Source organism: Atractosteus spatula, assembly GCF_055471065.1.
Source record: "Atractosteus spatula isolate fAtrSpa1 chromosome 16 unlocalized genomic scaffold, fAtrSpa1.hap1 SUPER_16_unloc_1, whole genome shotgun sequence".
Taxonomy (NCBI): Eukaryota; Metazoa; Chordata; class Actinopteri; order Semionotiformes; family Lepisosteidae; genus Atractosteus; species Atractosteus spatula.
In genome coordinates, this window is record NW_028296631.1 from 1,238,668 (window position 1) to 1,310,756 (window position 72,089).

Consider the following 72,089-nt stretch of genomic DNA (forward strand, 5'->3'; position numbering starts at 1 on the left):
CTTGTTCGTACATGTGAACTCTGTTAACTGAAAATTTATTTCTACAGATTACTTACAAAGACATAATCGTGTACTTTAATGTCAGTGAAGGATTTCAGAGGAACAAGTGATAAGGTTATTCCATGGTGAAAAGAGAAGTCTTTCAGAGAAGAGAAGGGTTCAGACAGCAATGATCCCTTTATTACTTTTGTACTTCTTGGTTCTAATACTTATTTATTGCTTTGAATTATCTTGTGGACAAGTATTGAAGCTGGGAAGTCCATGACTATGATTCCCCAATGAATTGTTTGGTCTCCAAATCCATTTAAGTAGTAGTAGAGCTCAGGATTGACTCTATCAGCAACTGCATTAGGGTATTCCCCACCACTCGACCCTGAAGCAAAGGTCAGAAAGATCTGTGAGTGATTGCCATACCTTGCCTTTTCTAGGTGGTCCTTCGCTCCTGACTACTTCTGTGGGGTGTGAAAAATTGTTGGCACATGGTAATCATCTGCAATATCTAATGACCAATAGTTAATGCCAACAGAAGCACAGGGATAGTTTTGTATAATAACTATCTTTCCATGTGCTTCACCAAGGGTTGGGATTTGGTTTTTCACCCAGAAATTCGATTGGCCATATGCCTCAATTTTGTTTTTCAGTATTTTGCCAAAAGAGTTAGTGCAGCCTGTTTCATTGCATTCTTTTTTTATACGCATGAGAATCACTTCTCCTGTGTTCTCTTTCAGGAACGCAATGGTTTCTTGAAACACATCCGCCAGAATTGCTTGCTGATAAACTACATCATGGTGGATGGTGAGATTGTTTTCTATATGTTGGCATCGAATGTCAACGAATCGTATGCCAGCCTTATATTGCTGAAAGAGAGTCCATCTCTGACATTCAACCAAGGCGCCTCCATATAAAACCATGTTGTTATGTGTCCCAGGAATTGAGAGCTCAGCCATAGACTTGCTGTCAGAGATGTCAGCCATCAAATTGGGCCACAGGGCATCAGGAGTACTATCCCAGTCACATACGGGTGTTCCCTGTTCATTTCCCATCTTACAAGCTCAATAGGTGCATGAACTGAAAATAGAAAGAAAACATGGACATAATTATACGCCTGAAGAAGGCTTCACAGCCAAAACGTTGTGTGTTCTCTCTTCTCTTTTCAGGATGGAATAAACCTATTACTCGTTCCTTTGAATAATTAGACAATGACCAAATTGTTGATGTTTTTTTGTTAGTAGGTAGGTCCCTTTCTCAGGCGATAAAGGCCAATGGGGAATGGGGGGTCAGGGCATTTTTCCCAACCTTCCAACACTGGAGGTGAAGGTGATGAGGTTAGCATCACACTCTGGCCGGCCTATTGCCCCCAGAAGGATTAACTCCCCTGTTACTCAATAGAAAAGCAGGGAGCCGTCTGGAAGAAATAAGAGTAAGCTACATCACTTACCCCTACCTGGGATTGAACCCGCCTGTGCCGTCTGAACTACCACAGCTCCAGACTAAGTATGTAAGCATATAAAAAAGAGGCTAGAAGTAACTTGAATGACTTTCAAAAAATGACTTACACTCGTGTAATGTGAGTTGCATTGGAGGTGACACAACTGAACTGACCTAAATTGTTCTGAGCTAATACGAAAGGGGGTTCTTTAAGAAAAACCTCCACTGTTCCTCGGTAAATTTCTGTAAGTTTTGCATTCAGTCATATCACTGAACTTCAGGCACATTTGCTTCTTTGGAAAATGAAATGTAGTGGTTTTCAATTTAGCTCCTCCCAACAAAGTGTTGCATTGATGGTTCCATAGTGGAATTCTCACCTGCCATGTAGGAGGTCTGAGTTCAATTCACAGCCAATGTGCAATATGTATTTTTAACAAATAGCCCCTTGGGGATAATAAAGACTCTTTTCTTAATAATAAAATACATTAATGTGTATACTGTATTGATATTTTATTCATTGTATATATCACAGTATATTAAATATAAAATTAATAATAATAATATACATAACAGTAATTACCTGCATAGAGTTACTGTAGAAAATCTGACACCATGGGACATTTTCACAAAGCGTGTTTTCCTCAGCCAGATACATAAAAATTGTTTATTTATAGTCTGTTGTGAATGTGATGTGTTTTCTTAAGGTTTACATAAACATTAAATCATTGATGTTTTGTTTTCATGCTTAAGTAACAATGTAACTTAAAAATATGTAAGACATATCATGCCATGAATATATAAAAAAGCGATTTATTACAAAACTGTGAACAGTGAATCTTAGCATATCCCTACCTCCCATCAATATGTTGCTAAGGTGTCTTTATCGTTTAAATCCACACAGAATCCTGTCATTCTAATTGCCCATTTCAGTGGCTGTCAGCAGTGGCACAGCCAGAATTTTGTATTTGGGGTAGCAGGGAAACCAGCATAGAACTGTAACCCCAGGACTGTTGCAGGCAAAAAAAAGAGAAATGAATGCTGGGAGTGTCTGTATTTGACAAAGCAACTTGTGCACAGAACTTTGCAGCTACCTGTCAAGAACATGGCATATCGGTCTTTGACACACGTGTGGCTTTTAAATGGATTTCTGATTTTCCCACTGCAACATGTATCACTGCTGAAAAACAGGTGTAGTGGTTTTATGATTTAACTGTGACAATTATTAATTGTAGCAGTAATCACAAGGTGGTTCGTTGTGGCTTTTTGAAAATCAATCGTCAGAACATCTAACAACGCACACAGACGGATTCAATACACAAGATACATTTATTAAACATAAATTGTGCACCAAACATATACCACTCTGCCTGGATACAGGCGGCAGACCTTACTGTGAGGGTTATTAATATACAAGGTATATAATCTCGAAGAGATGCAAGCACAAAGAGATACACAACAGAGAATATATTTCAATATATTGTTCGGCTATACCAAATCGCTCGTAAGTGTTATTACCCACTTATTACTCATGAATTAAATTGATAACAACTTGTGTTGAGGTAACAATTAAATTCTCGAGACGCAATTTAGAACATGGGGTTTGCTTATCCACTTTACGGATTTGGATTACCCGGCACTAACACCAAACCAGCTGACAGGCTCTGTTGCAACCTCTGTTACAGCAGTCATCCAACAGGTGTCCTTCTTGGCCATCCAATCGAGGTGCAGCTTGGAGTAGGATGGGCGGAGGAATCTAACTGTGGCACGCAGGGCAGTAGTTGCTCTGAGGGGTGTACCAGTAGTCCGGCTGACTAGTAGAAAGTCTCCATGCACAGAGTGTGACCGTGGGTCCTCGCAAGTCGCTCTTTTGCACGGAAAGAAACTGGTTCAGTCTAGCGCTGCTTCTGAATAAGCTATTCAGGTTGTCGGTGAGGGTCCAACTGTAGGCTGCCGTTGATCAAGCGGTTCACATTGGTCATTGCAGAATTCTTGAGTACGTACGGGATCCTCGGCCTCGCGCTTAGAACAAAGTCCAAGTCCCAGTGCAGACAACAGCAGTTGTCACGTGATTGTCTCTGAGGGTGCACGAAAATGGCCAAGGAGAGCCCCGACCTGAGCTTGTGCTACCTTTTTGACCAAAACACAGATGTGTGCTGATTGGTTGAGAGTTTGGCTGGCATGGGAGACCCACATGGTATTACCACGTCCTGCCAGTCCCTGATTGGTTGATCAAGTTGAGAGATGAGTCACTTACTCCTGACTCTTAGGAATGCAGTCCAGATGTCCATCTGGCACTCCCTAGACAGATAGGTGCCAATGGATGACCATTGATCATGATAGCTAGGCTTAGCTAAGTGCATCCCCGTTTGGGAGCTGTCCCTTATCAAAAGAAAACACCTTAAATCAGCCTGCATGAATAGCTTCTCTGTGGCTTCACCACAGAAATGAAGAGAGAGATGAGGCCTCATTTAGGAAAGCATAGCAATGCTTAATTCTGTCTTATTAACAAGCATTGCCACTACATAGGGCAATCAGTAACATCCTGTACAGTTAACACATGGTCTGTTGTTGAGATACACCACCTTTTATTCATTTGGAGTTAACTAAAGATGATCAAATGCAGTGGGTTGCACTATACTAAGCTAAGTGCATGACATATTTCATTGAAAAAGTCCTCAACTACAATTGTTAGGAACAATTCCATGCAAAATAGTTATGGAAAGTGACCTCTTGCCACAACAGCAAGGGTTTATGCTGCTTAATGGGCTGGACAAATATGTATTTGATGAAGACTGCTGTGTACAAGTGCAGTGCAGTGTAGGGGATGAAATGTCATATTTGGGAGAAATAAAGTGCTTCACATGTTCTATCCAGGCTGGGTGGCACCCTATGTTAATTTAGTCACCAGTTTTAGATTTAGTGATAGTCATAGTCAGGTTGCCTAAAACATCTATTAGTCACAGCTACTCTCTATTCACCTACTTTTAATTTAGTCTAGTTGACTAAATACGGAATATAATTAGTCTTACCTTTAGTAAGTAATTAGTAATTACTTTTTAGTAAAACATAATAATTAGTCTTTTGCTCTAATTTTGACTTTAAAATAATAGGAGTCTATTAAGTATACTATAAAGGCAGAGCAGCGGCTCTGGAACTGTTCCTGTGGCTGGAAGTTTGCTGGTTCAAATCCCATGTCTGGCAGGGGAATCCTACTCCCTTGAGCCCCTGAGCAAGGCCCTTAACCCCAACTGCTCCAGGGGTGCTGTACAATGGCTGACCCTGCGCTCTGATCCCAATCTTCTCTCGCTGTCTGTGTGTGTCATGGAGATCAAGCTGGGGTATGTGAAAAGAAATTCATAATGCAAAAAAGTCTATGTGGCCAATAAAGTGATCTTATCTAATAGTATAAACAGTAGTATAAAGTCTAACAATGTAACTTTAAATATGTAAGACAGAGTATGTCATGAATTATTAAAAATTATTGGATTATTACAAAATCCTGAACATTAATGATCTTATTATCTAATTTTATATTTTATATCATCACAACTTTGCAACACATTCTTAGATTTCTTTAGTTCTAAGATTGACAACATCCGGCATCACATTCTCTCCACTACGGATATAATTTCCATACCTCCTCCCTCCTCATCCAACTTCTCTGGTTCCCGTCTCTCCAGCTTCTCTCTTCTTGACTCAGCATCCCTAAACAAACTAGTTACGCGCATGAAACCCACCACATCTATTTTAGATCCCACTCCCACCACTTTATTCCAGTCCTGTTTCTCTTCTCTCTGTCCCATTGTCCTCAATATAATACATGAATCCTTGAGCACCGGCATTGTACCAACGGTCCTCAAAACTGCTGGTATTACCCCCGTGCCAAAGAAGCCTAACATGGCTCTCGACAATCTTAACAACTTTCGCCCCATCTCCAACTTACCCTTTCTCTCTAAAATTCTAGAACGTGCTGTCACACTTCAGTTACATAACCACCTCATGACAAACAACCTTTTCGAACCCCTCCAATCTGGCTTCCGTCAACTTCACAGCACAGAAACCGTCCTAGTCAAAGTCACCAACGATCTCCTAATAGCTTCTGATTCTGGTTCTCTTTCCATACTCATCCTTCTTGATCTCAGTGCTGCCTTTGGCACTGTTGACCATAACATCTTACTTTCTCGTCTCGAGACTGTGTTTGGAGTCTCTGACACTGCCCTCAAATGGTTTAAGTCTTACCTCACTGATCGCTGTCACTTTGTCTCTCTCAATGGGTACAGGTCTGAAATTGGTCTTGTCAAGTCTGGTGTCCCCCAGGGCTCAATACTGGGCCCCTTGCTCTTCAGCATTTACATGTTCCCACTTGGTCAGCTTTTAAGATCACATGGCCTCAGCTATCATTTCTACGCTGAAATAATGCTCTACTCGCTGGGGTATCTAAATCTACTTTGAACATACTGCAGTATGTACAAAATTCAGCAGCCAGAATCCTGACCAGGTCTAGTGCAAGTGTTCACATTACTCCTATCCTGGAGTCCTTGCACTGGCTTCCGGTCAAATTCTGCGTAGACTTTAAAATCCTCATGCTCACCTATAAGGCTTTCCATGGCTTGGCACCTCAATACCTGTCTGAACTTTTATTGCCCTACTCCCCACCTCGCAACCTCGGCTCTTCAAATTCTGCCCTCCTTACTGTCCCCCAAGCCCGTCTACATTGTATGGGCGACAGGGCCTTCTCCTGCTATGCCCCCAAGCTCTGGAACTCTTTGCCCAAGGATATTAGAGAGTCACCTTCTCTAAACTCCTTCAAATCCAGACTCAAAACCTTCTTCTTCAGAAAAGCCTTTACTTAACTGGTTCCATTCTTCACCTCTCTGCTCTTCTTAATACCACCTTCCACGGTCTCCTCTATTGTTATTGTTGTATTGTTGTAATTATAATTGTGTCCTATCTTGTGAAATCTTCTTATTTATTGTTGTAGTCTTCTTATTTATTGTTATTGTCATCCTGTAAAGCACTTTGAGAAGCCACCTTTAAAGGCGCTATATAAAATAAAGTTTATTATTATATTATTATTATTATATTTAGCCCCTCCCCCCAAACATTAACTGGTTTTCTTTATTCAGTATTGCAGTATTCACGTTTGTTAAAACAATTATAAAATATTAATTCAAAATTGATACATGTCAATATAATGTACATATTATTAATCAACATACCATTGATATATCACTCTTGCTTGGATTAGTTAATCTGGAAACCACCAGCATTGCTGTTTACATTATCTACAATCTTTTCAATTAAACAGCAAGTGTTTAATTTTCCATTGGACTCATAAAGATAGCAACTGTTCATGTTCGAACAAGCATGTCAAAACATGTTGCTAAATAACTACAGCAAGTGACCAAATTAAAGAATTAGATGCAGGAAATGTTTATGAAGGGGTGGAATACTATTGTGTACCTTATTTTTTTTTATTTTAAGCTACCAAAACCAACTATATATATATATATTAATACAATTAATATTTATGATGTTCAGAATCTTTATACTTTTGTTTTTTTCTTTTTCAGCTACCCACACTTTCCCTTAGTTATATTATTCTATATGAATATTCCATATTAAATACATTTAAAGAAGTAGTGCAACAGCTAAAACCATGCCTCTATTTTGGAAATCATTATAGTCATTTTAACAAAAGTGGAGCCGGTTTTAAGAACCATATAAGCTACAGTACTTGTGATTTTCCCTTCAAAATGTGTTGTAATGTAACTGGATGGTTCTGTTTTCTGGTTTATGTTCCCACTAACTAGTGAATTAAAAAAAAACTGGAATTGTTAGATATAACAGACCTCTCTTCAGCTGTAGACTGTTACGCTGCAGCTGCTGTCAGATAGAGTGGCAGTGTGATAATCAGCTGAGGTCCAAGCGCAGATCTCAGATCAGGGTGCTGCTTCAGGTTTTTCCAGTTTGGCAGAGAGTGGCTGTGAGGGTGTTAAAGCAGAGAGATGGTGCAGGCAGATAGTGAGACTAAGATTGCTCCAGTGACAGAAAGGCTGCCTGTATGCTGCAGCAAGAGTGCTGGAGCAAAAATAGCCTGAGTGGAAAGGGTGTGAGAGAGCTGTGGGATTGAAGGAAGTACATGAGCCGCAGCCTCAGATGAGAAAGCTGAACTGGCTGAGACTGTGAAAGAGAAAACTCTGCCGATACGTTAGGTGAGATAGACAGGAGGTATATTAGGTAACATAGACAGGAGAATAGTGAGTGAATTGTCTCCGTACACAGATGGCTTGTAGCTCAATGTTTGAACACTGACACAGCAGAGTGAGATGCCTTAAATGGACAGCTACAGATGCAGCCATTCAAAACAAGCGGGCGATACCGCATTATTTTATGGTGCGCTTCTTGCGGTGTAACGCAATTTACCGTATATTCTCGCATAGTACTGCATGGAACCGCACGTTACCGCAAGCAAAATAATAGTATCCGGAATTTCCGCAAGGTGGAGCTAATAAAGCTCAACCTCTCATGTTTGAGCTGTCGCCATCAAAGTCTTTACCGAAGATATTACCAATAGTATTTACAGTATAATGAATGACCTTGGACAAGCTGTAAACTCAAAGTATTGCCCTGGTCCACATTCTTTTTTTCATTGAATGTCTTTCTAAAAGTAACACCACAGCATTTCGCAATCACGCATTTATTTCCAATCATGCAAAGTGCAGTAATTTTTGAGAATCTCTGATTCACCATGCCTTTCACATGTTCATAAAAAATATTGATTTAGGAACATAAACATATTACTGTATGCAAACTGTACTGTATACAGTATATATATATGTATATTTAATGTCTTTACTAAGCCTGTTTAAGTATTGAATATTTATATGGAATTTTACCACTGAAGGGAAATCTTAGTAGCTGAGCATAAAAAGAATAGGAGCATAACATAAACATACAGTATTACAGTATGTAAACTGTATATGGCTGGTCTCGAAACTTTAAAGAAAAATACATACCAGTATTCCATTTCTCCCTAAACATTTTAAGCATCGAGGTCTTTAACTAACGTGAAATAACATGTATAAAAAGTGGTAGTTTTAAGCTTTTCTAGAATACGCTCGATACCGGAGCAAACAAGCATACTTTTAGAATTTGATTAATAGGGAATATAATATGGAATCGCGTATCTAAAGAAATTAATAACGATATAATTATATTCATGTACTACAACGCAATAGTACACGCTGTACAATGTCTCTTGACACAGTATGTGTAGGCCTGTTTCACCACTCCTCATGCGGCCTTCTGAGTAGTGCTGTGGTCTAAGTGTCGGCCTTGTAAGTGAGAGGTTGGCTGTTCAAATGCAGCCAGTGTTGTGACTTTTCTTTTAACAAACATTTCTTTGAAAAAATAAAATAGCAATATTATGGACAATTAATTGACTCTTTATATTTCTAAATATCACAACATGTTTGAATCAAAGTCATTTTTTAATAACAATGAATAGTCACCACGCATGCTTACACAGCTCCCTGGGTAAACTATCACAAAACATTAGAGAACTTAACATTTTTATTGTCAACAAATTGTAAATACGACGTTAATTTTTCACTTGAGTGTATGGAGGATTGTCAGCTGTCACTGAGAGCAGACCCCCCCTCTTAAGCTGCGCAAACGATTTTTTAAATTTTTATAATGAAATGGAGGCTGTATGCGTTACAATATAAACATTTACTGTCAAACTTTAAATCAACAATTGATTTAAAGACGATCTGTCAAAGTGCAATGGAATACAATATTGTTGTTGTTGTTGTTATTGTTGTTTTTATCCCGTAAAGCGCTTTGAGAAGCCACCTTTAAAGGTGCTATATAAAGGCACTGATTCCTATGGACTGTGTTTTCTTTCTTCTTTTTTCAGCATGGAATAAACCTATTACTTGATTCTTAAGGTTTGTGTGAGAAGCCAGGGTATCAGCTTGTTCCCCCCTCCCGCCCCTCTCTGTGTACAGTAGAGCCTCCTGTCCTGACTGGAGGAGTTCATTCAGCTGTGTCTGGAGAGAATCCAGGGTATCAGCTTCAACCACACAGCTGGGCAGCTTGTTCCCCCCTCCCGCCCCTCTCTGTATACAGTAGAGCCTCCTGTCCTCACTGGTGGAGCTCATACAGCTGTGTCTGGACAGAGCCCCCTGAGCCAGCTGGTCCTGAGGCTCACTAACCTGAGCCACACCGACACCAGCCAGCCTCAGGACAGCACTGCTAGAGCACCACAACTCAGACTCAACTACATGACAGCACAGATCAAACAGCAATATCTCACACACTGGGACACACACACACAAACACAACATAAACTGGAATGCTACAGATCCCTAAACAGACAATACATACTAACCGAATATTTCACCAAGATAAGAAACAACAAAAAGAAACAGACCCTGAGGAAGTACAGGCTCAGTGACCACAGCCTGGCCATAGAAACTGGGCGACACAGGCAGACCTGGCTGCCCAGAGAGGACAGGCTGTGCTCCCACTGCCAGCAGGGAGAAATAGAGACAGAGGTGAACTTCCTACTGCACTGTGACAGATACTCTGGGATTAAAGAAACATTCTTCCGTAAATTCAGAAATCTAGTCCCAGAGTTCCCACACCTGCCAGAATCACAACGGGTCCCAATCCTACTGGGAGAGGGAGGAGGGAACACAGTGGAACTGGCAGCCCAGTATGTGATCTTCTGTCACAGCCTGAGGAACAGTGAGCCTGTCTCCCAGTAATGCTCCTTCTATCTACAGTATATGTCAATATTTTATAATATGTCTTTGTTGTAAATGTCTGTAATATGTCTGTAGATTTGATATTACTTTTATTTTTTGTTTTGTTTCATGTGAATCTCATTATTTTATTTACTTTGGCAACACTGATTGTACTCATCGGTCATGCTAATAAAGCACCTTGAATTGAATTGAATTGAAATTGAGAGAGGGCGAGCGAGAGAGAGAGAGAGAGAGGGCGAGCAGTGAAAACATTTGTCTGTCTTTCCGTGGGGGGAAGGGACTCTGATCTGATCTGCAAGGCCCTTTGGCTACAAAACTTAAAATAAGATACACTCTACAGACATTCACAACATAGACATATCTTAAAATATTTACATATATTGTTAAATGATTACTTTAAATATATACTTTAAGTTACTGAAACAGCCAGTAAATTAAAATTTTTGCAATTTTGTTCTCGTTTGGAGGTGGGGATATTCTGACAACAATTGATTTAAAGACAATCAAGTGCAATCAAGTGCAATGAAATACAATATCACGCTGGGTAAACGTTCCGAGGTCAAATTCTTCCGCGACGGGGGTACCTTTAAAGGTCTAAGCTGGAACATATCATTATATCTCATTTTTGAGTCTCTCTTCCAAACGAGAACAAAATTGCGAAAATTTTATTAGCGGACTGTTTCAGTAACTCAAATTATTTATTTAAAGTAATAATTTAACAATAAATGTAAATGTTTTATGATATGTCGCTGTTGTGAATGTCTGTAGAGTGTATCTTATTTTTAGTTTTGTAGCTAAAGGGCCTTGCAGATCAGATCAGATTCCCTTCCCCCCACGGAAAGACAGACAAATGTTTTCACTGCTTATTAGTCACTATTCACCGTGCGGCAAGCAGCTCCAATTTCAGGCGTAAGCGATAAATACTGTATATTTAGCTAAAAAGCTGTACAACGCAAGAATTACGTTACTCTAGGAGGTTTCGTGAAAAAAGCTACAGGCGTGCCAATTGCAATCGTTTTTATTTTTAAATACATTTTAGCAAAGTCATGTACCATAAAAGTATGGTAATTAAAAACCATTAATACTTTCGCTGGAGTTTAAATAAAGTCGATGTTTTCTCTCTTGGCTAGACTTGACTATTTAGCCACGAGATATACAATATATTGTCATTAAACAACTTTATGTTTATTAATCTTCCTTGTTATGCACAGTGGGAATGATAATGTAATGAGAATTAATTTAATCACAGAGTGCTCATAAATTGTGCTAGGAAGAAAACAGACGTGTTCTGAATGGTCACATATAAACAGGTTTTCGATGGACAGAATGATAGTGTAACGATTTCGGGTTAGGATAGGACGGACACAAAAACTCAGACTTGCGGAGTTGAAAGCTGCCTTTATTTTCTTCTCCTCCACCACCTGCTAGCCAGCTCTCCCGCGCCCCGACCAGAGAGAGACACACGACCAGTCCGCGAGCCCTTGAGAGAGAGAGAGAGAGACCACTTACCACCACAAAGCCCTGCTGAGCCAAGAGCTGAGCCCAAAACAGAGCCCCCTGAGCCAGCTGGTCCTGAGGCTCACTGACCTGAGCCACACCGACACCAGCCAGCTTCAGGACAGCACTGCTAGAGCACCACAACTCAGACTCAACCACATCACAGCACAGATCAAACAGCAATATCTCACACACTGGGACACACACACACAAACATTTAGAAATAAAACAAGTCAATTAATTGTCCATAATATTTCTATTTTATTTTTTCAAAGAAATGTTTGTTAAAAGAAAAGTTACAGCACTGGCTGGGTTTGAACAGCCAACCTCTCACTTACAAGTCCAGCACTTAGACCACAGCACCACTTACAAGGGTGCGTGAGGTGTGGTGAAACAGCCCTACACATACTGTGTCAAGAGACATTGTACAGCATGTACTATTGTGTTGTAGTACATGAATATAATTATATCATTATTAATTTCTTTAGATATGCGATTCCATATTATATTCCCTATTAATCAAATTCTAAAAGTATGCTTGTTTGCTCCGGTTTTGAGCGTATTCGCAGAAAAGCTTAAAACTACCAATTTTTATACACGTTATTACACGTTAGTTAAAGACTGGTTAAATACTGGTGTGTATTTTTTCTTTAAAGTACAGAGACCAGCCATATACAGTTTACATACTGTAATAGTGTATGTTTATGTTCCAAAACTAATATCTTCTATGGGCTTCACAGGTGTTATGCTCCTATTCTTTTTATGCTCAGCTATTAAAATTTTCCTTCAGTGGTAAAATTCCATCTAAATATTCAATACTAAAACAGGCACAGTAAAGACATTTAAATCTTTCTACGACCGACCAATGCACCACTAGTGCCCCTGTCAGTCAACCAATCACGTAACGCAGTATGACACGTTAAGATGCGCGATGACGTAGCCAAATGCCCACAGTACGTGTTTGTGCCACACACTTTGAATGGCTGCATCTGTATATCAGCAGATTAGAGATAAGATCACTTTATTGGCCATATATAGTTTCTTGCATTAGGAATTCATCTTTTTGTATACCCTAGTGTGCTCTCCATGACACACAAAGACAGGGAGAGAGGCTTAAGGTCAGAGCACAGGGTCAGCCAATGTACAGCACCCCTGGAGCAGCTGGGGATAAGGGCCTTTCTCAGGGGACCAGCAGAGTAGGATTCCTCTGCCAGCTGTGGGATTTGAACAAGCAACCTGTCAACTACAGGCTTAGTGCCTTAGCCATAGATCCATTGCTCTACCCTAATACTGCGACAATTTTATAAGCGGACTGTTTCAGTAACTCAAATTATTTATTTAAAGTAATAATTTAACAATAAATGTAAATGTTTTATGATATGTCGCTGTTGTGAATGTCTGTAGAGTGTATCTTATTTTTAGTTTTTATTTTTATTTATATGGAATTTTACCACTAAAGGGAAATTTTAGTAGCTGAGCATAAAAAGAAGAGGAGCAAAACGCATCTGAAGGTCATAAACGATATTAATTTAGGAACATAAACATTACTGTATGTACGTAAACTGTACTGTGTATGGCTGGTCTTGGTAGTTTAAAGAAAAAATACACACCAGTCTTCCATTTCTCCCTAAACATTTTAAGCATGAAAGTTTTATGAAACGGTACCCAAATATGCAATTGCTGTATAGAATTAATTTTAATTTAAAAAAATTATTTAACACGAAAATTAAGCTGTTTACATCTTCCGCCTGAGAACAGTCACCCGTTGCTACCCAACGCAGAAACACAGCCACTAACTAGCAAAGAGAGGACATTAGCTAGCCAATATGATACAGAAATAAATTATTATTTTGTTTATTTCTTTTGCACATTTATTTGAACATTTCCATCGATTGTACAAGCACTTGGAAACTGTCCAATCCCTAGTTCATCAGGCATTTTCTTTTACGCTGCGGGCATTCTCCCGGTCTGGCGCTGGTCTGTGTCTTCTAGGATATAATGCCAGTGAACTCTTGTTTTTATGTCCACTATAACAGACAATCTCCTTTGCTTTTAACCGAGCGTTTAATAATTTCCTAAAATGAAAATGATTTACTTTATTTCCCTCACAGGATCAATAAAAGTATCTATCATCTGTCTAAACTATGGGACAGAATTCTGGGGTCTCCCCATACAAGAGATTATGGTAGGGCTTCAGAATGGTGATTGGCTGACACCATCTGACACCCCTCTGATTGGAGAAAAAAGACGTGCTGGTTTGCTATACGTACATACTGTACCAGGAAGAGGATTTCTTTCTATTCGAAATGTGTATTTTAAAAGTTTAAGAAGTAAAAACCTTACAGCGTCCACAGATTTCTAAACTGATCAGGATCGTTATCTTTGTCTTATGCATAATAATGTTCACCGCTCTGTCCAGCAAATTAATAATAAACTTTATTTTATATAGCGTTTTAAACGAATAAGTAATTAGATTGCTCATAAACCTAATCACTTATTCTACATAAACACAGCGTAATTGCTCTCTGAAAATGTTTTTTCTTTTTATTTAGGCTCAGATTTCAACTATAGATCGTATTATTATAAACTTTCTTGGAAAAATGTCTTTTATGTAAACCATGTTTGCTATTAATTCATTTAGGGCTAGAATATGTTCATTGTCTTCCAATCGAGTTGAGTTGACATTAGAAGCTTGCCACAATTAAAAGAAGCAATTAAACACACCGTAATTGCTCTCTGAAAATGCTTTTTCTTTTTATTTAGGCTCAGATTTCAACTATAGATCGTATTATTATAAACTTTCTTGGAAAAATGTCTTTTATGTAAACCATGTTTGCTATTAATTCATTTAGGGCTAGAATATGTTCATTGTCTTCCAATTGAGTCGAGTTGACATTAGAAGCTTGCCACGCCCGGACTGTTACACCAATGCATTAGCATGTTAAAGCGATTTCATTGAGGAGCCTAGCTTTCTTAACTAGTAAGTACTGTACTTCCTTGGTTTTGGAGGGGGGAGGTGTCTTTCGCTGGAAATCTCACCCCCTTCTACTTTGAAAATACCTGTGAAACCGGTTTAATTCGTCACAGCCAGCACTCCCGCAGAGAGGGGGGTTGTACTCGTTAATATCTAAGCCGGAACACATCATTATATCTCATTTTGTATTTCTATAAAAAAATCGTTTGCCCAGCCTAACACTATTGTTGTTATTGTTTTTATCCTGTAAAGCGCTTTGAGGAGCACAGCTTTCTCACCACTTAGATTACTTTTTGATACCATCCTTACACAAAGCAGAAACTTGTTGTATTTTCTGATGACATACAAGTGGAAAGATTACAGATTTTAATCGTCTTTTTTCTGAACCAGGGAAAATTTGATCATGTTTCTCTATAACAATAATAAAAAACTTTATTTTACATATCACCTTTAAAAGTGGCATCTCAAAGCAATACAGTAGATGTAAACCACAGATTACAAAGTAAATACCCAGACAAACGCAAACGCGTTTTTAATAAAATGCTTTTATTCATTCAGCAGAGAGAGAGCGTAAAACCTGGGTGTAACAGCTGTTCCTTTTTCTGATCACTCGCTCTCTGGATAAACGTCTCGCCTGTCCTGTTCTTTGTTTTCCTAATTTGCTGATTATGCCTTCTGCGATCCACTCCTGCCCTCACACCTAAAGAAGACTATTTTAAATTTCTTTGCGTGGTCCATTGTGCAATTAACCCTTGTATGTGCTGTCCTTAAGGTGATATCACATAAAGGTGATATGTAAAATAATGTTTTTTATTATTGTTATAGAGAAACATGATCAGTTTGGAAAAAAAGATCTAAAGTATACTAGTTTGTCACTAGTATACTTTTAATACAGTCTTTGCTGTGCTCTTGAGATCCTTGTGATATTTCGAGCTCTGGTTGAATGATAAGTCGCAGTTTAAATCTCTCTCTCTCTCTCAATTCTTTATTAGCATGACAGATGGGTACAATCAGTGTTGGGTATTTACTTTGCTTTGAGATGCCACTTTTAAAGGTGATATATAAAATCAACGCTTTAACTTGCTTTAACTACGCAAGTCTGAGTTCTTGTGTCTGTCCTATCCGAAACCGAAAGTATTACAATATGTATCTTTATAGCAGGTGGTGTACACCTTTTTAGCATAGATTACACTTTTCTAAAATGTATTTAAAAAATAAAAACGATTACAATCTAATCTTTCCACGTTTGATCCCAAGATCCCAAGAAAAATAAATCTTAATGGGGAGAAAGCTATGCTGAAAGTTTATTAAGATACTTAGAAGACAAAGATATCAATTTATGTTGCATTTGTCTGATTGTGAATCAAAAAACACATATATTTAAACACGCTTTTGCGATTTAAATCAAAACCCAATCAATATAAATCAATTTAAATCAATATAAATGTTTATATTGTAACACCTAGGTGACTATTCATTGTTATTAAAATGACTTAAATTCGATCATGTTGTGATATTTAGAAATATACATTTGTTTGGTGCGAGTGAAGTTTTATTTAATCTCTGAGCCATACTGATTCTTATGGAAGCTGGTTTCCGCCAGGGAGTAAAAAAAAACCACACTATGGTATTCTCTCCGATGCAGTGCAGTTAAAAACATATCTCTGATGCTGTTCCTAAATGAATATCGTTTATGACCATCAGACGCTTTATGCTCCTTTTCTTTTTTCCAGTGGATTGAACAGGGAGAGGCATTTCATGATGTACTTTTCACTGATGAAACAACAGTGGCTCTGGAACAGTTTTCAACCATGTCGTTTTATAAAAAGGGGAGATATGTATGCGTTACTGAAGCTAAAAGTTTAGCCTTTGTCACTAATGTAACCACTAAATAAAGACATATAGAAATCCCTACGTTACAGACTGTATATGGCTGGTATAGGTAGTTCAAAGAAAAAATACACACCAGTATTCCACTTTCTCCCTAAACATTTTAAGCATCAGAGTCTTACATGTGGTTATTTGGAAACGTTTGTACGTGCTCCTTCTGACAATGTTACTGTTTACTGTTACTGACCATATTAAGTTTAAGTGCCTGTGGGCACTTTTCCTGTCCGTGGGGGGTGGACCGTCTTTCATTAGAAGGTTAGTTTGTTCTACTCTGAGAATTTAGAGGGGGTGGAAAGTAATTCCGTGTCGCATTAACTAACCTCTTCAGTTTATTCCGCCAGACAGTACATGAATATAATTATATCGTTATTAATTTGTTTAGATACGCAATTCCATATTATATTCCCTGTTAATCAAATTCTAAAAGTATGCATTTGTTAGATAACAAGCGAATTCACAGAAAAGGTTAAAAGACTATCACTTTTCACAAAGTATATAATCCTAATATAAGTCTAAATCCTAATATAAGTCTAAACAGTATCAGCTTTATTTACGGGTTGCAATTTAAAAAAAGTCAAAAACTGCACTCAAAATGCAATTTAGAGCTTTCTGGCAAGAGGAGACACCCAAATTAATAATGTAATATGCCACTGTTTGTGCATGAACAAGGTTATACTTGTTCTCCGGCGGAACACATTCCATAAGAATCAGCGCTTTTATATATCGCCTTTAAAGGTGGCTTCTCAAAATGCTTTACAGGATAAAAATAACAATAACCGCAACAACAACAATATTGTATTTCATTGCACTTTGACAGATCATCCTTAAATCAATTATTGACTTTTCTCTCTTTACTACTGTACTTGTCTGGATTGACTGAGCTCCGCTCTGTACCACACAATGATCCCCCCAGAGTCTCTGCCCGGGTGATTTGGGTTTTTTTGACAGAGGGTAAAAAACTCTCTCTCTCGCTTGCCCTCCCCCCCCTGTGTATTGTCTGTTTTTTTTGCTGTCCTTTGCTGTGTCATTTGCTGTGCTGTCCTTTGACAAACAAGGCTCACCAGATAATGTGAATCGAAACCTGTTTTTCTAGCTTTTAAAGTTGTGCGATGTGTAAGCGAGAACACATCATTATATCTTACATATGAAAAATACATAATATAGCTCCTAAACAAACGCAAAAGTGTTTTTAATAAGATGCTTTTATTCACTCATAATCCGACACTTTCAGGAAGACTAAGGAAGGAGTAAGAGAATTGTCATCTGTTGTTGAAGCTCTGTGAGCTCGGTGACTTTGAGACCACTTGTTATCCCAGGTTGTTTGAATCGCCACAATTCAAATAGAGAAAAAAGAGCTGACTGACAAGATTTAAGATGTGGCTGTCAATGTTGGATTAAAAAAAACACATTGCCCGACGTTTGTTGCATTGCTTGAAAAATATCTTATTTCGAGAGACTGGATAAGTAATTCAAGTGTTTTTTTTAACTTCGTGAAAAACAACTAATAATTTAACTATATGTGCAAACGTTTTATGATATGTCGCTGTTGTAAATGTCTGTGGACATGTGCTGGCTGGACAGGAGGCTCTACTGTACACAGAGAGGGGCGGGAGGGGGGGACAAGCCGATACATACTCTTAGAGTTTGATTAATAGGGAATATAATATAAAAATAAGATACACTCTACAGACATTCACAACAGCGACTGTCAGAAGATAGGACACAGCGGCTCAGACACCCGCTGAATGGAAAGGGGCACTTTAATGTTCTGTATGGCTAATACTAAAGCCAATACTTTAATATTCTTTTCTGTATGTTTAACAATAGTGGGTACTGGCCTAATTCGGCCCTGCTCCCGTTGTTAGGTGTTAATGTGCTGTTGTTAAGTGTGAATTTGTACCTGTTTCCCTGAGGTCTGGCTTTTTTTCTGGAAAACCATAACTCTGGTCTTGTCCAGATTGACTGTCAGCGCCCAGGTCTGACAGTGCTGCTCCAGCAGTGCCAGGTTCTGCCGCAGCCTCTGTTCTGTGGGCGACAACTGGACCAAGTCGTCTGCAAAGAGCAGGAACTTGATTTCTGTAATTAATGCAGGTCAGTAAATCAAGGGACAAAACAATTATTGGGCCCGGCTCCTCAATGGGGTTTGACAGTCTTTGCTGTGCTCTAGAGGATCCTTGTGATATTTCGAGCTCTGGTTGAATGATAAGTGTCGCAGTTTAAATAATTTTCGTAGTTAGAAATTATGAAACGCTCTGTTAAAAGCAAGGGAGTTTTTATGTCCGTTGCAGTAAAAGAAAATGCCTGACAAAGTAGGGCTTGGACAGATTCCAAGTGCATTTTTACAATTTATGTTGCAACAGACAATGTACAGCGTATACTATTCTTGTGTTGCGGTACATGAATATAATTATATCGTTATTAATTTCTTTAGATACGCGATTCCATATTATATTCCCTTTTAATCAAATTCTAAAAGTATGCTTGTTGACTCTGGTATCACGTTAGTTAAAGACTTCGATGCTTAAAATGTTTAGGGAGAAATGGAATACTTGTGTGTATGTTTTCTTTAAAGTACCGAGACCAGCCATATACTGTATGTTTAAGTTCCAAAATTAATATCGTTTATGGCCTTCACACACGTTACAGTATGCTCCTATTCTTTTTATGCTCAGGTACTAAGATTTCCCTTTAGTGATAAAATTCCATATAAATATTCAATACTTAAACAGGCACAGTTAAGACATTAAATATACATATACAGTGGTGTGAAAAAGTGTTTGCCCCCTTCCTGATTTCTTATTTTTTTGCATGTTTGTCACACTGAAATGTTTCAGATCATCAAACAAATTGAAATATTAGACAAAGATAACACAAGTAAACACAAAATGCAGTTTTTAAATGAAGGTTTTTATTATTAAGGGAAAAAAAATCCAAGCCTACATGGCCCTGTGTGAAAAAGTGATTGCCCCCCCGTTAAAACATAAATCAACTATGGTTTATCACATCTTTGGAAAGCTGAGTTCAATTTCTCTAGCCACACCCAGGCCTGATTACTGCCACACCTGTTCTCAATCAAGAAATCACTTAAATAGGACCTGCCTGACAAAGTGAAGTAGACCAAAAATTCCTCAAAAGCTAGACATCATGCTGCGATCCAAACAAATTCAGGAACAAATGAGAAACAGAGTAATTGAGATTTATCAGTCTGGAAAAGGTTATAAAGCCATTTCTAAAGCTTTGGGACTCCAGCGAACCACAGTGAGAGCCATTATCCACAAATGGCGAAAACATGGAACAGTGGTGAACCTTCCCAGGAGTGGCTGGCCGACCAAAATTACCCCAAGAGCGCAGCGACGACTCATCCAAGAGGTCACAAAAAACCCCACAACAACATCCAAAGAACTGCAGGCTTCACTTGCCTCAGTTAAGGTCAGTGTTCGTGACTCCACCATAAGAAAGAGACTGGGCAAAAATGGCCTGCATGGCAGAGTTCCAAGACGAAAACCACTGCTGGGCAAAAAGAACATAAAGGCTCGTCTCAGTTTTGCCAGAAAACATCTTGATGATCCCCAAGACTTTTGGGAAAATACTCTGTGGACTGACGAGACAAAAGTTGAACTTTTTGGAAGGTGTGTGTCCCATTACATCTGGCGTAAAAGTAACACAGCATTTCAGAAAAGGGACATCATACCAACAGTAAAATATGGTGGTGGTAGTGTGATGGTCTGGGGCTGTTTTGCTGCTTCAGGACCTGGAAGACTTGCTGTGGTAAATGGAATCATGAATTCTGCTGTCTACCAAAAAATCCTGAAGGAGAATGTCCGGCCATCTGTTCGTGACCTCAAGCTGAAGCGCACTTGAGTTCTGCAGCAGGACAATTATCCAAAACACACCAGCAAGTCCACCTCTGAATGGCTTAAGAAAAAAAAAATGAAGACTTTGGAGTGGCCTAGTCAAAGTCCTGACCTGAATCCGATTGAGATGTTGTGGCATGACCTTAAAAAAGCGGTTAAGGCTCGAAAACCCTCTAATGTGGCTGAATTACAACACTTCTGCAAAGATGAGTGGGCCAAAATTCCTCCACAGCGCTGTAAAACACTCATTGGCAGTTATCGCAAACGCTTGATTGCAGTTGTTGCTGCTTAGGGTGGCCCAAACAGTTATTAGGTTTAGGGGGCAATCACTTTTTCACACAGGGCCATGTAGGCTTGGATTTTTTTTTCCCCTTAAAATAAAAACCAGTTAAAAACTGCATTTTGTGTTTACTTGTGTTATCTTTGTCTAATATCTCAATTTGTTTGATGATCTGAAAAATTTCAGGGTGACAAACACGCAAAAAAATAAGAAATCAGGAAGGGGGCAAACACTTTTTCACACCACTGTACATACTGTATACAGTACAGTTTGCATACGGTAATATGTTTATGTTCCTAAATCAATCTCTTTTATGAGCATGTGAAAGGCATGGTGAATCGATTCTCAAAAATTACTGTACTTTGCATGATTGGAAACAAATGCACGATTGCGAAATGCTGTGGTGTTACTTTTACAAAGACGGTCAATGAAAAAAAGAATGTGGACCAGGGCAATACTTTGAGTTTACAGCTTGTCCAATGTCATTCATTATTAATACTATTAGTAATATCTTCATTAAAGACTTTGATGGCGACAGCTCAAACATGAGAGGTTGAGCTTTATTAGCTCCACCTTGCGGAAATTCTGGATACTATTATTTTAATTGCGGTATTATAGGAGAACTTACGGTAACTTGCGGTAGACCGCGTAAAGCGCACCGCAAAATAATGCGGTATCGCCCGCGCATTTTGAATGGCTGCATCTGTATATTGCTACAGCTATTGTGTCAACGCAAGCAGTAGTCTGAGTTTCAAAGCAAGCAGAAACAATGGATAAAAATCTGTTTAACTTACTTAAATAACTTCTTAGTACATCATGTCATCAACAGTCCAGGAACACAGAATAAAAGACAAGTCGGCAGAAGCAGAAACACAGAGAATCAGAATACAAAAGAGGAAGAAACAGAGAGAAGGAAAACTAGACAAAGGAGAAGAAACATACCAGATAAGAGGACCTTCTTCAAATTCACCTTAAAGACCAGATTCTAGCTAAACATTTGAACCTTTTTAAGACAGACTGTCATTTTGTTATTTTAGGAAACTGATTTCCTTTATGAAGAACCCCCAGATTAAAACATTCTCTCACAGTTACTGTGAGAGGATCACACCCCAGTTCAATAGGGTTGCTGTAGAAATGGTTAGCACCTTCAAGTTCCTGCGTAACTTCATCACTAACGATTTAACGTGGTCCCAGTATGTAACTGGAGCTACAAAGAAAGTGCCTTTACTTCCTCAGGCAGTTGAAAATATTTGGTTCATCTTCAACTGTCCTTACCACATTTTACAGATGCACTATTGAGAGTGTGCTCTTGTGTGGTGTTACAGTGTGGTTTGGCAGCAGCTCGCCGTCTGACCAGAAGGCATTACAGGGTGTGATCAGGTCAGCCCAGTCCATCGTTGGAGTACAGCTTACCTCCATTGTGGACATTTTTACAACTCACTGTCTCAGGAAGACGGGGAGTATTGCTAAGGATCAGAATCACCTTGGGTTCTCACTTTTCTCTTCCCTGCGTTCTGGTAAACTTTATAGGAACACAAAGGTACACACTGCACCTCCAGATTCAGAGACGGTTTCTTCCCGCAAACTACTATCAGATTACTGAACTCTAACTCTACCAGTGACTGACACTGATGTTTTTTTTTTCAGACTGCTTGTGCTGACCTGTATTTCAGCTGTATGTTATTTTAACTTCATTGTTGTTGCTCCTGCTGTTCTGTGTTTATGGTTTTGGTGTTTCCTAATGTCTCTGTATTGGAGCATACATGGAAGCAAGCATATTGTTGGACTTGTGCATATGACAAATAAACTGAACTGGATACATTTTTAGTGTAGGGAGATAGATTCCCTTTCACATTCGGAGGACCTGCATTTGTAGGAAGAGAGATTTAGCTCTGGAGAGTGTTTTATTTGTACCAATATTTATTATACAGTATAGATATGATAGCTATGAAGTATTTGCTAAGTAGATGTGAAAGTAGAAAAAACTAGATCAACAAGGCATAACTATTAATGTTTCAAGTGTTTCACATTTTAAGACTTAAAATTCAGAATATGGCATAATGCTATTTTCCTGCATAAGCTAAACCTTACTTCATAGTGAAATGTTTTATAGGTACTGTATTTTAGATGGTGAAAATTGTTTTGATGTACAGAAAACAGGTGCGTTCATCTGATTTTCTCAGAATATGTATTCAACAAGTCTTTTGCTGTTTAATGTTTTAAAATAATGTTGTAAAAATAATGTTTTAAGTAGGTACAGAAAAACAAATGGAGCATTATCACTGTCTCCTGTCCACATGAGACATGTTTTACTATTTTTTTCAAACCAGTGGTTACAGGGTGGTTTCTCTGTGTCTTGCAGTATTCCTCTCTTCCTGTCTCTCTGGTTTTGAACTTGTGTGATCAGAAATATCAGGGTTTGGGTTTCTTCCGAAGCTATTTGTAATCTCGCCTCATAATTAAAATGAGACTGTGGTTGAAAATATGAAAAAGTGTGTTAAGGAAAATGATGCCCATATTGTTTTTCTAATTCTGCTTGAATTATCCAAAACCTGGGTTAATTTCTGCTATGCAAATGATTCTTTTGTTTCTGACTGCATGGAAAATACTGTAACGACCGCAGGGTTTGGTACGGAATGGAACAGGCATAGGACTCAGGAGAAGGGGTTGAACAACGCATTTATTAACTAGAACCGGGAAAGGTACACACACAGGGACAGGGGGGTTACAGCACTACATCTACACTAACACAGACACGGGAGGGAAGAGGCCGCCTCGCAGCCCCCACCACCTTATATACCGTCCAGTTCCCCCGAGTCCAAAATAATAAAAATTCAATTGTGGAAAAAGTTATGCCTGTCCCGGTATAGACACAAGAGAGGACAAGCTAAAAGCTAAAAGAAAAAGGGCCTCGCACTCAAGTACAATCCACTCCCACAGCTGCAGCTCGTCTTTGATTAGTGCGTGCAGCAGTGATTCCAAAGCCAAGGCGTCGCCCTTCCTCCTGGGCTCTGCCTCCACACCGAACATGCCCCTCACGTGTCATGCCACAATGACTATAATGCACTATAGTGCACTTTTTACACAGCGAATCATTAATCATACCTTGTGCTCAAAGGGTGTCTTGGACATTTTTTAGCATGATCTGGTAACTTTGGGGGCCTTAGACATTCTGGAGCAGGGGTCCCACTGAACTATACCCTACAGTTCTTCTGACTTCTTAAATGAGCAAATGATCAGAATGTACAGTAGTTATACATGAAACTACCGTAAATGGTTTTCCATCATATTCCTGTGATGTCTATATCTGTTACTGCTGTTGTTTGTTCAATAATTTTACCAAGTGAGTTTAGGTCCAAGTGAGATCTATCTTGTAAATCCATGTTGACAATACCCTTGAATCCTACTGCCATGCAGATGACCCTGTAGTTTATATCTAATTATTTGTATAACCTCACATGAATTTGAAGTAAGATTTATATCTCTAATCCCTCTGATTGGATTCAGTTTTGGTTTTGCCACCATCTTTAGGAATGGGGACTATTAGTATTAATAGTTACTTTAGTCCCTGCTAAACACTTCACAGAAATCTTTAACATCCACTTCCCTTTCATTACCTAAAAGTACAGTGCCTTACCAAAGTATTCACCCCCTTTGATGACATTCCATTTTGCTGAATTACAATAATGTAGATGCATTTGAAAAACAATGCAAATGTTTTGATTGCTCGCCCAATCAACACATTTTAGTTCTCAATTTCCTTTTGTGACATCTAACTTTTCTCCTGCAATAGATATTAGTCTGATCATTCACATTTTGATTAAAATATTCAATTAACTGAAATTACAAAAGTATCCTATCTTTGTTGCAGAAACAATGCATATTGTTTCAATGCATATTGTTTCTGGGGTAATGTCTTTTACCCCATTATTATAGGCTTTTCTAATATGCTTTTTAAAATATTTATAAAAGAGAATAATGATTTGCAAAAACATATAAAAGTGCATCCTTTCTTTGTGCATTTTGTGTAAGAAAATAATGATGGAAGCTATATAAAATGTGTCTAAATTTCCAAAATGTAAAATATTAAACAAATATTTAAAACACCACAAAACCATGTATTTCGTAGAGTAGTAACCTCTGAAGCAGCCCAGCATGACGCTGCAAAGGTCTGGGGATTGAATATTTTTAGATGTCCAATAGATAAAGTTGGGTAAGCTTTGCCAATGAGTCATTCCGTGAATTGCTTTATGAGCACAACCCAGATTCTATGCCTGCAAGAAGGGTCATTCTGGAAGTCTCAGAGTTATTTAGGGAGAAAATTAAAAATTTGTAGCTGCTTGGAAAGTTAATATTGTTAATTTGTTAGTATTGTTAATATTGTTTGAGATAAAGACACGCTACTTTTAGACTAAAGCTAAAGAATTCAATTACATCGATGTATAGATTCAGCAAATCAGACACCAATCAATATCAGGAATAAATGAAAGCAGTTTAAATACTTACAAGATGAAGAATCTCAGTATCTGCTTTTTTAGGATGGAGAAGTGTAAATGCTGGTCTTCTAAAAGCTTTCTGGTACTTCTGGAGTTAATATACTGTAGTTTGTGGAAGAGGAGGAGCTTAACCTGTGTGTTTTATTGGATACTTTACATCATATGATTGGAGTACAAAACACCAAAAATACAAATACAATTGCATTAGTATCGCTTCATGGAAATAAATATAATTAAATTAAAAAATACTGATTTGTTTTATAATATTAAAATAGACCCCAAAACACAAGGCTTCTTACATTATGCTCACTACACTTTAACTTTTATTTTATCTGTGCTGTTGTTAAATCATTAAATGTTTCAATATATTATGATGGTGTTAATAATTGTGACATGTTGGGGAAGATGTCCTGGGTATATTTATAAAACTAATTTTAGATCTGTTTCATATTCTTTTTCACATCATTGAAAGAAAATAAACTTCATATGTTTTAACATATGTTGATTACTTTTGAATGTAAACTGCATTTATTACCTCAAAAATGCTTTTACTCCAGCTATATATAAATATTTACACTAGTATGTTGCAAATGAAACATCTAGAATAAAAGACATTCTCCTCAAGTCAGGAAAAGATTTCTGCCAAAAAAATAACAACTGTTTCCAAAAGCAAAACAATAAAAGCAGGAGTAAATTGTTTATGAGATAATGGAGGTCCAAAACAGGACATGATCAATATGGCAAATGAATATGTCACACAGACTTCTATGGTTGAAGACATCAATGGAATGTCCCATATTATAAAACAAACTCCGTTAGTGTTGTAGAATTATAGCCAAACTGCTACTGAGGTTCTTTAAAGTTTATAATAACTGAAAAACAATAAGTCATCAGGGTTTGATAGTATTTTCTTAGTGGTACTTACAGAAATGAGGGATACTATTCATAAACCCTTAGCTAGGTTATTTTCATTCTCACTTAGAAATTGATGGAATTTGCACGTAAGAATTGCAGATTTGTAAACACTGATCAGTCTTGCGACAGTTAAAGGTTTGGAAAAAAACAGAGGTTAATAAAAAGATTTTTTAGAAGTAGCCAATTTGGATTTAGAAAAGGAGACTTCTGTTTAACTTTAATTTTATTCTTTGAACAAGCAACAAGAATAGAAGAAGAACAGGAAAATTAAATCATGTGATGTCATATACTTAGACATCCAGAAAGAATACTGTAACATGAATTATTTGAAAAACATGCACATTTGTGTCTCATATGAATGAAATAATGCATACAGCTTGTGTTTAGATGCTGTAGCTGTGTAGTGGATATAAAGCAGGTCTACTGCTGATAAAAGGCTCTTCCGTTCCAGGACTTCATTGGTTCCTCAAAAAATGGATTAAGAAACATCTAATTTGGGTTCTTTATTTAACAGAAGATGAGACCTTGATTCAGTAGGTCAACATATCCACACCCCTAGGAAATGCAGTTCAATGAGAGGGGGACCCCTATTTCAGTAACCAAAAATATGAGTATTTGGCACCCCCTTCTTTCTCTTGGCACATTAGTATTCCTAGACCCCCTATTAAAATATTAAACAACAAAATCTATCTTTGGTATTTATTAAAATCACAATACTAATATGAGAGCACTCCCTATTCTTAAGTACAAATCTTATTTATATTTATTAAATTAGAAATAATTTCAGAGGATTGAAATCACAGTTACAATGTGACTGTGTAACCATAATGATAAGAATTTCTTACACTTAAAAGCTAAAACAAAGACAGACACGGCTATAAGTAGACATGACATATTCAAGGTTCACAACAGCACTGCCAAACACACTGCCAGCCCAAAGGGTTTCTTCAGACATGTTGATGAAAAGCATGTGTAACTGAAACTAGGAGGCTCTAATTTATGCAAAGTATTTTTGGAGCTAAAAACAAGACAATTTTCCCTCACTTCTTTCCAGAAACAGCTGGATGATGTTTATACCAAGTATGAGTAAACTGAGTTTTAATAATGGTTAAAAAAAAACCCATTGGTAAAAAATATTAGAGAACATAAAGTCCTTTATAAAATGATTAAAAAACAACAGGATCCAATATATAATATACTGCACGCACAAATAAAAAGGATATTGAAAAAGGTCAAGAGAGACAGGAATATTATAGTGGAGGGTTAAATAAAAATAATTCAATAATAAAACAACTATTTCAGCAGTAAATGAACCATTAAGAATGAATTAAAATATATACAGAACAAAAATGGGAGACTTCTGGACAATGATTGGGAAATGGCTGATTTAGTATCCATTCTGATGAGGAACGAAGAAAGAAGGAGTCACGAAGGCTGGGGTAAATAGCATTCTAGCAGTGTAAAGGAAAAGATTCTCACTAAATAACATCAGCAGAAGTGTTCTGTGTTCTGTGTTCTAGAATAATCTGGTTTTCACTGGACATTATGAGAAATTCATCCCCAGCTTCAGCACATCTGACAGTAAATTGAGAACTACCATATCCAAAATCTTCAAAGGCATTGACAAAGTCAACACGGTGGCCTTCTTCAGAATAAACAGTGAAACAAAGGACACCAGTGGAGACTGAGTGGAAATGCATTTAAACCTGAGAACAAAAGGCACTTTTTCAGCTAAGCGACCCTGTCGCAATTGTCCCACCATTTTTCATTGTTCAAAAATATAAATCATAATTCTCAATAAGTATTTCAGAATTAAAAATAAAGCTCTGCATTATGAATGGCAGAAGTTTGATAATTAAAAAAAAAACAACTTCATGTTGCATAATCATAAATTGCACCCACAGCCTTATCTGTACCTCAGCTGGGCTTCACACGGTTTGCAGACTTTAACTTGAAGCAAATTGCTTTCTAACATTGACACAGAAACCAAGATAGGCTTACCTGAACTTATTGCAAGCAATGTTTGTTTCTTAACTGTGGTTTAAAAGATCCAAAGATAACTGCTGCTGTATACAGAGCCTTGCAAAAATATTCTCCCTTGTTCCCAAAATTTATTTCTCTTAGAGCTTGTAATCATGACAGTTTTCCATAGGACATAGGAAATACAGTAATCTATTTAAGATGGCTAACAGCTGCTGACAGTATGTAAAACTTAAGGAAGATTAGAGGCCTCTAAAGTGTATTGTTTTGGCACAAGCCAGAAAAAACACCAGCACGATTAAACCAGCCAAGAAAAGTGTTGGCTACATTATATTATCACGTTGCAGTCCATCAGTTAGGCCCAAATAACTTTATAGAGCTTTGTTAGGAAGAATGGACAAAATTATACATCCATTGTACAAAGTTAGAAGCTGTGCTCCCAAAAGTACAGATTCATGCAATCAGTAAATGTTAATTTATAATAATTGCTTACACTTATATAGCAATTTTCTGGACACTCCACTCAATGCGCTTTAAAGGTAATGGGGACTCTCCTCCACCACCACCAGTGTGCAGCCCCACATGGATGATGTGACGGCAGCATAGTGCGCTCCCCACAGACCAGCTCTCAGTGGGGAGGAGAACAGAGTAATGAAGCCAGTTCAGAGATGGGGATTATTAGGAGGCCATGATTGGTTAAGGCCAGGGAGAAATTTGGCCAGGATGCTTGGGTTACAACCTTTTTTCTTTGAATTAGTATATGGCTATATGTTTTCCTCCCTTGTCAGACAAATAAAAAATGAATGCATTTAAAAATATCTTGATACCTCTGATATTTAATCTTTTACTTTTATAATTGGTTGGAATTTTGTTCTACCATCTGCTTACCATCTAAATTAATTTGTATTTGTTAATTTTTTTATTTGATTCTAAACCTAGACTTTGCATTTTTACAGACTCTCAGTACTGAAGGAACACTTGTGTGTGAACAGAGTAGGGAATCCTGCAATAAGAACATTGCAAACAAGATATAGCAATAAGAATTGAAACTGCCTGAGATATGGGGTGCATATTATTGTTAACACCCTGCTCACTAGCAGTAACAACACTCAAGACTTACGTGTATTGAAATCGTTTATTGAGTGTTTCAGTCACGGTGAATTTGCTTAACCTGCTTGTGTAAAGCCCCTCTCCTGGCCATAGTGTGAGGAGACTGGGATCCCCATGCAGAATGGAGGAAGAATGTAAAAGACCTGTGCAAGACAGGGAAGGGGCTGTGTTTTTAGCCGTGTCGCAAGCACAGCCTTCACTTGAAGCAGTGTTTCCCTGTGTTCTCTGCGGACTGCCTTCACACCATCCGGCATCTGGGGCTCACCTCAGGCTGCCTAGGCCTCACTTCAAGTGCAGCAAACACCCTTTTTCTTTTTCTTTCCTAGGGCTGCCTTCCAGGTCCCAGCAGAGTCTGTTCCTTGGGCTCTGTCTGGGAGTTCTGTGCTGTTCTCTCCGGCTCTTGCGAGAGGAACGTCGATCTCAGTGCTTGACACTCCTGGCAGAGCCTCTACATCATGCGCTGGCCTGGTCTCAGGAGGATCCCCTCCTCAGAGCACACAGATCCCCTCTCAATGGCGTTAGCATGCCTCTCTTGGGTTCCACCTGAATTGCCCCCTGCTGAGCCCTTCTCGTTTCCTTCTAAGGCTACATCTGGGAGCTTCCAGTAGTTGAGACGAGACCAGAGGACGGGGCAGAAGCAGGACCCATTCTCATGAGATGTCTCCATCAGCCTGTCCAAATGGCACCCGGGCCACTGGTTCCAGGAGCTTTCTTGGAGTGATGTCTTCTGGGAAACTGCGGCCACAGCCCATGCCTGACCTGCCCCATGAGGTCGAATTGTGGAAGCATCTTGAGTCGGCCAGCTCCTGGAGCCCTCTGACGGGAGTTTTCCAGAGAAGCCTACTGGCCAGAGACCAGCTGGGGACTTTGGTGGCTCATCCCTGTCTTGCACCTGGTTTTTCCTGCAGATCCCTTTCCTGTGCTTCAGTCTGCTGGTGTGTTTGCCTGCACCATGGACGACATCAGCAGGCTGGCCGTAGGGATCTGCTCCACAGCCATGGGAGCTACACGGCAGTGGCCAAGGCTCCAGGTGGACAGCTTCACCGCTGCACTAGGCCAGCTCTCCTTTCCACACAAGGTGCAGTGAGCCGGCCTGTCCTTGGACTCTCATGCCTTAGCCTTTTTTTTTTCTTGCTGACCAGAGAAGGCTATCCAAGCTCCAACAGCCAGTATTTAATTACTTAATTATCGCCTTTTCCCCTTTCACGTTCAAGAGCTAGAACCCTGAACAGTCAGGTCTCTTTGGGCTTTTCCAGAACTCTCTGGTCTCTTGCGCTTGGATTCTAACCAATCAAACCCATGGCCGTGCATTTGTGCACTTCTACTTGTCTATATTGAACACATTGTTTAAATGTTCACTTTCTCTGTCTCTGAACCTCTAGATCACATGTGTCAAACTCACAGCCCGCAGTGCCGCATTCGGCCCGCCATCCATTTTAATCCGGCCCTTGCAAGACTTCTCCCGGTCTATTGTATGAGTCCCGCTACAGCAGGAACTCCAATTCCCACGAACCCTCGGCTCCAATTGCATCATGCCACAACTGAGTACTAACGTCCTCCCCTGCCCTCTGCAGTAAAACAAATTAGATTGGCTACGTTTACACAGATATCACCGTGAATCTAGCAGTAGAAAAAACGCTCTCGTTTTCCTAGTAACACATAACTTTGGTGAAGGCAAGTTTTATAGTAGTTGAAGAAATAGCTAAATCAGGGAGACCGTTCTGTCAGGGCGATTTTCTAAAGCGGTGCCTGTTAAAAGTCAGGGAAGTAGTGTGTCCAGAGACAGGGTCCGCTTTTGCAAACATCAGTCTCACTAGAAATACGATGGCTACTAGAATATGCGTGGACGAGATTGCTAACGATCGACAAGAGCAGCTTTCAGAGAAAGCGACCGAATTTATTGCATATTCACTTGCTGTTCAGGTTTTTATGCCCAGATAAGACTTTCTTGCATCAAAGAAAAGAGCTCAGGTTTCTGGCTTGACAAAGCAACAGTAGGCTAACAGTTTGTGATGTAGACCTGTCCTTATTTGTGTTTGTTTTTATTTCAATTCATGTATTTATTTCAGTTCATTTTGTGCACTATTGCCAAAATTTGTAAAAATTGCCAAAAACTACCTAAAATGTTTGATCTCTTTTTTATCTTTAATACATTTTCTTTTATGAAATACTCAACCGTATTCTTAAATAGAGGAATACTGAAGCAATTTTTTGTTTGTATAGGCTACATTCACTTGCATATGCGGAAAAATGTATAACAAAACTCGAATCAGTATTTATCTCTGCATTTGTGGCCCATCACATGGTTAAATGTTTTTAGTTTGGCCTAAAGAAGAAGAAGAGCCGTCGTTTGTCATAAGGCTGGAAAGACTCTTAGTTCAAATGAAAAGACCTTACCTAAATTAGGTGAAAGCATAGATGTTGGATAGGAGTGTTTGAAAAGCTGCTGAAATTTGTTGAATATTGAAAATATACAGACTTATACATATAAGATAGTTTTTTATATAATGTTCTTTATATAAAGGTAAATAATAGAAATGTCAGACAGATGCTATGACCATGACTGTTCTATTCCAATATGTTGTATCTGAAGCAATGACCACTCAAAATGGCATCTGTTTTTTCTTTCTGTTATCTTAATACTTTTTGAACACCCATCTTGTTTTCATAATACTTTAAACCTGGTAATATGTAGCAACACTGGTAGAATACAATGTTGTTGTAGAATATTGATAGTACCCCCATGTTATTTGTTTGCAAAGCAGGCCTCTGCAACTCTTCCAAGAGCTCCTACCATACCAAAGCTGAGTGGTAGCACATCTGGTTGTGTGTAAATAAAATGCTGTACACTCTTTTTTATTCAATAAACACAACCATTCTAGTTATTTCAGACACACACACATAAAGGGTTTGGGCCAATTCAGGGGGAATGCATTTTTTTAAGGCAATCAATCCAAGCAGAAGTTCAGTCCAAAATGCAGAGAAGTTTTGTTGGCTACATCCCTGGTCTCATGCAACATGGCAAGTACCTGACTGGGACTATTCACCAAATCAGGCCAAGTTCCCACTGCTGCGCCGCCAGGCTCTGCCTTCTCCCTGCCAGGATGCAGTCCTGGTCACCGCACATTCAGAACCATGTGGTGCCATTCCTCAGACGCACTGACCTTTTCTTCACTACCCGACCAGGTGCTCCCCAGGCTGGAATTCCCCTGGCACATCTTCAGTGAGGGCTAACACTTTGAAATTGCTTAGTGCACACAAAATGTATTATAAAGTAGATCAGATGGTTAGCTGCGTCAGCATGCGTAGGCTCCAAAGGAACAAGAAATAGGTTTATCCATGCTGAAAAGAGAAGAAAGAAATTGCAGCGACGGGGCAGGAAGCAAAGGTAATGTAGCATAGGAGCACAAAAGCTGGGAGAGAGGAGGGGTGGGAGGCCGGAGCAGGGGACAGAAAGAGAGGCCAATCAGGAGGTGTGAAGTCAGGATAGGTGAAGAGAGGTGTGAAATGAAACCTACAATGAATAGAGAGAATTTAGAAGAAAATGAGTCTGACGTTGAGAGAAGGGGAAAGGTGTGATCCTAGCTTCAGTTTCAATTTTAGTTTCTGTAGTCTTCATGATGTGGGAGTTAGAAAAACCAGCTTTGAGAACACAGACAGAGGGATTAGTGTGATCATGGCCGTCAGAGGTGAAATGAGAAATAATAGGCTGGGAGAAATCTTTAATCTTAACAGCCCTAACATGTTCTCTGAAGCGGTCTCCGAGTCTCCCTCCTGTTTCCCCACTGTAGATGGCTGGGCATTTAGATAAGACTTTATTGATCCCGAAGGGAAATTGAGGAAAATGTACTGGAAGAGATACAGTAAATAAGGTATGTATTATTTAATAATAATAAAATGTATTATTGTGTGAGCGTGTGGAAGTCTCGGATAACGCATGGTTATACCACATTAATTTGTAAATTGTACTGGGTTATAATTCTCTTCAAAATGTTGACACTCACCACATTTGATACCATCGTTCTATGTTTTTATTGCTGTATATACAGATGCCGGCACTCAGAATGCTCAAGGATGTTTTACGCAGGGTGTCATGTCCCATAACACTGAAAGGTCACTCTAACACCTTTTTATTATTTTTTTCATGCGGGACTGCACTACTCTGTAAATGAATCCTTAACTTTTCCTGTCTAGCAGACACTAAAATCTTATTTTAATAATAAAAATGTATACAAAGCATCCATTAGTGCTTTCCTATGCTAGTCATTCTGTACAGTAACAGAATTTCTGTTTTCATTATATACAGTATACACAATTATTTGCATACTGAATAAATATGTCATATATTAGTATTGTGTATAAATAGTAATTAGATAACATAATTTTATTTTTAGATTATGGTTGTAAAATATATATTATATTTAATATATTGTATTATATTAAAAGGTATTGCTTGTAGAGGCAGAGGAAGTGAGTCCCAGACCCAAAGTCTGTTTTATTTCTAAATTAAAAATGAACATACAGTTTATGAATAAAAAACACTGAATTAAACGTGCACAAAATTACTGAGAAATGAATAAAAATAGCACATTATAAGTAAAAAACATTTTGTTTCAATTATTGTGGTGTTGCTGTGGTGAAAGTGTGGTTTCTTTACATAAAACCCTATATGTAGTACAGACGTGTACAGTACAGTACGTGACAATTAGTCTTTCAAATCACAACTGGGCTCTGTTTTGGTTTAGATTTGCTTTTAAATACATCAGTAACTTGTGTTGCTTATACAGTATATATTTATGTATTACATATAATGTTTTTGCAGTGTAATGGGAAATTAAATGGGTGTAAATTAGCTTGTTCAAACAGGGCAATGCTTTAGCTCAATGAGTCCTTGCCTGTCACATCACCTTGTGCAGTTCCCAGCCAACATGCAAAATTGTGTTTTTAATAAAATTGGGACAATCAATATTCTTTCTCTAATAATAAAATACAATTATATATATACTATAGTGACATTTTTAATGATTTATGCATCACAGAATGTTAAATATTATAATAATATTGATAAAGAGTTCACAAACTGTCCATTCCCTTAACATTTTCCATTTGCACCTCTTGAGCAGTGAATTGATCACTATCATTTGTCACCCATGGTGGATAAAAAAAAACAATACGATAGTTGTACGTTTATGAAATTTCACTTGCATCCAATAAAGTTGTTGCCTTCCTCTAAATGATACTGATTATTAGGCCTTCAAAAGTAGAAAGTTCTTTGGAACACTACCTCTTCTCTTAAGATATTTTGAACTCTTTGCTTTTATTGACATCTGTTTCCGAAAATTTGAAAAGTTTGCTTACAGATTGAGGATTCCTGCAAATAGGTATTCATCATGATTTGAACTACTGTAGGAATAGGAAAGGGGGTGGGTATTGAAGTAAGATGTGAAGACAGGGTTAATTTTAAGTCCTTTCTGCATGAAGATTAGACTTCTAAACAACAAGCTGGAGTTTATGGCAGGAAAGGGGGTTAACTGATAAGGATTCCAGATGCAAGCTAGGAACCCCCTGGGGTGTAATCTTACACTGACCATTTGGCCAGGATCTCTTAACTGGCCAAATACTATGACCCCCCTCTTTACCATAAGACTGAGTGACGTCAGAAGCGGAAAAGAAAATACTATATAAACTAAAAGTTTGTACCGGCACATTGAACAATACTTCGGTTTTGTTGTTTCTTGAGGGAAACAAGACTCTGGCTTTATTGTCCCTTGCATGCAATAAACTCATCTGTTTAACTTCATCTCAGGATTCAGAACCTTATTCTTCCTGTTACAACAGTATTGACAGTTTTCCGTCAGTTAATTTTCATTAGAATTAAATCCAGTTTGCCAGTTGGGTTGGAGAGCCTTTGTAGAATTGTCCACTTCTGCTTGCAAGGAAAGGAGTGGAAGTCCAGCTTGATCCTATTTGCTGTAAAAATATGTGATAGATGGAAATCATGAGTGAATAATTGAAGACAGAACAATGAGTAATGAAAACATACTATAGAGGCAATAAAAAAAATTGTGAAATCCCTATGCTCGTTTGTACTCTTTTAAATATTATACCTAAATCACAATCATAAGAAATTGTAATGTAAATGTTACAACCATGGACAGATGTCCATTTTGGGTCTTGTAGTAGACCCTATGAGATGCGGTAAGAGCTGGAGAAAACAGGAGGCGTGGTATGGGAAAACACATAGGGGTTTAATAGTGCACAAAATAATAGTGACAGTTCATGAGACAATGAGCGGGGGAGACAAAGAATGACATCCAAATCCAAACAGGTCCAAAGGCAGGTCAGGGCACAGTCCGGGAGTCCATCAGCAAGTTATCCAGTTATGCCAGCAGCCATATCATACTGCAACTCACAACTGACAACCCACTGAAACTAATCAGGTGTGAGCTTGGTCAGTACCTGGATGGGAGACCTGCTGGGAAAAACCAAGGTTGCTGCTGGAAGAGGTGTTAGTGGGGCCAGCAGGGGGTGCTCACCCTGCGGTCCATGTGGGTCCTAATGCCCCAGTATAGTGACTGGGACACTATACTGTAAATAAAAAACAGGCGCCGTCCTTCGGATGAGACGTAAAACTGAAGTCCTGACTCTCTGTGGTCATTAAAAATCCCAGGACGTTTCTTGAAAAGAGTAGGGGTGTTCTGGCCAAACTTCCCATTGGCCTTTACCAATCATGGCTTCCTAATAATCCCCATCTATAAATTGGCTTCATTACTCTGCTCTCTTCCCCACTCATAGCTGATGTGGGGTGAGTGTTCTGGTGCACTATGGCTGCTGTCGCATCATCCAGGTGGATGCTGCACATTTGTGGTGGTGGAGGAGAGTCCCATTTACCTGTAAAGTGCTTTGAGTAGAGTGTCCTGCAAAGCGCTATATAAGTGTAAGCAATTATTATTATCCATCCTGGGACAAGACAAGGTTAAAATCCGCGGGAAGGGGGAAAACACGAACAGACAAAACATGGAGGTCCAAGAGTGATGGGACGAGATCCTCCAGACCCCGGGCTCAGGAAATGGGAGGTGTCAGGGATGAGGCCTATGCCCTCAGGAGACAGACGTAGGGTATCCTGGTGCTAGGTGGGCCTCGCGACATCCTTACCCTAATGTTGTGCCCCGAGGACTGGAGGAGCTAGTCTTTAAATAATACACATAATGGTACACCTGGGGAGTTAACAACAATTACAGGAATAATAACGGGAGTAGTGGAGCGCCCTCTAGGGAGGGATGTTGGGTGTGACATCCCATAGTTACAGTATATGGAGGTTCGGGGCAGCAAGGTGATGCAGTGGTTAGCAGTGCTTCCTCACAGCACTGGGGCCTTGGATTCAATTCCGGATCTGAGGTGCTGTCTACACAGAGCTCATATATTCTTCCCAGGTTTGCATGGGTGTCCTCCTAGGTTTGCTCCAGTTCTCTCCCACAGTCTAAAAAACATTCTGGTAGCTAGATCATCCCCCTCTGACATAGAGTTGCATAGGTTACAGTATGTCAAGGCTTAGGAATGATTGATATATGGAGAAGTAAACATCCAGGAATAAAGGAGTTCACATGATATAATAAGGATAGGTCTAAACAGTCAAGAATTGATTATTGCTGAATTTCAAACTCATTAGAAGGACAGAATAATAAGGTGTCTATTGAACCAACAGTACTTACTGGTCCTAAAGCAATTTATATCTCTGTTAATTTGAGTACTAAAATTTCTAAAACTTATTGAAATCATAATAACAGGATTTTGGGAAATAACAGTATTACAATGGAAATTAGGGAAAGTATACAAACATATTGGGGGTGAGCTCAATGAACACATTCATATAGCCAAAACTGGGAATTTATTAAATATAAGATAAGGTTAATCGCTAATAAATCAAAGGGAGAGGAAATGATTGAGGCAATTTGTGATGTTACTGATTACAGCAGTACTGATCAAAGAGCTGTATGTAAAGCTAGTCTGCAAGCTGAATTAGACAATCGAAACGTAGAAAAAGCAAAAGGAGCTTTTGCTAGATCCAGAAGACGATGGTTAGATGAATATTTTTAGAATTTCCACGCTGAAAAGAGAAGAAAGAAAACGCAATGTTTCGGCCGTGGAGCCTTCTTCAGGTGTGAAGAAGATGTTATAATAATAATAATAATAGCTTACACTTATATAGCGCTTTTCTGGACACTCCACTCAAAGCGCTTTACAGGTAATGGGGTCTCCCCTCCACCACCACCAATGTGCAGCATCCACCTGGATGATGCGACGGCAGCCATAGTGCACCAGAACGCTCACCACACATCAGCTATTAGTGGGGAGGAGAACAGAGTAATGAAGCCAGTCCAGAGATGGGGATTATCAGGAGGCCATGACTGGTTAGGGCCAATGGGAAATTTGGCCAGGACGCCGGGGTTACACCCCTACTCTTTTCGAGAAACACCCTGGGATTTTTAATGACCACAGAGAGTCAGGACCTTGGTTTTATATCTCATCCAAAGGACGGCGCCTGTTTACAGTATAGTGTCCCCATCACTATACTGGGGCATTAGGACCCACGTGGACCACAGGGTGAGCGCCCCCTGCTGGCCCCACTAACACCTCTTCCAGCAGCAACCTTAGTTTTTCCCAGGAGGTCTCCCATCCAGGTACTGACCAGGCTCACACCTGCTTAGCTTCAGTAGCTTCCCAGTTGTGAGTTGCAGGGTGATGGTGTTCACCTGAAGAAGGCTCCAAGGCCGAAATGTTGTTGTCACAGGTTAATCCGTAGCGACTAGTGATAGAAGAGATCGGACCCGATGCGGTGCTCAGGAATCCAAAAGGGCGAGAGAGAAATGCGAGGTCGGGGTAGTTAGCCAGGGTTGGGTTACAGGTGTCTGGTCGATAGGTATCCAAATCCGTAGTCCATAAGAGAGAGTGACAAAGGTTGCCGGGGACGAAGCAGGGTCAGTAATTAGTAGCCAAGCCAGTAGGTGTCCGTAGAAGAGAGAGACGTGAAGCCATTGCTGAAGAGTAATCAGGGTCGAGATCCAGATGTCAGTTAGAAGAAAACGCGCACAAGAGAAGGTTTAAGGCAATTACAACAGTGAGCAAGGAGTGAACGGAGTGAAGGGGTTTATATGTGAAAGCAGGGAGTGATGTGCTAATTGCTAATAGCGGCGCAGGTGTGTACACCGGGAGGTGCACGCGGGAGTATGATTCGTGACAGTTGTGTTTTCTTTCTTCTCTTTTCAGCATGGAATAAACCTATTACTTGTTCCTTTGTAGCTTAGGCATGCTGACTCAGCTACCCCCATGAAGAATTTTGTTTAAAAATATTCTTCAGTCGAAGCACACATTACTCATCCCCTCAGTTTTGTGATAAAAATCACAAACAAGACACTATAATTAGTACCGTGGCCAAGTTTGGGGGGGCAGGCAGTGAGGAAGGAAAACTGAGCCAGTCAGCGAACTGGACCAGACCTCTAGGTTAAACCCCGATGGAAAGCAGACAATAACTGAAAATTTCTTTATTCTTTTGTTTGCCCTTCTACAATCCCCCCACCTTTAGGGGTCATGTTTCTTCTTACCCAATTCAGACATTTTTGCTTCCTTGTTTTCTTCATACCTCCCTCTTTCCCTTCCTTTCTTTACTCTCTGACCATCACGAGAGGCTGTAGATCATTCCTGTCACTCCTGGAATCAAAGAGGACCTCTCGGGATTTACTTACATTGAGCTGGAGATCTTTCTGACTGCACCAGCTCACCAAAGCACTGAGCTCTGTCCTGTCCAGAGACTGGTTGTTTTTTGTCATTAGCCCTGTCTGAGTTTGATGATTTTCACAGACTGGGTAGTAGACACACAGTCAGTAGTGTACAAGGAGTACAGAAATGGGGACAGACAGTGTCCATAGTGGGCTCCTGTGTTTAAAACCAGTGGCTGTGAGAGATTCTGATGTACTTTGCCCCTGTGCCTCCAGCCTGATAAATAATCTAGACTCCAGAAACAAATTGAAGGATTTACACCCATGTCAATTATTTCAGGAAAGAGACTTTGGGGGTCAATTGCAATGAACTGAAAGTAGCATACTAACAGGAGTTCAACCCATGCTTATTACGCAGCTGCGGTTTAAACTTGTGTTCCACCTTAAGACCAATTGCAACAAATTTTGCTGCTGTGCTTAGTCCGCAGCACCGTACTGTCGAGGAAATTTAACTATCAAGGAAGCCACGAGACAGAGTTCTCACCTGAGTAAGGTCTTTATTTCAATATTGCAATATTGGGAGCCCTGCTGCCACTTTGCAAAGTGCAACCAGAGACTCAATTTGTTACAAGCAGTACAGGGTTTTTATAAGACGTTGCGCTGTAAAAAAGTTCAGCACTTGGTCCCTTCTAAAACTTCCCCTTTCTCTAAGAGATAACAAATTACATCATAGAGTGAGAGAAGAAAAACTAGATTTGTTATTCAAAGCTTATCAGTTACTTTCAGCTAATTCTAATGACCCAGACAGCATATATTGTTTTGGTACATTGTCTTCTAAACTAACCCAAACAGTGTACTTTGTTGACGCACTGTTTTCTAAAATTCTGCACGTACTGTAGCACAGCAGTTACATCCTTGAAATATATTATCTAAAAGCACCAATATATTTTTTTCAAAGCTCTCTACATTTTTAAGAATCAATTTACTTATTAGATTTCCACTTCAGTACTAAAGCTGTTCTCAATTGCAACGAACACAGAGTAACAGTTGCTGTCCTCTAGAGGTGACTAAAGTAGCAGACTAACTTAAAACACCTCTTCGTATGGTTTAAGCAACTTAGAACCGTATTTGGCGTAACACTAGATTGCATTAGACGGCTCCCGAATGTAGTGGAAATAATATCATCACTACTGTACGCACTGAATTTATGCATCCGTCGCTTGGAAAATTATTGCAATATTTAACTCAAATTGCTTAACACCCATACCAAATTTATTAATAATAAAGTTTATTAATACGTGTGTATTAACAAAAGTGTCATTTACTAATAATTACATTTATTGTCAATCATTATTAGTAGCTGTGAATTTTATGATATCCTAGGGAGTGAAGAGAACAGAACTTAAGCAAATAGTTAAATAAATGGAGCGTGAGCTTTAATGTGTTCTTTAAAATCTGGGTGTCAATTGAATAGATTTGTTGAATATTTTATTATGATGGGTCTCCATATTTGTGGTTATCAGAGGAAAGCGAGGATAATGAGGATATGGGTAGTACCCAAGCATACGTTAAAGAAAGAAACTCAGTATCTTAAAAGTGATTTATGATAGTTCTTCGGAACACTGTCCCTTCTCTGTCCTGCAGCTGTGGTCCAATAATGACCGTGTTGAAACAGCCAGAGTGTGCTGAATGCCTTGGAGATGAAAGAGGTGACTCATCCCAGTCAATCGCAAGGCTATGTAGGACTGCACATGACATGATGAGGGTGCTGGCTCTTGATGGACTGGTATGCAAACCAAATGAAAGACAAGCAGAGCATTGTTTTTCAATTCCAAAAGCTCGTTCAATGTGGCTTCTCGCATTTTTATGACTCCTGTTATAGTGCTGCTCTTATGTTATAGGATTGTGCACAGGTGTCAGAAGATATCGTCGTAAAGGATAACCACCAAAACAACATGCCGGAGAGCTCTTCCCCACTTTGAAAGAAAGATGTTGGAACTGACTAAAAAAAAAACCTTAATTTGAAATGTAAGCTCCTACTGACACAGGAGGAGAGAGAGAAAAAATTATTTCAAGTGAAAATTGAAGTTCTGAAAAGTAAGCAAAAGGCTCGCCGTGCTAAAGAAATGTAGTACCTTAAAAAAGATAGAAATGCTTAGAAGGTCAGAGGAACAATTAATGTTTTTTTATTTGTTCAAGTAATTTTATAAGTTTAATTTCCAGTTCTGTTAAAAATAAAACTTAACTTTACTGGCCATTAGTTGGTGTCTTTCGTAATGATTTAGCAATAGCAATGTGTCCACTTGTTCGTCTGGAGTGTCTCGTTACACGAAATTAAAGCAGCAATAATACTGTAACGTTCTGTTTCAAATGCGCAGCTGTGGTTCTCATTTGTTTCGTGACTAATTGCAATTGAGTATCTCATTAATAACTACGTACTCTCATCTGGTGAATTATAGCCTAAATGCAATTCTTAAATTAAAAACTAACATTAATTTGTCAGGAAATTTAGTTGAAATATAAACAAGAAACAGACAAAGTAATAATTGTATATTAACGTGGCCTACTGATTAACCTACTAATTAGATGATGCACAATGTTCTGATGCACAGTACCCTGCAGTTCAGGCTAATTAGTACAACAACAACAACGAGCTCTGGGAACCAGATTAAGCACAAGTTCATCGGAACTCCAACTTTTTTCTGCATGTTTTTTTGCTGCAATTGAACTCAGAGCTGGAGATGATCTCCAGAAAGTACCGTACTAACTAAACTACAACTTAGTATGCAGCTCAGTAAGTTCGTTGCAAGTGATCCTGGGGGTCTATTGCATTAAAGGCGGAGCTGTAGTAAATCACCAAGACCAACGTGTACGTACTGGGGTCCTCAAGGGGCTGGAGGTTAGACAATCTGTTGTATTGGTGTGAGTCCTGGTGGGTGATGAATACAGATGCAGCCATTCAAAGTGCGCGGCACAGACACGTACCAGAGGTAATTGGCTACGGACTCGCGCATCATGACGCGCGTTGACGCAAAATACCGCGGTATGTGATTGGTTGACCGACAGGGGCACTCGTGGTGCGTTGGTCGGTCGTAGAAAGATTTAAATGTCTTTACTGTGCCCGTTTTAGTATTGAATATTTATATGGAATTTTACCACTGAAGGGAAATCTTAGTAGCTGAGCATAAAAAGAATAGGAGCATACTGTAACTCGTGTGAAGGCCATAAACGATATTAATTTTGGAACATAAACATACAGTATATGGCTGGTCTCGGTACTTTAAAGAAAACATGCACATCAGTATTCCATTTCTCCCTAAACATTTTAAGCATCGAAGTCTTTAACTAACATGAGATTCAAGGTGCTTTATTAGCATGAAGGATGGGTACAATCAGTGTTGGGTATTTACTTTGTAATCTGTGGTCCTTTTAACTGTTTTTACATCTACTGTATTGCTTTAAGATGCCACTTTTAAAGGTGATATATAAAATCAAGGCTTTAACTTGCTTTAACTCCGCAAGTCTGAGCTCTTGTGTCCGTCCTATCCGAACCCGAAAGTATTACAATATGTATATTTATAGCAGGTGGTGAACAGCTTTTTAGTATAGATTACACTTTTCTAAAATGTATTTAAAAAATAAAAATGATTACAATCTAATCTTTTCACGTTTGATCCCAAGATCCCAAGAAAAATAAATCTAAACGGGGAGAAAGCTATGCTGAAAGTTTATTAAGATACTTAGAAGACAAAGATATCAATTTTTGTTGCATTTGTCTGATTGTGAATCAAAAAACACATATATTTAAACATGCATTTGCGATTTAAATCAAAACGCGATTTAAATCAATATAAATGTTTATTTTGTAACGCATAGGTGACTATTCATTGTTATTAAAATGACTTAAATTCGATCATGTTGTGATATTTAGAAATATAAATTTGTTTGGTGCGAGTGAAGTTTAATTTAATCTCTGACCCAGGGAAACGTTTTATTTTTTCAAAGAAATGTTTGTTAAAAAAAAGTCAAGGCTTCAGCTGGATCCAAACACCCAATGTGTGATGTGGGAATCAGGAACATAACCCACAGCACCACCAGCAAGGTCACATGAGGAGTGTTGAAAAAGCCCTACAAAACATCAATAGACATCGTACAGCGTGTACAATTCTTGTGTTGCGGTACATGAATATAATTATATCGTTATTAATTTCTTTAGATACGCGATTCCATATTATATTCCCTTTTATTCAAATTCTAAAAGTATGCTTGTTGACTCTGGTATCACGTTAGTTAAAGACTTTGATGCTTAAAATGTTTAGGGAGAAATGGAATACTGGTGTGTATGTTTTCTTTAAAGTACCGAGACCAGCCATGTACTGTATGTTTATGTTCCAAAATGAATATCGTTTATGGCCTTCACACACATTATGCTCCTATTCTTTTTATGCTCCGCTACTAAGATTTCCCTTCAGTGGTAAAATTCCATATAAATATTCAATACTTAAACGGGCGCAGTAAAGACATTAAATATACATATACATACTGTATACAGTACAGTTTGCATACAGTAATATGTTTATGTTCCTAAATCAATCTCTTTTATGAACATGTGAAAGGCATGGTGAATCGGAGATTCTCAAAAATTACTGTACTTTGCATGATTGGAAACAAATGCGTGATTGCAAAATGCTGTGGTGTTACTTTTACAAAGACGGTCAATGAAAAAAAGAATGTGGACCAGGGCAATACTTTGAGTTTACAGCTTGTCCAAGGTCATTCATTATTAATACTATTAGTAATATCTTCGTTAAAGACTTTGATGGCGACAGCTCAAACATGAGAGGTTGAGCTTTATTAGCTCCACCTTGCGGAAATTCCGGATAGTATTTTTTTACTTGCGGTACTATACGAGAATTTACGGTAACTCATGGTAGACTGCGTAAAGCACACCGGAAAATAATGCGGTATCGCCCGCTTGTTTTGAATGGCTGCATCTGTACATATTTACAAACTAGCCATTCAGACACTGTCATAACGGTTGATCCTACCATCCTAACATGAACACACATGCTATATTTAACTTCTTTTGCACTGGGATAATAACAGCAGACTAACTAATAAAATTGTCTATGCTCTAAAACCTATTTAAGAACAAGCAAATACATTCTGAGGATACCTTTATAATGCTACATGTACAATTTCAATGTTAAGCCATTGTTCTTGTTTGGGGTTTAAAGTTATATTATATAAATAAAACCTTGCGTCACAAGATTTGCTCTAGATTGGCAGATTTAACCCACCTTCTCAGTTGGGCAGATGTAGAAGTTGCCTTCTTAACCTACGAGATCATTTAGACCACATACAATCACATACAATCAGTGATGGGCAAACATGGGCAAGATGGCGGCGCGCATGGACGCAGCGGCTTCATTAGCTCTCAAACAATGGTGCTTTTTGTTCGTTATTCTTATATTTTTTGTCACGTTATTTACTCAAAACACTGAAGCTTACTTCTCCTACGACCGGAAAACATTACTGGACATCAGAAACAACTGCAGGGATTTCTCCTTTAGTTCGCTCGACCTGGATTACATCAGCTCGTCCATCCTCTACACCGCAGACCCGGAAGCCGCGGAGCCACCTGACCGTGACCGCCGGGAGAGGAGACGGCGCAAGCGGTGCGAGCGCAAACAGAAACGCGGTAAGAGAGCCGGGCTGCAAATAAGACTAAAAGAACAGCGGAACAGACCACCTATACCCAGCCTGTTCCTCGCTAACGTACGGTCCCTAGACAACAAACTGGACGAAATAAAACTCAGGCTCACTACTCGCCAGGAAATAAAAAACTGCTGCACTCTTGTGTTTACGGAAACGTGGCTTCACAACAACATACCGGACTCCGCCATTCAGCTTGATGATTTTTTAACTCTCCGGTCGGACAGAACAGCCGCCTCTGGTAAAAATAAAGGAGGAGGTCTGTGTATTTATGTCAACCAAGCATGGTGCAGAGATACTACAGAAATCGCTATCCACTGCTCACCCGACTTAGAATATTTAATGGTAAAATGCCGACCCTTCTACCTACCTAGGGAATTCACGTCGGTCATTATTACTGCTGTATACATACCTCCTAACGCCAATGCTAAGGAAGCAGTCAAAATGCTGTCCAAAGCTATTAGTAAACAAGAATCAGCACACCCTGATGGTGTATTTATTATTGCAGGTGATTTTAATCATGGAAATCTGAAATCAGTCCTGCCTAGCTACAACCAACACGTTGACTGCCCCACCAGGGGAAACAACACACTTGACCTAGTTTATACTAATGTACCCGGTGCTTACAAAGCAGTACCTCACCCCCCTCTTGGACAATCTGACCACATCTCCCTGTTCCTACTCCCAGCCTACAGACGACTTCTCAAACGCACCAAGGCTCCAGTTATAACTGTAAAAACATGGACCAAAGAGGCAGAATCAATGCTTCAGGACTGTTTTGAGTGCACAGACTGGAGTGTGTTCAAAGATGCAGCCTCCCATGGATCCCACACTGATATTGATATGTATCCATCAGCAGTCACTAGCTACATCAGCAAATGTGCTGATGATGTGGTGAGCGTTAAAAAGATACGCAAACTCCCGAATCAAAAACCTTGGATGAACACTGTGATCCGCTCCCTGCTTAAAGCCCGTGATGCAGCCTTCAAATCTGGTAATGAGGAAGAACTGAGAGGGGCTAGGAAAGAATTAAGAGCTGGCATAAAATCTGCCAAGAAACAGTACAAATCCCAGATAGAACACCACTACAACACCAACACTAACCCACGACGCATGTGGCAAGACATAAATACAATCACAAGCTACAGGAGCAAAACAAGCCCTGTAAGCGCTACTGACCCCTCTCTCCCAAACAAGCTTAACACCTTCTATGCACGCTTCGAAGCTCAAAACCCTGAACCAGCCACCTGGACCACTGACTCCCCTACCACCCCACCCCCCACACTATCGAAGCTAGATGTGTGGAAATCACTAAGTAGAGTGAACACACAGAAAGCTGCTGGACCTGATGGTATCCCTGGCCTGGTACTCAGAACATGTGCCTGGCAGATAGCTGATGTCTGTACCGACATCTTCAACCTGTCCTTGGCCCAGGCCACTGTACCTAGCTGCTTCAAGACAACCACCATCGTGCCAGTACCGAAAAAATCAGCCCCCACATGCCTGAATGACTACCGCCCTATTGCACTCACCCCCATCATAATGAAGTGCTTTGAAAAACTACTTATTCCGCACATTAAAGCCAGCATTCCAAAAACACTGGATCCTCTACAGTTTGCCTATCGCACAAACCGCTCCACAGAGGATGCAATCTCCATAGCTTTACACACCACACTAACCCACCTGGATAAAAGGAACACCTATACAAGAATGCTGTTCATTGACTTCAGCTCAGCATTTAACACCATCATACCCATAAAACTTTCTACCAAACTCAGGGCTCTAGGTTTAGATACAACCCTCTGCAGCTGGATCCTAGACTTCCTCACCAGCAGACCCCAGACTGTCAGGATTGGCAACCTCATCTCCAACACACTCACCCTTAACACCGGTGCCCCTCAAGGCTGTGTGCTCAGCCCACTGCTTTACTCCCTGTTCACCCACGACTGTACTGCTAAGTTCAGCACAAACACCATCACCAAGTATGCTGACGATACCACAGTCGTGGGCTTGATCACTGACAACGACGAGACTGCCTACAGGGAGGAGATAAAACAACTCGCAGACTGGTGCCGAACCAACAACCTATGTCTCAACATCAGCAAAACCAAAGAGCTGATTGTTGACTTCAGAAGACAAGGAAAAGTTCACTCCCCCATCTACATAGAAGGGTCTGCAGTGGAGATGGTGAATAACTTCAAATTCCTAGGCGTTCACATCTCTAAGGACCTTACATGGACACTGAACACCTCCAGTCTCATCAAGAAGGCACAACAGCGGCTGTACTTCCTGAGAAGGCTGAAGAAAATACACCTACACCCACTGATCCTCACCAATTTCTACAGATGTACGGTGGAGAGCATACTGACCAGCTGCATCACAGTCTGGTATGGCAACTGCACTGCATCCGACCGTAAGGCACTACAGCGGGTAGTCAAAACTGCCCAACACATCATCGGCAGTGCCTTACCATCCATCCAGGAAATATACAACACCAGGAGTCTGAAAAAAGCCACCAAAATTATGTCTGACCCCACTCACCCTGGTCATAACTTGTTTGTTCCCCTACCATCTGGCAGAAGGTTCCGGTCACTCCAGTCACACACAACTAGACTCCAAAATAGCTTCTTCCCCAGAGCTGTCAAGTTGGTGACGCCCCCACTCCCTTCCACCTTATTATGATCTCTCCTAACATCCTCCTGTACCCACAACCACTGTACTCCTACACCACCACACACACATGTAAGCCAAAATTGTACTGTCCCCTCGATAGCCCAGTAAAATTGTAACAGGCATAATAATATTTAATATTTATTAATTAACCATACTACTTTTAACCATACTATCCTTTTTTTTTTTTTTTTTTTTTTTTGCACTGTTCCAAGAATTACCTTGCACTGTTTTTGTCCTGTTAAATTTTCTCTGTTTGCGGAATTTTGCACAGTTTTCGATTACATGTTATTTATGTTATGTTATTACATGTTACTGTTATTGCTATTGTGTAACTGTCTATTGTCTCATCTTCTGTCCTATTTATATACTGCACCTGAGTGACTAATGAGAAACACTTTTCATTATACTATGCACCTGTGTAAGTTTAATGACAATAAAGTTGAATTGATGACTGAAGAAGCTGCTCTGAAAAATGTTTTTGGAAGAGTTACTGGGATCATTGAAAAAAGAAAAAAACACTTAGGTAATCATATTATTCTAAAAAAAGATTTAAAAATTATAGATTATTTCATTTCTGAAAATTATACCTCACATTATTTAAGAATGTAATATATCTTAATATATTAATTTTATTTGTTGATGGTTTTTCTGACATTTTAGGCATTTTATCCCATTTCATCCTTTAAAACATATTTCATTTTCAATACATTGTATATTTCTTCCTAATTGTCTTTTTTTTCTGCCTTGATCTTGTAATCCAAGATTTCAGAATATTCCTTACAAACTAATAGAAGACGTGGGTCAGATCTGTGCACATTATGAAAGGGTGTGTAGCAGGACAGAGTAACCACCAAACTTCTTGTAGATTATCAATACACATAAAATGTTCCAGTAATCTAGAGGGTTCTGCCATTTTAGATTTGATGCTGTTCCTGTCGGATTTATTAAATGTGTAAATTAAATCTCCTCTCATCACTACTATACCAGTCTGAAGGTCTTCCAATAAAGTCTGCAATTCAACAAGAAATGCCACATTTCCCACTGGTGATAGATACTAGGAAATTAATGTACATTTTTCCCACAAATCATCCAATTTAAAATCAAATAAGCTCCCTCTTCGTCTGCTGGTTGAGAGATTAAAGTCGGAATAAATACAGGTTTAAAATCCAGGAGTATCAATAGTCCTATTTTACAATTACAATAAAATGCTCAGAATATGTAAAAAAAAACTCTGTAAAATGCTCTACCGTTTGACTGCCTCCCAATCCTCCCCAGTAATGCGTCGTACTGCTCCCACTGCTGCCGAAAAGTCTCCATACAGGTGCTGCTTCTACAGGTTGGCATCCTGGCCAGTGGCCGAGAGCAGAGACCCACAGCCTGTGGCAAAATAACATAATTCATGTAAGAAATAAAGTCACACAGTAGTATACATCAGTTTCTGAACAGATGTCAAAATAAACTTTTCTTTTTATCCGTCTTACCGCTTTCTTTATTACTGTCGTGGTGGTAGATTTCGAAGATCGTTTCGCCCATGCTGTGTTTTCCTGAAGAACAGACTGCTAAGAAATATTTATAATTGAATGTATAATTCAAACCGTCAATAATACTTTGTAATATGCGCTTTAATCGTGTATTTCAGATGAAGCCTGCTGTGTATTTGCTTACCCTTCGCTCTTTGCAAGCTGGGGCGGCAGAAGCACCTCGTCTCTTCCAGTAAAAGGTCTTGGTCTCCATACTGTACTATGGTTGCTGTAGTGTAGGCTCGCAGTTTTTTTTTGTGATGGGAACTCACCCAATCCCTTGGTGTATTTATGCTATATTCTCATGTACGGCTAGAATGTGTTCATTGTCTTCCAATGAAAGGCAGGTTCCTTTTGCCGAAGTCAGGAGACATTAGAAGCTTGCCCCACCCGGACTGTTAAACCAACGCATTAGCACGTCAAAGCTATCCCATTGAGGAACCGGGCGCAATAATTGTTTTGTTCCTTGATTTTCTGATCTGCATTAATTACATCACCACCACTGGCCGTGGGGCCGTGGGGTGAGACAGGGCTGCAGCCTGAGCCCAGGCCTGCAGGCCTGCAGCCTGAGCCCAACACAGTTTAATATATAACAGTATATCAACGAATTAGCAGGAATGTTGGAACAGTCTGCGGCTCCTGGTCTCACACTACACAACATAGAAATCAAGTTCCTCCTCTATGCAGATAACCTGGTCCTGCTGTCGCCCACAGAACAGGGGCTGTGGCAGAACCTGGCACTGCTGGAGCAGCACTGTCAGACCTGCGCGCTGCCAGTCAATCTGGACAAGACCAGAGTTTTGGTTTTCCAGAAAAAAAGCCAGACCTCAGGGAAACAGGTACAAATTCACACTTAACAACAACACATTAACACCTAACAACGGGTGCAGGGCCGAATTAGGCCAGTACCCACTATTATTAAACATACAGAAAAGAATATTAAAGTATTGGCTTTAATATTTTAATATTAATATTAAAGTGCCCCTTTCCATTCAGCGGGTGTCTGAGCCGCTGTGTCCTATCTTCTGACAGTCACTGTTGTGAATGTCTGTAGAGTGTATCTTATTTTTAGTACTATATTTTTATATTATATTCCCTATTAATCAAAGTCTAAGAGTATGTATCGGCTTGTCCCCCCCTCCCGCCCCTCTCTGTGTACAGTAGAGCCTCCTCTCCTGGATAGTGGAGCCCATACAGCTGTGTCTGGAGAAAATCCAGGGTATCAGCTTCAACCACACAGCTGGGCAGCTTGTTCCCCCCTCCCGCCCCTCTCTGTGTACAGTAGAGCCTCCTGTCCAGCCAGTACAGGAGGCTCTACTGTACACATAGAGGGGCGGGAGGGGGGAACAAGCTGTCCAGCCATGTGGAATGCTACAGAACCTTAAACAGACAATACACACTAGCGGAATATTTGACCAAGATATCCAGACACAGCTGGATGAGCTCCACCAGCCAGGACAGGCAAATAAGATACACTCCACAGACATTCACAACAGCAACATATCATAAAACATTTGCACATATTGTTAAATTATTACTTGTTTTTCAGGAAGTTTAAAAAACACTTGAATTACTTATCCAGTCTCTCAAAATAAAATTATTTTTCAAGCAATGTAACTAATATCGGGCAATGTGTTTTTTTTAATCTAACATTGACAGCCACATCTTAAATCTTGTCAGTCAGCTCTTTTTTCTCTATTTGAATTGTGGCGATTCAAACAACTTGGGATAACAAGTGGTCTCAAAGTCACAGAGCTCACAGAACTTCAACAACAGATGACAACTTCCTTAGTCCTTCCTTAGTCTTCCTGAAATTGTCAGATTATGAGTGAATAAAAGCATTTTATTAAAAACACGTTTGCATTTGTTTGGGAGCTATATTATGTATTTTTCATATATAAGATATAATGATGTGTTCCTGCTTACACATTGCACGACTTTAAAAGCTATAAAAACAGGTTTCGAATCGTGTCTTTTTCACATTATCTGGCGAGCCTTGTTTTGTCAAAGAACCAGAGATCATCTTGCTTTCAAAGGATAGCACATACTTTGAAAAGACCGCAAATGTATTAGCAAGGGTTAATTGCACTATGGACCGCAAAAAGAAATGTAAAATAGTCTTCTTTAGGTGTGAGGGCAGGAGTGGATCGCAGCAGGCATACTCAGCAAATAACAAGAAAACAAAGAACAGGGCAGGTGGGACGAGTATCCAGACAGTGAGTGATCAGAAAAAGGAAACAATTGTTACGCCCTGGTTTTCGACATAATTTTTTTTAACTTGCTAATGCATCAGACACATTTCCTGGCGTATTGTGTTTTAAATAAAATAGGAGTGTCTTTCCCTGGTATTAGCTCATCGGTATGGTGTAAGTTTTATCTGTACCATACTGTATACAGGTACAGACTTCAAGCTGCACCACTGTATCGCTTTGGTAAGGAGACAGACTATGGCCAAAATCACAAAGACTCTCTCACACCAAATAATGAAGATGAAAAGAAACGGGAAGTCAACGTGAGACATTGTACAGCATTTGGGTTCAATAGACATCTTCGTTTGTGAAAGCACAGTGAGACGACATTATAAAGGGGAGAGGAGGCAAAGAGAATCTAAACGGAGGACGATTCAAAGGTAAATAACTTTCAAAAAATACTTTTCTTGCATGTAAATACAACTACATACATTATTTTTTATAACTAACTAACTGTTGATCTCTTTTTTTTTCAAGTCCTATTGTGCGAGCCATTTACAGACTGACGGATGAAAATGATGAGCTCGGCGATGCAAGTTCAAAGACGGCTATAGGCTGACCTCGGTGCGAGCATAAGTTTGACATTGATAAGAAGAGTGCGCAGAGGGCTTGGATGGAGATTCAAAAAAACCAACACATGCCCCATGATAAGGGTAAAAATCAAAGAGGAAAGACTCAAACAAGTGCTCCAATGGATTGAACAGGGGGAGGCATTTCATAATGTACTTTTCACCGACGAAACAACAGTGGTTCTGGAACAGTTTTCAACAATGTCATTTTGTAAAAAGGGGAGATAAGTGGACAAGCCAAAGGCCAAACATCCACTGAAGGTTCACGTCTGGGGGGGTATATCTAGAAGAGGCCCGGGACCACTTTCTTATTTTAGAAGGAATTATTGAATTCTTCGAGGAAGTCGTGGTCACACAGCATGCCGTCCCATATATCAGGGAGCACTTTGGATCAAGGCACCGTCTCTTTCAAGACAACGATCCGAAACACACAGCAGCAAGGGCGAGGCTTGTAGCAGAAGGAGTGAACTGGGTGAAAAGTCCAGCCGAATCCCCAGATTTAAATCCAATAGAGATGGTTTGGCATTCGCTAAAAGACTATGTTCGGAAAACTGCTAAACCCAGCACAAAGCAAGAACTGATCGATGCGATCTACAAATTCTGGGAGAAAGAACTGACCGAACAAAATTGCAACAATTTTATCAACAGGCTGTTTCGTGTTCTTCCTAGGATTGTTGACCGGGGCGGGGGACATTCGGGAATGTGAGTCTGATAAAGAATGAATAAAAGCATTTTATTAAAAATGCGTTTTGCGTTTGTCTGGGTATTTACTTTGTAATCTGTGGTCCTTTTAACTGTTTTTAGATCTACTGTATTGCTTTGAGATGCCACTTTTAAAGGTGATATATAAAATAAAGTTTTTTATTATTGTTATAGAGATTATTGTTATTTTCTGGTTCAGAAAAAAAGATCTAAAGTATACTAGTTTGTAACTCTTCTCATTCTCTCTTTGCTAAATGGCTTTTCATGCTAATCTGATCAATCTATCTGCCTATTTTCTGTGCTTTCTCTATCCTGCTAGATTTGCAATTATTCTGAAAATGTTCTTCTTGAAATAACTCATTTCTAAATACCTTTTTTCACTGTTAACATCTTGCAGCAACTCTGCGACAAAATATACACTTACCTCAACCTGACAGTTCATCCTGCTACCAACATTAAAAAAAAAAATCTTAAGATTTCTATATTTATGTCTTTATTTAGTGGTTTCATTAGTGACAAAGGCTAAACTTTCTTGGAAAAATGAATTTTATGTAAACCATGTTTGCTATTAATTCATTTAGGGCTCACTGACAGAATTGCTGTTTTTTATGCAAGCCAAAAAATTTTGGTGCCATCGTCTGCACTTTAAAGGTACCCCCGTGCTAGAAGAATTTGCCCAGCGTACTAATATAGGCACATCCCGGAATTTTGACTTCACTGTGTAATGAAGAAATTTTAAAGACTACTTCTTAGCGTAGATAAAAAAGCTTGGATTCCCATGGACAGTATCTTATACACATATCTTTTTCTGTTGTCTTTGTTGATCTCTTGAGGATCCTTGTGATATTTTGAGCTCTTGTTGAATGATAAAAGTGTCACAGTTTAAATAATTTTCGTTGTTAGAAATTATAAAACGCTCTGTTAAAAACAAGGGAGTTTTTATATCTGTTATAGTAAAAGAAAATGCCCGACGAACTAGGGATTGAACAGTTTTTCAGTGCTTGTACAATCGATGGAAATGTTCAAATAAATGTGCTAAAGAAATGAGCAAAAAAAGTCATTTATTCCTTTATCATATTGGCTAGCTAATGTCCCATCCTTGTTAGTTAGATCAACGAAATGCTGTGGTGGGTGTTACTTTTTGTCGATGAAAAAATAAAGTCTTTCATTTAAAATGACGGTTGCAAATAGTGTGGACCAGCGTAATACTTTGAGTTTTACTGGTGGAGCTCATACAGCTGTGTCGGGATATCTTGGTCAAATATTCGGCTAGTGTGTATTGTCTGTTTAGGGTTCTGTAGCATTCCACACGGCTGGGCAGCTTGTTCCCCCCTCCCGCTGAAGACTCGACCACTTGAAAATACCTGTGAAACCTGTTTAATTTGTCACAGCCAGTACTCCCGCAGAGAGTGATGAAAACCACATGTAAGAATTGGTGCTTAAAATGTTTAGGGAGAAATGGAGTATTGGTGTGTGACTTGCGGAGTTAAAAGCTGCCTTTATTTTCTCCTCCGTCACCACCTGCTAGCGAGCTCTCCCGCGCCCCGACCAGAGAGAGACACACGATGAGCCCTGCTAATAAAGCACCATGAATTGAATTGAGAGAGAGAGGCAGGGAGGGCGAGAGAGAGACAGAGACTGTGCTCCCACTGCCAGCGGGGAGAAATAGAGACAGAGGTGCACTTCCTACTGCACTGTGACAGATACTCTGGGATTAGAGAAACATTCTTCCCTAAACTCAGAAATCTAGTCCCAGAGTTCCCACACCTGCCAGAATCACAACGGGTCCCAATCCTACTGGGAGAGGGAGGAAGGAACTCAGTTGAACTGGCAGCCCAGTATGTGATCTCCTGTCACAGCCTGAGGAACAGTGAGCCTGTCTCCCAATAATGCTCCTTCTGTCTACATTATATGTAAATATTCTATAATATGTCATTGTTGTAAATGTCTGTAATATGTCTGTAGATTTTATATAAATGTTATTTTTTGTTGTGTTTCATGTGAATTTCATTATTTTATTTGCTTTGGCAACACTGATTGTACCCATCGGTCATGCTAATAAAGCACCTTGAATTGAATTGGGGGGGGGTGAGCGAGCGAACGAGCGAGAGAGAGGGAAACACCCAGGGGTGCAGAACCAGGGAACTATTTACATATTAAAACTATTTCCCAAATTCAATATGTGCTTTTCTATATTTATTGTCAATTAATTATCCATAGTATTGCTATTCTATGTTTTCAAAGAAATGTTTGTTAAAAGAAAAGTCACAGCACCAGCTGGATTTGAACACACAGTCCCTAGTTTGTAAGTCAGAAACATAGACCACAGTACCACTGGCAAGGTCACATGAGGAGTGGTGAAACAGCCCTACACATATAGAATCAACAGACATTGTACAGCGTGTACTACTGTGTTGCAGTATATGGATATAATTATATCATTATTAATTTCTTTAGATACGTTATTCCATATTATATTAGCAGAAAAGCTTAAAACTACCACTTTTTAGACACATTATTTCACGTTAGTTAAAGACTTCGATGCTTAAAATGTTTAGGGAGAAATGGAATACTGGTGTGTATTTTTCTTTAAAATACTGAGACCAGCCATATACTGTAATACTGTATGTTTATGTTCCAAAATTAATATCATTTATGGCCTTCAAACGCATTATGCTCCTATTCTTTTTATGCTCAACAACAAAGATTTCCCTTCAGTGGTAAAATTCCATTTAAATATTCAATACTAAAACGGGCACAGTAAAGACATTTAAATCTTTCTATGACCAACCAACGCACCACGAGTGCCCCTGTCGGTCAACCAATCACGTACCACTTTATTGCGCGTCATCACGCGTCACGATGCGCGAGGACGTAGCCAATTACCCGCGGTACGTGTTTGTGCTGCACGCTTTGAATGGCTGCATCTGTACATGGATTTTATTAGGTTTTATGACTCAGGAAATGTATTTTTACACGTTTTTGCCTACGAACAGAAATGACTTCCTGCTTTCAGCACGTTTACTGTTCTTGCTTGTGACCTTGAGCACAGAGACCCAGAGCTGACTCACAGAAACTTCCTGGAGTTTTGTGTGTTTCTGTGGTTTAAAAGGGACATATGAAGGTAGAAAAGGGGAGGGTTTTTTTCCGCATAGGAGTATGAAGACGGTGTGGCGAGGCGGAAGAGTGTGGAGGGAGGAGATGTGCGTTCTGCATGGGGAGTGCAGAGTAATGAGCTGCACCTGCAGCCGCCGAGTCCCCTCCTATATAAGAGAGGATCACTTTATTGGCATAGACACTTTCTTGTATGAGGAATGTGTCTTTTTGCATACCCTATGTTCTCCATGAGACACACAGACAGGGAGAGAGGCTTGGGGTCAGAGCACAGGCTCAGCCATTGCACAGCAGCCCTGGACCAGGTGGGGCTTTGCTCTGGAGCCCAACAGCGTAGGATTCCTCTGCTAGCTGCAGGATTTGAACCAGCAACTTCACAGGCACAGATCCATCCTTTTTTTTGGTGGTGCTGAGCTCAGACACACTATAATTATAAAAGCTTTTCCGTGAGAAGGAACTGGTTCTCTTGCTTTAGTTAAGGTTATTGGAGTCGTGGTTACTGTGTCAGCCTGTCGGGTACAGCGCTTGTATTTCTCTTCTCTGGCCAGACACTCCATGCTGGACAAAACCACAATTAAAACCCGCTTTCAGAAAGATCGATCGTGAGGAGTAACAGGTTAAAGCCCAAATTGAGGGCTGTTGGGGTGAAATTAGTTGACTGGGCCTGACTGAGCCCATTACTGACCTTGTTCACATAGACTCAGTATGGCTTAAAGTCCTCGGTGCTCCATGAGTTGCAGATTGCGCCCCCTTGTGATGCATCAAGATTACACCTAAGTCACCTTAACAGTGTTTATATGCAAAGTTTATATACTGTGATACGAGTACAGCAGTGACTAGGAGAGGAGAGACTGCTGTTTAAATGGACCAGAGCTCTACAGGAGCACATCACACTCTCACACCAGGGTATGTTGTATAAGCCAGAAGTCTTTGAAACCAAATTTAGATAGCAGAAAATTCTCACACTTCCTGAAGTTCCCTTGGGACACAAAATCCAGCACAGAGCTGAAAAAAAGAAAATGTCTAAGTGCGTCAGTTTTGGAGACCCTTACATTGAGCATTGGTGGTTCAGTGGTGGAATTCTCACCTGCTACGTGGGAGGCCTGGGTTTGATTCCAGGCCAATGTAGTGGCTTTTGCAGCAAGCAGATCCATCACTTGCATCCCTTTTCAACTCGTAACTGGAAACCCACTGAAGCTAAGAAGGTGTGAGCCAGGTCAGTACCTTGATGAGGGTGACCTACAGGGAAAAACAAAGCTTATAGCTGGAAGTGGTGTTAATGGAGCCAGTGGGGGGCACTCACCCTGAGGTCTGTGCGGGTCCCAATGCCCCAGTATAGTGACGGAGATGCTGTGTTTTAAAAAGGCGCCGTCTTTTGGATGAGATGTAAAACCGAGGTCATAGCGCTCTGTGGTCATTAAAAATGACCACCAAAACCTTTGACAAAAGCTCTTGGTAATTGATGGTCTTCAATAATGCTTCTCCTTTAGGTACAGTTTAAATGAGCTGAAAAATGCTGTGAAATGGGGGGCACGTCAGGCCAGTGTAGGATTTGGGTTACAAGAACCATTAAACCGCACGAGAAAGCCTGTGCACTGAATTGCACGGCTTTCTATTCAAAGAAGGACAAAAGAAACGTCCTTGAATTCAATTTTTTGCAGCACAGAGAGGACAGTGCTCACGAGGCTGGTTAGCTCAGTTGGTTAGAGCATAGTGCTAGTAATGCCAAGGTCGCGGGTTCGATCCCTGTGCGGGCAAGACCATCCCCTCTTCCTTTACCAAAGCTGTTTGGTTTCTTTCCGTGGTGAGATTGGTTGTAATGCAAAGATGCCACCTATGGCTGACAAACAAGACTGTTGCTGGAGAAGAGAAAAGTGTTCAAAGGTTTAACAGTGTCCTAGGTGGAGCCCAGATGAAGTGTCACAATTGTATATGGGAGGATCTCAAATGTTTAATATGGTAAAAATAATGGGAAGTTATCTGCCATTCTGGCACAGTTTGACATACTTCTGTCATATAAAGTGAAACTAGATGTTGAACTGGAGCCTCACCATTTGCATATATGAGGCTCCAGTTATACATCTACTTTCACATTAAATGACAATAATGAAGAAAGTTAAAGCAGCTGGAGAGGTTTTCTTACAACTTTTGAGCTGACACAGCTTTGGAAAACGTTTCCTTCACGCTGCACTATACAACATAGGTCTCCAAGAGTCTCCAAAACAAAACAGAATTGACAGATAGGAGAAAATTCCCACTCATCTTCAAGTTCCCAAAATCCAGCACTGAGCGTAAACAAAGTGTCTAAGTAGCGTGGGAATGCTAACCCTAACCCTAGCTGGAGTTTGAGCAATCCAACACTAAGCATAACAAAATGAGTCAAACTAACATCTAATCAGATTAGTTTCCTTAGAGATGGTTCAGAGTTTGCTCAAGAGTTTACCTTTCACAGGTACATGTTTCACTTTTGCTTCTGAGGAAGTGCGTATGTTTGACTTTGTGAATGCCTTTGAAGATTTTGGATACTTTAGTCATACGCAAAGATACTTTAGATACGCAAAGATTAATGTTGGTGCACGCTTCAAGGCACCTTACAGCTGTAGAGACTGATTAGAGGCGATTTGTGGCATGTGCTCGTTCCCATATACTGTACGCCCCGGGTTGCAGTGCTAGGATGACGTCCAATACCGCTTCGGCACGTAATGGCATTATATTCAAGTGCAGGACGTGAGGGTTTTATTTTGTTCATTTTGTTTTGCTCTGCTTTTCATTTTCATGTCCAGACGGGGAGACTTTATCATTCCCACATTAAGCCACCCTTAAGTTCTCTGAGGCGTGTCTGTCTGCAAGGCTTGTATTTTGGAAATGTTTTTCTGAAACGGAGAACGACTTTGAAAAAGGTTTCTGCAGGTGCCTCGCTATCCATGTAAGATTGTAGCAAGAACGCAGCGGCGGCGGTGCTTGCCATAGTCGTGGCTGAGTGGTTAAGGCGATGGACTAGACCCAGTGGACAAAAGATGTAGAATATACATCTATTAAACGCATACCTTAGACATATAAAAGTGGTCCATAATTTGTCTAGAATGTAATTCTAATATATGTATATCGTTATACGTCAATTATACATCTATGATTATATGTTCATTATACATAAATGGTTGGAGTTCTATTATACGGATAAATTTAGAGGACTATTTAACATATATGGCTTGAGTTCTATTATACGGATACATTTAGAGGACTATTATACAAATATGGTTGGAGTTCTATTATACAGATACATTTAGAGGACTATTATACATACAGACGCAGCCATTCAAAGTGTGCGGCACAGACACGTACCGCTGGTAATTGGCTACGTCATCACGCGTCATTGTGCGTCATACCGCGGTACGTGATTGGTTGACCGACAGAGGCACTCTTGGTGTGTTGGTCGGTCGTAGAAAGATGTAAATGTCTTTACTGTGCCCGTTTTAGTATTGAATATTTATAGGGAATTTTACCACTGAAGGGAAATCTTAGTAGCTGAGCATAAAAAGAATAGGAGCATAACGCGTGTGAAGGCCATAAACGATATTAATTTTGGAACACAAACAATAATATTAGAAGCTATTTTTACTACTGGATCTTCATTAATCAACTAATCAGACATACACATTACACATGACCATTCAATGGTACGAACACATTTTTCACATATTAACTGCACTTTTCTGCAGTATTTGCTAAGTCTTAGAATACAAAGTGACCATATTTCAAAGTTCAAAAGTTGTAGTAACTTTTTAGAACATGGAGCTTTTTGTAAAACACTTTATTTTGGCATTAAAAGATAACCAATATTATACATTATAAATTGAAAATAAGAAAGTATGCCAGAGATGGATCCTATTAATCAGGTGTAGGCTGTCAAATTATGACCTATCTGTAACCTAGAATACTAGTAGTGAATATTTTCTACACCACAGAGAGAATATAGTATCATACCAACAGCAAGGACTCGCTCTTGTGTACAGAACTCTTCCATTGTGCTCAACCTCTTGATGGGGAATTGGGAGTCCAACGGTTCTGTACACCTTCCCACACGCCTCAGTTCGTCTCTGATTTCTATCAGGAGACTCAAAACCCACTTCTGAAACTCTGAAATCATTCAAATTTTGTATCAGCATTTGAAAGGAATTAGGTCATTTTCTTACACTATTGTTATATTAGTACTGTAGTGTTGCTAATGTGCTACATGCAATTTATGATCTTAAAAATTTTAAATTCCCACATTTGTAGTTGATTTTGTGTGATCTTCACCTTCACACTATTTTATGGGCCATGTATTGCTTATTCACGTACTATTTTTAATCAAAATAATATTAAGTAAGATCTATATGTATTCAGATTGTATTATTATTATTTATACTTACTCGTCAAAAGAGGACAGTATTTAACCAAAATGGCGACTAACGAATATCAGCAATGCATAGTGGTATATAACCGGAAACGTTACTGTGTTAGATATGTTTTCAATGTCAATAATATATGTGTTTATTAATGCTGTCAATAATACGGTTGCAATTTAACATTGATAATACATCTCGGCAATGTGCCTCCTGCTGTGTGCTGATGTGCAACTTCAACGCATGCAGTTAGTAAGGAAATGGTCACTGTTCTAAGGTATTATATATAATGACATTATGGAATAGGATGGGGACAGGCCTGGCGTCATGGGGGGAGGAAGGAGTGTCGCCCCCTCAGTTCTGGGGAAAAGGATTTTTGAACCCTTTCTCTCACTTAACCTGCACCCTAAAAAAATGTTGTACTTTGTCAATGGTCAGATAACACTAATTGACACTAACAGTCACTCAGACTGTTTGATGTGCAGGAGGGCTATCCATCCAGGAATGGCACATATCAGTGTCGTTATTGGGTCTCAACATTACGATCCTGTTTGCTCAGGTGGACAGATTCCTTGCAGTAGTTTATCCTTATACTTAAAATCATTATATAACTAGGACTAGTTATAGCAGTCTGTGCTTTCTGTTGGTTTTACAACTATTTTTTCTTAACGATTCAGAACCTCGTTACCGTCGGATGTAGCTGCAAAAATGAACGTGTGTGGTACTTTGTCGATCCAGGCAATACTAACCGCGAGAGTGCCGATAAATCTGAAACTGAACCTCATCGCAAATACCAGATTGCAAGTCGTTAGCTTCTATCATGAAGCACTAATCAATGGCATAGCTGCAAGATTTCATTTGGGTAGATGGAACATACGGCTCTGTTTCAACCGAAATATCACCGCCCCCCTCAGAATTTCAGACGCCCCCTACAGATTTATCCCCGGGCACCGCACCCTGATGGGGGATGGGGTGTCCAGGAAATGGTATCAGCTTTTCTATAAAAATAAAAACAGAAAATCTATAGGCACTCAAACATTTTACTATTTTTTTCAGACAGGTGGCAAGCCCCCCTCCGCAAAACCCCTGTATGAAAAGCTGTGTAAATAAATTACTTACTGCGAAAATAATTTACTTTGTACACTATGCAGATTGGCGTATACTCCTAGTTGCGGCACACATGATATATAAGAAGCCTCGGGCACTGTGTTACAGATGCAGCCATTCAAAGTGCGCGGCACAAACACGTACCGCGGGCATTTGGCTACGTCATCGTGCGTCATAACGCGTCATACCACGGTACGTGATTGGTTGACCGACAGGGGCACTCGTGGTGCGTTGGTTGGTCGTAGATAGATTTACTTTAAATGTCTTTACTGTGCCCGTTTAATGTATTGAATATTTATATGGAATTTTACCACTGAAGGGAAATCTTAGTAGCTACTTAGTAGTAGAGCATAACGTGTGTGAAGGCCATAAACGATATTCATTTTGGAACATAAACATACAGTATTACAGTATGTAAACTGTATATAGTATGGCTGGTCACGGTACTTTAAAGAAAAAATACACACCAGTATTCCATTTCTCCCTAAACATTTTAAGCATCGAAGTCTTTAACTAACGGGAAATAACGTGTATAAAAAGTGGTAATTTTAAACTTTTCTGCGAAAACGCTCGATACCAGAGCAAACAAGCATACTTTTAGAATTTGATTAATAGGGAATATAATATGGAATCGCGTATCTAAAGAATTTAATAACGATATAATTATATTAATGTACTGCAACACAAGAATAGTATACGCTGTACAATGTCTGTTGATACTGTATGTGTAGGGCTGTTTCAGCACTCCTCATGTGACCTTGTGAGTGGTGCTATAGTCTAAGTGCTGGACTTTCAAGTGACAGGTTGGCTGTTCAAATCCAGCCAGTGCCATGACTTTTCTTTTAACAAACATTTCTTTGAAAAAATAAAATAGCAATATGGACAATTAATTGACTTTTTATATTTCTAAATATCATTGTTACATTATGTTACATTATTAATTTGGGTGTCACCTCTTGCCAGAAAGCAATAAATTGCATTTTGAGTGCGTTTTTTTACTTTTTTTAAATTACAACCCATAAATAAAGCTGATACTGTTTAGACTTTTAATTATTTTAAACTGTATTACAGCAGCATAATGTGCTTTTTCACTAAACCTCCTACAGTAACGAAATGTCTTGCGTTGTATAGCTTTTCAGCTAAATATATCAACGATGCCTATACTGTTTTCCTCTACAGTATGCTAATGTATTGTAGCGAATTCGCCCTGGGCAGTGGCTGAAGAGCATCCAGCTGGGGTACGCGGTGAGAGGCAGGACAGGAGTGGAAGTGGTCAGGGCGGGGTATAGGAAGGCCGCTGACCAGTGCAGCTGTCCCACAGTGAAAAGTAAATGGAATTTTCCATGTAAATAGTTCCCTGGTTCTGCACCCTTGGGTGTTTCTCTCTCACTCGCTTGCTCGCTCGCTCGCCCTCTCTCTCTCTCTCTCTCTCTCTCTCAATTCAATTCAATTTTGAAAGTGCTTTATTAACATGACCGATGGGTGCAATCAGTGTTGCCGGAGCAAATAATATAATGAAATTCACATGAAACAAAACAAAAAATAAACGTAATATAAAATCTACAGACATATTACAGACATTTACAACAAAGACATATTATAAAATATTGACATATACTGTAGACAGAAGGAGCATTATTGGAAGACAGGCTCACTGTTCCTCAGGCTGTGACAGGAGATCACATACTGGGCTGCCAGTCTCTCTCTCTCTCGGGCTCGTGGGCTGGTTGTGTGTCTCTTTCTGGTCGGGGCGCGGGAGAGCTGGCTTGCAGGTGGTGACGGAGAAGAAAATAAAGGCAGCTTTTAACTCAGCAAGTCTGAGTGTTTGTGTCTGTCCTATCCGAACCCGAAATCGTTACACTATCATTCTGTCCATCAAAAACCTGTTTATATGTGACCTTTCAGAACACCTATCTGTTTTCTTTCTAGAACAATTTATGAGCACTCTGTGATTAAATTAATTCTCATTACATTATCATTCTCACTGTGCATAACAAGGAAGATGAATAAACATAAGGTTGTTCAATGACAATCTATTGTATATCTCATGGCTAAATAGTCAAGTCTAACCAAAAGAAAAAACAAAAAAAACGACTTTATTTTAACTCCAGCAAAAGTATTAATGGTTTTTAATTACCATACTTTTATGGTACATGACTGCTAAAATGTATTTAAAAATAAAAATGATTACAAATGGCACGCCTGTAGCTTTTTCACGAAACCTCCTAGAGTAACGAAAGTCTTGCGGTTTTTTTAGCTTTTCAGCTAAAAAAGCTGCGCTGTGACGTCACTGCATTTCCCTCTGAAAAGCGACTAATAAGCAGTGAAAACATTTGTCTGTCTTTCTGTGGGGGAAGGGAATCTGATCTGATCTGCAAGGCCCTTTGGCTACAAAACGAAAAATAAGATACACTCTACAGACATTCACAACACCGGCATATCATAAAACATTTACATATATTGTTAAATTATGACTTATTTTTCAGGAAGTTAAAAAACACTTCAAGTACTTATCCAGTCTTTTGAAATAAAATTATTTTTCAAGCAATGTAATGCAAGATGCTTTCTAACATCGGGCAATGTGTTTTTTTTATGAGAGAGAGGGCGAGCGAGCGATCAAGAGAGAAACACCCAGGGGTGCAGAACCAGGGAACTATTTACATGGAAAACAGGCAATCTCCCCAGACTGTACGCCCTTTTCACTGTGGGACAGCTGCACTGGTCAGCGGCCTTCCTATACCCAGCCCTGACCACTCCCACTCCTGTCCTGCCCCTCACCGCGTACCCCAGCCGGGTGTTCTTCGGCCGCTGCCCGGGGCGAATTCGCTACAATAGATTAGCATACTGTAGAGGAAAACAGTATAGGCATCGTTGATATATTTAGCTGAAAAGCTGTACAACGCAAGACATTTTGTTACTCTAGGAGGTTTAGTGAAAAAGCACATTATGCTGCTGTAATACAGTTTAAAATAACTAAAAGTCTAAACAGTATCAACTTTATTTATGGGTTGTAATTTAAAAAAAAGTTAAAAACCAAACTCAAAATGCAATTTAGCGCTTTCTGGCAAGAGGAGACACCCAAATTAATAATGTAAAATAATGTAACAATGATATTTAGAAATATAAAAAGTCAATTAATTGTCCATAATATTGCTATTTTATTTTTTCAAAGAAATGTTTGTTAGAAGGAAAGTCATGGTGCTAGCTGGATTTGAACAGCCAACCTCTTACTTACAAGTCCAGCACTTAGAACACAGCACCACTCACAAAGTCACATGAGGAATGGTGAAACAGCCCTACACATACAGTATCAACAGACATTGTACAGCATATACTATTCTTGTGTTGCAATACATGAATATAATTATATCATTATTAATTTCTTTAGATACGCGATTCCATATTATATTCCCTATTAATCAAATTCTAAAAGTATGCTTGTTTGCTCCGGTATTGAGCGTATTCGCAGAAAAGCTTAAAACTACCACTTTTTATATACGTTATTTCACATGTTAGTTAAAGACTTCGATGCTTAAAATGTTAAGGGAGAAATGGAATACTGGTGTTTATTTTTTCTTTACAGTACCGAGACCAGCCATACTGTATACAGTTTACATACTGTAATACTATATGTTTTTGTTCCAAAATGAATATCGTTTATGGCCTTCACACACATTATGGTCCTATTCTTTTTATGCTCAGCTACTAAGATTTCCCTTCGGTGGTAAAATTCCATATAAATATTCAATACGAAAACAGGCACAGTAAAGACATTAAATATACATATACATACTGTATACAGTACAGTTTGTATACAGTAATATGTTTATGTTCCTAAATCAATATCTTTTATGAGCATGTGAAAGGCATGGTGAATCAGAGATTCTCAAAAATTACTATACTTTGCATGATTGGAAACAAATGCGTGATTGGATCAATAAAATGCTGTGGTGTTACTTTTACAAAGACGGTCAATGAAAAAAAGAATGTGGACGAGGGCAATACTTTGAGTTTACAGCTTGTCCAAGGTCATTCATTATAAATACTATTAGTAATATCTTCGGTAAAGACTTTGATGGCGACAGCTCAAACATGAGCGGTTGAGCTTTATTAGCTCCACCTTGCGGAAATTCCAGATACTATTATTTTACTTGCGGTACCATGCGGTATTATACGGTACTATGCGAGAATATACGGTATTAATACGGTAACTTGTGTTACACAGGCGACAAGCGCACTGCAAAATAATGCGGCATCGGCCGCTTGTTTTGAATGGCTGCATCTGTAGATGTGTTTTCGACGTTTTATATGCGTTTATTAATGTCATCGATTTTACGGTTGCAATTCAACGTTGATTATACATCGCGGAAACATATATATACGTATAGAGTATTTCCGCCGTGATATATACATATATTTGACGAATGATTGCCCATTGGGAGAGTACCTTTAATTGCTCTATAAAGATTTGTGTCTCCCAGGCCCCTCTTGTCATTGATCTTTCCAGTTTGTGCCAGCGAAGTTGAATTCCATCATCAGTTCATTTGTCTTAAGTCTGAAAACCAAATTCTCACTGAGCTTAGACATTTTTCAAGTGAGTTTCCACTCAGTGTTTATTTACTCACATATTTAGGATCGAATGTACTATTGTAATCCTTATATTTTAAAAGACAATTTTGCAGTTTACACCTTGCAAATTCAGTGGTGAACACATAGGTATCTATAAGCTAAATTTTGTGGATATTTTAACTTGATCAAAGTAAAAATGTAACGTAAAAACATTTTAAAAATCAATAAGCAATACCTTGACAACACTGTGAACACACTCTGACATCACTGCCATCTACTCTCCGATGTTGGTTTATCTGGAAATAATATTGTATTAGAAATAATATTAGAAGCGAATTTTACTATTGGATCTTCATTAATCAACTAATCAGACATGCACATTACACATGACCATTCTATTGAACGAACACATTTTCACATATTAACTGCACTTTTCTGCAGTATTTGCTAAGTCTTAGAATACAAAGTGACCATATTTCAAAGTTCAAAAGTTGTAGTAACTTTTTAGAACATGGAGCTTTTTGTAAAACACTTTATTTTGGCATTAAAAGATAAGCAAGATTATACATTATAAACTAAAAACAATAAAGTATGCCAGATATGGATCCTATTAATCAGATGTAGGCAGTCAAATTATGACATATCTGTAACCTAGAATACTAGTAGTGAGTATTTTCTACACCACAGAGAGAATATAATATCATACCAACAGCAAGGACTCGAATGACCTTGGACAAGCTGTAAACTCAAACTATTACCCTGGTCAACATTCTTTGTAACCGTCATTGTAAACAAAAATCCTTTATTTTTTCATTGACCGTCTTTGTAAATGAAAATACTTTATTTTTTAATTGACAAAAAGTAACACCACAGCATTTCGTTGATCCAATCACGCATTTGTTTCCAATCATGCAAAGTAATTCTTGAGAATCTCCGATTCACCATGCCTTTCACATGCTCATAAAAGATATTAATTTAGGAACATAAACATATTATGCAAACTCTATATGGCTGATCTTGGTATTTTAAAGAAAAAATACACACCAGTATTCCATTTCTCCCTAAACATTTTAAGCATCAAAGTCTTACATGTGGTTATTTCAGAAATGTTTTTACATGCTCCTTGCTCCCTCTGACCATGTTATTGTACGTTTATACAGTATACAGTACTTTGTGAGAAAAGTAATAGTTTTAAGCTTTTCTGCGAATATGCTCAATACCGAAGTAAACAAGCATACTTTTAGAATTTGATTAATAGGGAATATAATATGGAATCGCGTATCTAAAGAAACTAATAACGATATAATTATATTCATGTACTGTAACACAAACAGTAGTATATACTGTACACATACAGTATCTATTGATATGTGTACGGCTGTTTACCACTTTTCGTGTGATGGTTTAAGTGCCTGACTTATAAGTGAGAGGTTGGCTGTTCAAATCCAGCTAGTGCCATGAGTTTTCCTTTAACAGACATTTCTTTGAAAAACTAAAATAGCAATATTACGGACAATTAATTGACTTTTTTATATTTCTAAATATCATAACATGTTCGAATCTAAGTCATTTTTTAATAACGAATAGTCATCGTCTTTCCCTCTGAATCGCTTCAGTAGCAGGAACCTCTATCGTGTGGATCCCTTTAGATCTCCCTTCAGATTTAAAAGGTTATTAATAATATCTTCGGTGTCGCATCTTCCCAGTTTAACTGATCTTTTGCTGCCTATGCCTATGCATGCTTACACAGCTCCCTTGGTAAATTATCATACTTGACTGAGAAAGCTTTAGAGAACTTAACATTTTTATTATCTACAAATTGTAAATACGACGTTTACATTGGCATTATTAATTTTTCACTTGAGTGTATGGAGGAGTGTCAGCTGTCAATGAGAGCAGAACCCCCCCTTTTAGGCTGGGCAAACGATTTTTTTAATTTTTAAAAAATAAATAAAAAATTAGATATAATGATATTGTAACACTTCAGGGTTCACATGGGCATCCTCACCACTGCCACATCAGGTCATCCCCCCACTGTTAGGGACTCAAACCCAGGCCTCCGGCATCATTCAACAAGGACCCAGCCTCTTGAGCCAAAGAGGAATCTCCCATGAGATAAAGAGGAATCTCTCGTCAGCCTGGCGGCTGCGGTCCCTGCTTGACACAGGGAAGGGCGGTGAAGTCACCGCGCTGGTAAGCCGGCTCTCACAAGCAATGGAGGCTGTATGCGTTACAATATAAACATTTACTGCAATACAATACTGCAACGTTTCGTCTGTGAATCCTTCTTCAGATGTGAGGGCAAACCCGAATCATAGTTGAACCCGTTCAGAGCCTACATTGCATTTTAGCGTTTCATTTTGAGCTGACCCTCACACCTGAAGAAGACTTCACAGCCGAAATGTTGCGTTTTCTCTCTTCTCTTTTGAGCATGTGTACGATGCTGTAATACAGATTTACAGATTTAAGAACACATTTAGCCATTCCCCTTCACCATCTACCTCATTATGATTTCTTATTTATTGCACATCTCCAGTCATTGTTTACACGTCTGTATTGTTTACATTCAAACTCTCTACATTTTGTCTACTGTTTGTTTGTATATTGTTTTGATGCACTGTTTGCACTTTGTGTTTTTACACTTGTTTTACAGTCGAGAGACTTTCTGTAAGTAAGAATTCCATTGTACCAGTACATGTACCGGTTACATATGGCAATAAAGTTCAAGTTCAAGTTCAGTTTAAAATAATTAAAAGTCTAAACAGTATCAGCTTGAATTCTTATCTCTATTAATGTAACTATCAAGTGGTATTAAATAAATACAGTTTATTAGTATAGATTACACTTTTCTAAAATGTATTTAAAAAAACAATCGAATCTTTCCACATTTGATCCCAAGAGGAAGTACAGTACAATATGCCCCTGCTTTGTTTCACCATGGTATGAAAAAAAAATCTAGATGGTGAGAAAGCTATGCTGAAAGTTAATAGCTTAACATAGGAATGTTCTTCCAAGTGTAAAAAGAGGCGATACACAACATGTCTCCTTCATACATTTTCAGTTTACAGACCGTACAAGATCATTTTTTAAGAATAATGTCTTCTGTATCGCATTAAAATTGGAACGCCTTTCACAGGTGTAAATCCACCTCTCTTCTAACTGGTTCATCCAGGACAGGTAACAGATTCACAACCTGCCCTCCCCCCTGCCTGTTTGACTTTCTTTTTAACCCTTCTGTGCCCGGATTGTTTTTCGTGCACCAAAAGTGGTCATTAACTATCGAAACCTGTTTTTATAGCTTTTAAAGTCATGCAATTTCTAAGTTAAGCAGGAACACATCATTACATTTCATTTTTTTGATTACCCAGCTTAAGGGGCGTTTATAATATTGTGGCATTATTATATACAGTACAGTAGGACGGACACAGTGACTCAGACACTCGTCAAATGAAAAAGAGCACTTTAATTTTCTGTTCAGCTGGTACAGCACCCCACCGTGCCCGCGCGCCATCAGAAAGAGAGAAACACACAAAAAGTAACACCACACTCTTATTTAACAGGAATGTTTTGTTTCTGGACAAACCGTTAAACTAGAGGAAAAGAGCGCCTCCTCTTTCCCGGAGATTGCAAGGAAAGGCACTTTTGCCTCTGGACCCATCGAAATTTACTGATGTGTTCCACCCCCAGTAAATTTCAAATGTCACAAGATTTCGAAACACGAGGGTGGCGTAGCGGTTGGCTCTGGCTTTTCCATCTATATCGATGCACTGCAAGTACAACCCCTGCTCCTTCTCTTGACTGATGGGCAACAGTTGGATATCTGGGAGAATTGTATGTTGCACTGGCATCTGTGAATTCCTCTGTGTATCACAAGGATCCCCAAGAGCACAGCAAAGAGTGTATTAAAAGAATCGCGTATCTAAAGAAATTAATAAGATATAATTATATTCGTGTACTGCGACAGGGCTGTGTAGGGCTGTTTCGCCTCTCTCTTCATGCAACTTCCCTTGTAGCCCACTGCTCTACGTGCCTGATTACCAACTTATAGGTTGTTGCAATCTCCGGGAAACCATTAGTAGCATGGTGAATCGGAGATTCTCAACCCTTACTTCGTGCGACTGGAAAAGAATTCGTGATCGGATCAACGGAATGCTCCGTAGAAGGAGGCGCTCTTTTCCTCTAGTCTAACAGTCTGTCCACAAACAAAACATTCCTGTTAGACAAGAGGAATGTAAAAAAACAATTACTTTTTGTCAATGAAAACTGGTGTGTGTGTCTCTCTCTGCTGGATGTCCCTCTCACTCTCTGCTGAATGAATAAAAGCATTTTATAAAAACGCGTTTGCGTTTGTCTGGTATTTACTTTGGTCTTTTTAACTGTTTTTCCATGTACTGTAATTCTTTGAGATGCCACTTTTAAAGGTGATATGTAAAATAATGTTTTTTATTATTGTTATAGAGAAACATGATCAGATTTTCCCCGGTTCAGAAAAAAAGATCTAAAGTATCTAGTATCTAGTCTTTGTCACTCTTCTCATCCCCTCTCTGCTAAATGGCTTTTGAATAGAGTCACATGAAGAGAGAGGTGAAACAGCCCTACACAGCCCTGTCGCAGTACACGAATATAATTATATAATATAATTTCTTTAGATACGCGATTCTTTCAATACAGTCTTAATACAGTCTTTGCTGTGCTCTTGAGGGTCCTTGTGATATTTCGAGCTCTGGTTGAATGATAAGTGTCACAGTTCAAATAATTTTCGTAGTTAGAAATTATGAAACGCTCTGTTAAAAGCAAGGGAATTTTTATGTCCGTTGCAGTAAAAGAAAATGCCTGACAAAATAGGGCTTGGACAGATTCCAAGTGCATTTTTGCAATTTACGTTGCATTGTCCATTGTGCTGCTGTAATACAGTTTAAAATAATTCAAAGTCTAAACTGTATCAGCTTTATTTATGGGTTGCAGTTTAGAAAAAGTCAAAAACCGCACTCAAAATGCAATTTAGAGCTTTCTGGCAAGAGGAGACACCCAAATTAATAATGTAACATGCCACTGTTTGTGCATGAACAAAGTTATACTGCTATTTCCTTAGATACGCGATTAAAAAAAAAAATTTGAATCCCCGGCGGAACACATTCCATAAGAATCAGCGCTTTTATATATCGCCTTTAAAGGTGGCTTCTCAAAACGCTTTACATGATAAAAACAATAACAGCAATATTGTATTTCATTGCACTTTGAAAACCAAGTAATAACTTAACTATATGTGCAAACGTATTATGATATGTCGCTGTTGTGAATATCTGTGGAGTGTATCTTATTTGCCTGTCTGTCCTGGCTCTCTCGCTCGCCCTCCCCCTCCCTCAATTCAATTCAATTCAATTCAATTCAAGGTGCTTTATTAGCATGACAGATGGGTACAATCAGTGTTGGGTATTTACTTTGCTTTGAGATTCCACTTTTAAAGGTGATATATAAAATCGAAAGTATTACAATATTACAATATGTATCTTTATAGCAGGTGGTGTACAACTTTTTAGCATAGATTACACTTTTATAAAATGTATTTAAAAAATAAAAACGATTACAATCTAATCTTTCCACGTTTGATCCCAAGATCCCAAGAAAAGTAAATCTAAACGGGGAGAAAGTTCTGCTGAAAGTTTATTAAGATACTTAGAAGACAAAGATATCAATTTATGTTGCATTTGTCTGATTGTGAATCAAAAAACACATATATTTAAACATGCGTTTACGATTTAAATCAAAACGCGATTTAAATCAATATAAATGTTTATATTGTAACGCATAGGTGACTTATTCATTGTTATTAAAATGACTTAAATTCGATCATGTTGTGATATTTAGAAATATAAATTTGTTTGGTGCAAGTGAGGTTTTATTTAATCTCTGACCAAGGGAAACGTTTCATTTTTTCAAAGAAATGTTTGTTAAAAAAAAAGTCATGGTTCCAGTGGGATTCGATCACAGACCATGTGACGTGGGAGTCAGGAACCTAACCCACAGCTATTATTAATTAATTATTAATTTCTTTAGATACGCAATTCCATATTATATTCCCTTTTAATCAAATTCTAAAAGTATGCTTGTTGACTCCGGTATCTCGTTAGTTAAAGACTTCGATGCTTAAAATGTTTAGGGAGAAATGGAATACTGGTGTGTATTTTTTCTTTAAAGTACCGAGACCAGCCATATACTGTATGTTTATGTTCCAAAAGTAATATCGTTTATGGCCTTCACATGCGTTACAGTATGCTCCTATTCTTTTTATGCTCAGCTACTAAGATCTCCCTTCAGCGGTAAAATTCCATATAAATATTCAGTACTAAAACGGGCACAGTAAAGACGTTTACTGTAAATCTTTCTACGACAGACCAGCGGACCACGAGTGCCCCTGTCGGTCAACCAATCACGTACTGCGGTACCGCGCGTCATCGTGCGTCATCGTGCGTCACAGTGCGCGACGCCGTAGCCAGTTACCTCCGGTACGTGTCTGTACGTGGCTGCATCTGTATACACCAAGGGATTGGGTTGAGTTCCCATCACAAAGA